This window comes from Capra hircus, chromosome 10 (assembly GCF_001704415.2).
Source record: "Capra hircus breed San Clemente chromosome 10, ASM170441v1, whole genome shotgun sequence".
Classification (NCBI taxonomy): Eukaryota; Metazoa; Chordata; class Mammalia; order Artiodactyla; family Bovidae; genus Capra; species Capra hircus.
In genome coordinates, this window is record NC_030817.1 from 38,739,880 (window position 1) to 38,811,968 (window position 72,089).

Below are 72,089 nucleotides of genomic sequence, written 5' to 3' on the forward strand. Positions count from 1 at the left end.
GTGATCAATAGTGGAAGACAGGCATTGAAAATATGTAGTTGCTGAAAGTCAACCATTGAGCTTGAGGTGATAGGATCCCTAAGGCTGGGGAATACTTTGACCCTTAGATACATGAACTGTGTTCTCATTTTTGGTGGTATGCCAGGTCCCAAGAAGTATATGGAGCAGACTCCATACTTAGTTACTATTCGTTACTCCCTAGTAGTAACTAGCCTCCACAATGACCCCCAGTGATCCTTTCCCCTTGAAGTTTATCTCCTTGTATGGTTAGTTCCTTTCCACATTGTAACAGGGTTGGCAATTGTGATTGATTGGATATGGAAAGTAATGGTGTGTCTCTTCCAAGGTTCAATTCAGTTGCATCGTTCAGTCATGTCTGACTCTTTGTGACCCCATGAATCCCAGCACGCCAGGCCTCCCTGTCCATCACCAACTCCTGGAGTATACTCAAACTCATGTTCATCGAGTCAGTGGTGCCATCCAGCCATCTAATCCTCAGTCATCCCCTTCTCCTCCTGCCCCTAATCCCTCCCAGCATCAGGGTCTTTTCCAATCAGTCAACTCTTTGCATGAGGTGACCAAAGTATTGGAATTTCAGCTTTAGCATCAGTACTTCCAATGAACACCCAGGACTGGTCTCCTTTAGAATGGACTGGTTGGATCTCCTTGCAGTCCAAGGGACTCTCAAGAGTCTTCTCCAACACCACAGTTTAAAGGCATCAATTCTTCGGTGCTCAGCTTTCTTCACAGTCCAACTCTCACATCCATACATGACCACTGGAAAACGCATAGCTTTGACTAGACAGACCTTTGTTGGCCAAGTAATGTCTCTGCTTTTGAATATGCTAGCTAGGTTGGTCATAACTTTCCTTCCAAGGAGTAAGTGTCTTTTAATTTCATGGCTGCAATCACCATCTGCAGTGATTTTGGAGCCCCCCCAAAATAAAGTCTGACACTGTTTCCACTGTTTCCCCATCTTCTTCCCATGAAGTGATGGGACCAGATGCCATGATCTTCGTTTTCTGAATGTTGAGCTTTAAGCCAACCTTTTTACTTGCCTCTTTCACTTTCATCAAGAGGCTCTTTAGCTCGTCTTCACTTTCTGCCATAAGGGTGGTGTCATCTGCATATCTGAGGTTATTGATATTTCTCCTGGCAGTCTTGATTTCAGCTTGTGCTTCTTCCAGTCCAGCGTTTCTCATGATGTACTCTGCATATAAGTTAAATAAGCAGAGTGACAATATACAGCCTTGACATACTCCTTTTCCTAATGGAACCAGTCTGTTGTTCTGTGTCTAGTTCTAACTGTTGCTTCCTAACCTGTATATAGATTTCTCAAGAGGCAGGTCAGGTGGTCTGGTATTCCCATCTCTTTCAGAATTTTCCACAGTTTATTGTGATCCACACAGTCAAAGGCTTTGGCATAGTCAATAAAGCAGAAATAGATGCTTTTCTGGAACTCTCTTGCTTTTTCCATGATCCAGCGGTAGTTGGCAATTTGATCTCTTGTTTCTCTGCCTTTTCTAAAACCAACTTGAACATCTGGAAGTTCACGGTTCACTTATTGCTGAAGCCTGGCTTGGAGAATTTTGAGCATTACTTTACTAGCATGTGAGATGAGTGCAGTTGTGCGGTAGTTTGAGCATTCTTTGGCATTGCCTTTCTTTGGGATTGGAATGAAAACTGACCTATTGCAGTCCTGTGGCCACTGCTGAGTTTTCCAAATTTGCTGGCATATTGAGTACAGCACTTTCACAGCATCATCTTTCAGGATTTGAAATAGCTCCACTGGAATTCCATCAGCTCCACTAGCTTTGTTCATAGTGATGCTTTCTAAGGCCCACTTGACTTCACATTCTAGCATGTCTGGCTCTAGGTGAGTTATCACACCATTATGATTGTCTGGGTCGTGAAGATTTTTTTGTATAGTTCTTCTGTGTATTCTTGCCACCTCTTCTCAATATCTTCTGCTTCTGTTAGGTCCATACAATTTCTGTCCTTTATCGAGTCCGTCTTTGCATGAAGTGTTCCCTTGGTATCTCTAATTTTCTTGAAGAGATCTCTAGTCTTTCCCATTCTATTGTTTTCCTCTATTTCTTTGCATTGATCACCGAGGCAGGCTTTCTTATCTTTTCTTGCCATTCTTTGGAATTCTGCATTCAGATGCTTATATCTTTCCTTTTCTCCTTTGCCTTTTGCTTCTCTTCCTTTCACAGCTTCCAAGGTTAGGTTCTGAAATATATGTGGTTTTATCTTGGTTTCTCCCCTTCCCTCTTTTTTCTCTATAGATAACTTGCTTGGGGGAAGTTGGTTGCCATGTTGTGAGCAACCTTATGGAGAAGGCCACAAATGAGTTTTCTTGGTAACAGCTGAGTTAATGAGCTTGAAGAAAAATCATTTTATCTCTGTCATCCCTTCCAGTTTCTAAAGTCCCAGTCCAGCTTGACTGCAAACCCATGGGAGATCCTAAACCAGAACCATCTAGCTAAACCACTCCTGGATTTATGACCTCAGAGATAATATATATATATATATGCTGCTAAGCTTTAGAAGATTATTATGCAGCGGGAGATCATTAATACAGTGCTTGACCCGCTAAACAGATGTTTCTTCTCTCCCTTTTCAATCTGGAAGTATGCTTCCACCATGCAAAAGTCTTCCTGTTGAAACCCATTCTGCCAGCCATTCCTGTGCCAAAAATTCCTGATAAATAAGCCATCTGTAAGAAAGTGGCTGAGGAGCTTCCAAATCCCATTGAAAAAACAATTATTAAATTCATTTGCTGTTTGCCTTTCTGCCAAATAGTTGTAATCCATTTCTGAACCTGTGGCCCATGGATACCAAATGAAGGCAGATGTTCAGCATGCTTTCCTCTCTCCCAAAGAAAAAGGACAAAGGCTTGTGGCAGGAATTGTGACCTTGTATGCAGTTACCATGATTGACTATTGCTCTTTCTCACTGATTCCTGGTGAAAATCAACTTGGGTAGCTCTGTGGAGGGTGTCTTTATTTATTTTTTTAAGTATAAATTTATTCATTTTAATTGAAGGCTAATTACTTTACAGTATTGTATTGGTTTTGCCATACATCAGCATGAATCCGCCACAGGTATACACGTGTTCCCCATCCTGAACCGCCCTCCCTCCCTGTACCATCCCTCTGGGTTGTCTCAGTGCACCAGCCCCAAGCATCAAGTATCATGCATCGAACCTGGACTGGCGATTCATTTCACATATGATATTATACATGTTTCAATGCCATTCTCCCAAATCATCCCACCCTCTCCCTCTCCCACAGAGTACAAAAGACTATTCTATGAATCTGTGTCTCTTTTGCTGTCTTGCATGCAGGGTTATCATTACCATCTTTCTAAATTCCATATATATGTGTTAGTATACTGTATTGGTGTTTTTCTTTCTGGCTTACTTCACTCTGTATAATAGGCTCCAGTTTCATCCACCTCATTAGAACTGATTCAAATGTATTCTTTTTAATGGCGGAGTAACACTCCATTGTGTATATGTACCGCAGCTTTCTTATCCATTCATCTGCTGATGGACATCCAGGTTGCTTCCATGTCCTGGCTATTATAAACAGTACTGTGATAAACATTGGGGTACATGTGTCTCTTTCAATTCTGGTTTCCTCCGTGTGTATGCCCAGCAGTGGGATTGCTGGGTCATAAGGCAGTTCTATTTCCAGTTTTTTAAGGAATCTCCACATTGTTCTCCATAGTGGCTGTACTAGTTTGCATTCCCACCAACAGTGTAAGAGGGTTCCCTTCTCTCCACACCCTCTCCAGCATTTATTGGAGAGGCATGAAATGGTACCTCATTGTGGTTTTGATTTGCATTTCTCTGATAATGAGTGATGTTGAGCATCTTTTCATGTGTTTGTTAGCCATCTGTATGTCTTCTTTGGAGAAATGTCTATTTAGTTCTTTGGCCCGTTTTTTGATTGGGTTGTTTATTTTTCTGGAATTGAGCTGCAGGAGTTGCTTGTATATTTTTGAGATTAGTTGTTTGTCCGTTGCTTCATTTGCTATTATTTTCTCCCATTCAGAAGGCTGTCTTTTCACCTTGCTTATATTTTCCTTTGTTGTGCAGAAGCTTTTAATTTTAATTAGATCCCATTTGTTTATTTTTGCTTTTATTTCCAGAATTCTGGGGGGTGGATCATAGAGGATCCTGCTGTGGCTTATGTCGGAGAGTGTTTTGCCTATGTTCTCCTCTAGGAGTTTTATAGTTTCTGATCATATGTTTAGATCTTTAATCCATTTTGAGTTTATTTTTGTGTATGGTGTTAGAAAGTGTTCTAGTTTCATTCTATTACAAGTGGTTGACCAGTTTTCCCACCACCACTTGTTAAAGAGATTGTCTTTACTCCATTGTATATTCTTGCCTACTTTGTCAAAGATAAGGTGTCCATATGTGTGTGGATTTATCTCTGGGCTTTCTATTTTGTTCCATTGATCTATATGTCTGTCTTTGTGCCAGTACCATACAGTTTTGATGACTGTGGCTTTGTAGTAGAGCCTGAAGTCAGGCAGGTTGATTCCTGCAGTTCCATTCTTCTTTCTCAAAATTGCTTTGGCTACTCAAGGGTTTTTGTATTTCCATACAAATTGTGAAATTATTTGTTCTAGCTCTGTGAAAAATACCATTGGTAGCTTGATAGGGATTGCATTGAATCTATAGATTGCTTTGGGTAGTATACTCATTTTCACTATATTGATTCTTACAACCCATGAACATGGTATATTTCTCCATCTATTTATTTAAGAAAACAAATTTGCTTTCAGCTACGTGTGGCCATAGATTAGGTATAAACACTGACAGTGAGCATGACCCTAAGGTTGTTCTGCACGAATGTGGTGTTTGTGTTAATTTTTCTTTGCTGCATACCAAATTAGTATAAACCTAGTAGCTTAAAGAAACACAGGTTTGTTATTTTAGTTTCTGTGGATCATATGTCCATGCATGGGTTCCTGGACCCTCTGCTCAGGATCTAATCAAGGTGATGGCCTGGTCTAAGTTCATCTAAGGCTTGGGCTCCTCTTCAAGCTCACAGGTTAAAGGCAGAATTCAGTTGTAGGACTGCAGCCTTCTAGAGGCTGCTTAGCTATTCCCTCATATGTGGCCCTCTCCACAACATGGCAGTTTGCTTCTACACAGCCAAAGAAAGAACATCTTGACTGCTTTGAATCTCTCTTCTTCTATCTCTGACCTCTAGATCTTGCAAAGTTCTTGCCTAATTAGGGCAAATCCATCTAGGAATTATCTCCCTTTAGATTAATTCAGAGTCAACTTATTAGGGATCTTTTTTACATCTGTTAAGATCCTTTCTTCTGTACCATGTAATTAACCTAACTATGGGATTGAAATCCCATCACATTTACAATTTCTGCCCCCACTCAAGGAGATGGCATTATATACTTGGAGCAGTGAATCTTTGGGCCATCTTAGATTCTTCCTGTCATAGTGTTCCTGTCAACACCTTCAAGTATCAATAACCTCTGACCTGATATTAGGCTCCATCTCTGTCTGCAGTAGTTTGTCTGTTATCTAATAATACGAAACATATTTCTAAGGTGAATTCTCTAACCCATAAAATCAAGGTGTGGACAAGTTGGGCGCAGGGATTGGGTAGTGCCCATTACAAGAAGTGTTGACTGGCCACTTAAGCTAGGTTAGAAATTTCAAAAATAAAGTCTCATACATCAGGAATATGAAATCAAGGACTTTCTTAGAGTGGCCCTGGGTTGTGTGTTTTGGTCTGGACTGGTGTGTCTATGATTGAATCTTATGACTTGACTCTAATGTATGCTGTGACTGATGTTAGACTCCAGGGGAAAAATCTTACTCTGGGGCCACTGGCTATGTGTCTCAAGGAGAAAGGTTGATACCCTGTGCAATGTATGGGCCCACTGGTGCTCAGTCATGTGGAAGAAGAAATACTGTGTGGCATGGTGAGGATAACTCCTAAAGTAGATGGCTTACTTGGCTCCTACAGAATGTCTTTGCTGCTGATGCTGCCTGTAATTCTGTCAGAACAAAGATCCTCGTTCATAGAGTTATAGAGAGAAATATTGATGACACCCCATTGGCATAGTCTAGGGGTTAATTCAAGCTTGACTTAAGCCTGGGATCATTAAACCCAGAAAAGCTACTGTTGCTATGGGGGAGGCCCTTAATCTTGATGATAATGACTTTGAACCTCTTTCAGGAAAGAACTTTATAAATATGGCAAAATATAGACTATAGAACCCTCCAAGATATCTAGTAACAAAACCTGGGTACAAGGAAAGGAAACAAAGAACTATATTATAGGTTCATATATTAGCCCACTGAAAATGCAAAATTTACTAACAATTTACACAAGAAAATAAAAGGATTCCTATTGACTTTTTCATCTCTACATCATAGTTTCTGAATTAGTTTTAATATCTACAAGATAGAACAATTGGTAAATCTTCATAGCCTAAATCTATACTGGAGCTCAAATTAGTATTTATGAACCCCACTAAACTTACAGTCCCTTCTATAATTTTAGGGCATTTGCTGAACATAAAAAAGAAAACAAACATGTATGCCTCACTTTAATCATCACAACTTGCTTAAATTCCTCACTGCCACCTGTTTGCCCTAAACTATCCTACAGCGGGCAAGGACACTCTGAAACAACAAGTTAGTATGTTAAAATTAAGTGAAATCTTTACTTGGCAAAAACAGGATCCCATGGGCCTTCTTTCCCCAGTAAAAATTGTGTTAAGTATAGTAAAAATTGTATCTACAACATGTAGATTTCATACATTGATATATTGTAATCTGATTTTCACTGTAGTGTTAGCTAACACCTCTATCATATAATTTTGTCTTCTTTTTGTGGTGGGAACAATTAAGATCTAGTCTCTTAGCAACTTTGAAGTTTATAATACAAGATTGATGTCTGTAATTACTGTGCTGTACATTAGATCCCCAGGACATATCTACTAGTTGCAAGTTGTACGCTTAAACACCACCTCCAAGTCCTCCACCTCCCAGCCCCTGATAACCACCTGCTTTTACAAATTTAAGTTTTTTAGAGTCCACATATGAGTGATGTCATACAGTATTTGTCTTTGTGTAGTCTGACTTATCTAATTTATCATATGTCCTCAAGGTCCATACAGGTAGTTGCAAGTGGTAGAATTTCCTTCTTCCACATCACTGAGTAATATTCATTTGTGTGTGTGTGCATATGTGCGTGTGCACACGTCTGTGTGATCCTTTTATCTGTTACTTTAATGTATCTTTGAAGACACTGAGGTTCTTTCAATGTCTTGAATATTGTGAATGATTATGCAATAAACATGGGTGTATAGCTATCTCTTTGATGTCCTATTTTTATTTCCTTGGGATGGAATGGAATTTCTAGATTATATGGTCATTCCTATTTTTAATATTGGGTGGAACCTCCATAATGTTTTTCATAGTGGCTAAACAAATAAACATTCCTACTGACAGTGTATAAGGGTTCTCTCTACTCCACATCTTCACCAACACTTGTCTTCTTGATGATAGCCATTCTAACAGGTGTGAGGTGTTACACTGTTGTTGTTTAAACTTGCATCTCCCTGATGATTAGTGATGTTGAACATGTTTTCATGTACCAGTTGGTCATGTAATGTCTTTTTTGAGAACAGTGTTTCAATTTTTCCATTTCTAATTTATTTTCCATTTCTATTCAAAACCTCTTTCCATTTTTAAATAAATGAATTATATATTTTGAAAAATGCTTTTCCTGCATCTATTTGGATGATCATATTTATCTTCCAGTCTATTAACATAAGGTGTATGACATTCATTGATATACACATGTTGAACCATTCTGGTATCCAGAGCGTAAATTCCACTTGATCATGTTGTATAATCCACTTACTGTGTTGTTGAATTTGGTTTGTTAATATTTTGATAATTTTTTACATCTATATTTATCAGGAATATTGGTCCATAGTTTTGTTGTAGTGTCCCTTTTTGGTTTTGGTATTAGAATAATGCCTGACTTGTAAAATGAATGAGGGAGTGATACCTCGTCTTTATTTTTGGAAAGGTTTGAGAATTGGCATTATTCTTTTTAAAGTATTTTATACAATTTATACAGTAAAGCCATCTGGTTCTAGAGTTTTCTGTGTTGAGATGTTTTTGATTACTGATACAATCTTCTTACTAATTATTGGCCTATACAGATTTTATGGAAAAAAAAGGTGGTAAAAGAAGGGCTTTTCTGGTGGCTCAGATGGTAAATAATCTGTCTGCATTGAGGAAGACCTGGGCTTGATGCAAATTTAGTCTTGGAAGGTTTTACACTTTCAGGAATTTGTCTCTTTCTTCTAGGTTATCCAATTTGTTGATGTATAATTGTTCACAGTGGTCTCATGATCATTTATATTTCTGTTGTTTCAGTTATAATATCTCCTTTTGCACATCCTATATATTTATTTAAATTTTCTCTTTTTTCATAGTCTAAAGTTCCATCAGTTTTCTTTTTGAAGAACAATTTCCTAGATTTATTTTTATACTGTTTCTTGAATGTTATTTCATTTATTTTTGCTCTGATCTTTGCTATTTTCTTCCCCCTATGAGCTTTGGGCTTAGTTCTTTTTTTTTTGTCTGATTCCTTAAGATGTTAAGCAGAGATATTACTTTGTCAACAAAGGTCCGTCTACTCAAGGCTATGGTTTTTCCAGTAGTCATGTATGGATGTGACAGTTGGACTATAAAGAAAGCTGAGCGCAGAAGAATTGATGCTTTTGAACTGTGGTGTTGGAGAAGACTCTTGAGAGTCCCTTGGACTGCAAGGAGATCCAACCAGTCCATCATAAAGGAAATCAGTCCTGAGTGTTCATTGGAAGGACTGATGTTGAAGCTGAGACTCTAATATTTTGGCCACCTAATGTGAAGAGCTGGTTTGAAAAGACCCTGATGTTGGGAAAGATTTAAGGCAGGAGGAGAAGGGGACAACAGAGGATGAGATGGTTAAATGGCATCACTGACTCAGTGGACATGAGTTTGGATGAACTCCGGGAGTTGGTGATGGACAGGGAGGCCTGGCATGCTGTGGTTCATGGGGTTGCAAAGAGTCAGACATGACTGAGTGACTGAACTGAACTGAACTGAAGATGTTAAGTTAGGTTGTTTATTTGAGAGCTTTTATTTTCTTAATTTATGCATTTTTGACTAATCTTGACTCTTAGAGCTGCTTTTGAAATATCCCATTGCCTATGTTGTGTTTCCATTTTCATTTGTTTCAAGATATTTTTTGTTTCTTCTTTGACCCATTGGTTCTTCAGAAGTATTAGTTTCACATTTGTCAATTTTCCAGCTTTCCTCCTGTGTTGATTTTTAGTTTCATACCATTGTGGTTGGAAATGATACTTGGTTTGATTTGAATCTTCTTATATTTTCTAAGACCTGTATTTGTCTTATATTGTCTGTCCTGTATAATATTTCTTGTGCACTTGAGAGAAATGTATATTCTGCTTCTGTTGATGGAATGTCCTATAAATGTCTGTTAGGTCAATTTGGTTTAATGTATGGTTCAAGTCCAACATTTCCTTGTTGATTTTCTGTCTGGATGATCTATCCACTGCTGAAAGTGAAGTATTAAAGTCCTCTTTTATTATTGTATTGTTGTCTATTTCTCCCTTCAGATCTGTTAGTATTTGCTTAATATATTTAGGTACTCTGATGGTGGATGTGTGTATATTTATGATAGCAGTAGCATCTGGTGAATTTATCCCTTTATCATTACATAATGGCTTTCTTTGTCTCTTTTTGTTTTTGGCTTAAAGTCTGTTTTGTCTGATATAAGTATAGCCAATACCACTTTCTTTTGTTTGCCACTAGCAGGGAACATCTTTTTCCTTTCCTTCACTTTAGGCCTGTGTGTATCTTTAAAGCTGAAGTGAGTCACTGTAGTCATCATAGTAGGGTCTTACTTTTTATCCATCCAGTCACACTGTGCCTTTTGATTGTTGAATTCAGGATGTTTACATTTTGAATTATTATTGATATGTAAGGAATTACTTACTAAGCACCCCACTCCAGTACTCTTGCCTGGAAAATCCCATGGATGGAGGAGCCTGGAAGGCTGCAATCCATGGGGTCGCCAAGAGTCAGACACAACTGAGTGACTTCACTTTCACTTTTCACTTTCATGCTTTGGAGAAGGAAATGGCAACCCACTCCAGTGTTCTTGCCTGGAGAATCCCAGGGACGGGGGAGCCTGGTGGGCTGCCGTCTATGGGGTCGCACAGAGTCAGACACGACTGAAGTGACTTAGCAGCAACAGCAGCCATTGTGTTAACTATTTTCTGCCTGTTTTGTGTTTTCATTGTTTTTTTCCCCCCTTCTGTTTCTGCCTACCTTTGTAAATTCATGGTTTTCTATTTGGTGTGGTGTGCTGTTTCACCCTGTCTTTATCTTTTGTGCATCTATTTTAGGTTTTTAGTTTGCGGTTATCATGAATCTTATATAAGATATCTCATAGACAAAGCAGTCCGTTTTAAGCTGATAAGCTTCAGTTGTCTTCAAAAGTTTTACCCTTTACTCCTGCCCTTCTATACTTTTGATGTGACTATTGACCTGTTTTGTATTGTGCATTTGTTAACAAATTGTAATAGCTGTAACTGTTTTTAAATGTTCTTTTGACATTTATACTATTGTTTAGTGGCTAACATGCCATCCTATTACAGAATAGGAGTTGACTAACTTTGACTGTATATTTACCTTTACCATTATGTTGTATTATTTTGTATGTTTTTATGTCATAGTGTTTCTTCATTTCAACTTGAAAAACTCCTTTCAGCATTTCTTGCAAGGTAGATTTAGTAACGTTGAACTTCCTCAGCTTTTGATTGTCTAGAAAAAGTCTTTATTTTTCTTTTAAAACTGTAGGATGAATTTGCTGGATAGGATATTCTTTGCTGGCAGTTTAAATATTTTAACACTAAGAAAGTCACAAATAGCCTAGATGGGGGTTCATTGAAGGTACAATCATTTATTTTCCCCTGACTGCTTTTTGTAATTCTTAATTTATTTTTATTTTTGACAGTTTTATTATAATATGTTTTGGATTTTTTTTTTTTTTTTGCATTGAGATAATGGTGTCCTCTGTTACATCATGAATTTGAATATCCAGTTCTCTCCCCAGATTAGGGACATTCTTAATTATTACTTCTTAAACTTTCTGTCCCCTTTGCCTTCTCAGTTCCAAATATTCTATTCGTTTGATAGGATCCCATAAATCATGTGGCTTTTTTCCTCTTTCCTTTTTTTTCTCTTTGCTTTCCATTGAGTTATTTCAAAATTTCTATCTTCCAACTCACTTATTTTGTTTTCCATTTGCTCTCCTCTACTGCAGATGGTCTCTGTTGATCATTTATTGACTCAGCTCTAGAATTTCTGCTTGATTCTTTTTAAAAATGTATTCTATCTCATTGGAAAATTTCTCATTTTGAATGAGATTTTTTTGTTTTTGTCTTGAATTCATGTTCCTGAATTTTCTTATGGCTCATTCAGAACAGTTATTCTAAATTCTTTTACATCTAGTTCACAAAATTTCATTCCTTTTATCTTGATTAGTATAAAATTATTATCTTTTAGTGATGGCATGTTTTCTTGCTTTTTCATATTCTTTGCAGTTTTGTATTGCTGTTTTCACATTTGAAATAGCAGACACCTCCTTAAAACACTGCTACTTGCCTTTGGATGACTGGTCTGTTAGTGTGTTATTATCTGGGTCTTTTCTCTGCCTTTGTATGAGTACACCTGTTCTTCTCTTCTTGCTTTTTCTTGTGGAAGAATTCTTAAGCTTTATATCTTCTCTGGTTCTTGCAACTGACCAGGATAGCTACTGGAAGCCTCCATTTGTTTTCCATAAGGTGGCACCATAACTCAATTTTGTGGTCTCTCCCTTGCATGCCACCCTTGGCCCATCTTCTGAGTGCTCTCCCTGTCTACCAGAGCTTACTGTTGCTTCTGCACAAAAAAGCTGCAGAGTCTGGGAGGTGTGGGCTTTGCACTCAGGGTGTTGCAGGTACCTGCAGACCAGTAGGAGGATCATGAGCTGTAGTACTTGTGGGCTTCCTGCTGAGTGCAGCTAGCAAAAGCCAAGTGCCTCTAATGCCCTTTGATATTCCTATTTCCTGATCTCCCAGTCATGGTTCTGCCTCTAGAGTGTATCCCATACAACTGAGGTAGCTAGGCACTCATTCACTGCTCTCCTTTTCCCCTGAGGGAGAGATGTTGATATTTCAGCCCCATCCTTTGTTGCCTTGGGAGTTGGGTGTGCATATGTGTGTGTGCTTAGTCACTCAGTCGTGTCTGACTCTTTGTGACACCATAGACTGTAGCCCACCAGGCTCCTCTGTCCATGGAGTTTTTCAGGCAAGAATACTGGAGTGGGTTGCCATTACTGATAAAGTTCTTGCTGTTTTGTCTACATCCAAACTTTTCTTTTTCCTCTTTAATGACATGATGTGTCCTCTCCTCTGGAAGACTGTATTTCTGCAGTTTCTTGTCTGTGGGTACCTGTTCAGGTCTGTACTTTCTAGGTGTTTCTCTGACCATTGCAAAGGAGTTGGAGCAGGTTCACCGCTCCATGTGTTCCACAGCCTGGTAGGCTGTATTATGTCTGTCTGCCTGTCACTGGATACCTAGGGAGGTGAAGACTCCTCCTGGGTCCTTTACTGTATGGTGCTGGATTCCAGAATTCCTTTGTAGCAATCTACAAAGGAATTTTGTTTGTGGATGAATGTCTAACTCTTGGTTTTAAAAGAGGGACAAACAGGAGGAATGACACCATAATTCTGAGGGCTCTCTCTGCACCTTCTCCATTTATCAGTTCATTCTGGCCTGTTCTTAAACTTGGTAAGGAGAAATAGCATCTCAAAGTGGATTATCACAATCTTAAGGTCAGGGAACTACCCATTAAGGTCTCTCTCCATTATTATACAATTAATGACTCCATCCAATCTGGTAAATACTTTGTAGTCATAGATTTGGCTAATGTGCTTTATCCAATGTCTATTTCAGCAGACTCTCAGAAGCATATTGCCTTCACCTTTAAAGGACCAAAAGAAGTATCTTCGCCTACCTCCTTATAGAGAACTTCACCAGCTTTGCTATTGCACACAGTCTTTGTAGGCAAGGTCCTGAGCACGTTCAACTTTCTCGGGAGCGTAAATACACATTGTACATCCTCATCTGAGAAGGTGTTTGGTCCTCTCTTTTAGGACATACAAATCATCACAGAAAAGCTCACAAAGGGAACTGCCCACTGGCCCACACATAGTACAAAGTCCCACCATCTCAGTTACATTCCTGATAATTTGTCAAGCTGAGGAACACTCCATGTTTGAGACTGTCAAAGAACTATTGACCTTCTCAGCACCCCACAACTTTAAAACAAACCCAGTATCTTTTAGCCCTTTGGGGTTCTGCAGGCAACATATTCCTCATTCACAGTTTTTCTTTAAGTCAGTTTATGCTGTTAATCCCAATTTGGCTCATCCAGAATAGCTAAAGGCGCTGACACTTTCCTAGAGACTCCCACACAGTAGATCCACCAGGCTCCCCTCGTGACTCCTGGGGTCTCTGGACCACCCGTGATGCCCATAAGTTGTCCATGGATTTCTGGTACAAGAAAATGCATCCCTTGGCCCCATATTATACACCATTAAAGTGGAAATTGCTGATCATATGCTGGATTCTCCTGGAAATGGAGACTCTCACACAGGTCCTGAGCCCATGACTCTCTGTTCTCAGTTTCTCATTTTGTCTTGGGCTGTGGGAGCAGCAACCTTCCAAGGCTAGCATGGACACTGAAGACTCCTTGTGAAAATGGACATGGCACCTATGGGATCGAGACAGACCTGTACCCGCAAGAGTGGTAGCCTACCCTGTCCTCAGTCCTTTGCCAGATGTCACAGCATTGGAGAAGGACACCCTCTCCCTCACTCCTTGGATACTTGGGGAACTCCCTAAGATCAACGGAGTGAATGGCAGAGGAAGTTCATATACTTTAGACAAGACAGTGGCACCATCACGTGTAAAGTAGCTCGCTGTTGAGCTGCTGCTTTTTTACCCCTTAACTGGGCCATCTCTGATAAAGAATAGGACCCAAGGGTCAGCACATTGGCTAAACTTCAGGCTGTCATCTCTCACTGGATATGTTGGCTAAAAATCAGCTTCATCTGTACATTATTACAGATGCTTGGGCCATTGCCAGTGGTCAGGCCATCTGTCTGGCCAATGGCAGGAGCAACAATTCCTTAGCCAAAGTTTCCCCTTTGGGTAAAAAGCTAGGACTATCTTGCCTCAAACATATACTGCCCCCCTCAATAGAAATCAAGCTTATACATGTGTCTACATAAAATTGCAGTATAAGGCTTCATCAAGTCATTTCTTATTTCCTTTGAAATTCTACATAATATCAATATAATATTACCAATGGTGACCAAGGAACACATTTCACTTCCTGAAATATCCAATGCTGGTGTTTGAAGGAGGTGGTAATATAAACTGCATCTTCTTAAGACCTCAGGCTACAATGCCTCACTGAGTGCCAATAATGGCTATTTAAGTTCAAATTCAATTAGATGAAACAGGGCACATTTCAGTCATCAAACAGAAGAGTAAATTATAATCAAGAGTGTGACTCCATTTATGATGTTTGACTGCTGACAGCTTTCCAACTTCATTGTCCATCCTCTTGCCTCTTGCCCTGTACCCAGACAAGATAACCCACCCACTTCCTTCTTTGGTGCTGGCAGGAAATTCAAAGCACACAAATCCCACCCTGTGCATGGAAACCCTCCCACCAACCCCACCCTCTAACCCAGTGTAACCCACCCAGTCTCCCCTCCCTGCCTGTATCAAGCCATTTTTGGATCTGCTTAGGGGCTTGCATCGGAGAAGGCAATGGCAACCCACTCCAGTACTCTTGCCTGGAAAATCCCATGGACAGAGGAGCCTGGTAGGCTGCAGTCCACGGGGTCGCTAAGAGTCAGCATGACCGAGTGACTTCATTTTCACTTTTCACTTTCATGCATTGGGGAAGGAAATGGCAACCCACTCCAGTGTTCTTGCCTGGAGAATCCCAGGGACAGAAGAGCCTGGTGCGCTGCCGTCTATGGGGTTGCAGAGTTGGACACGACTGAAGCGACTTAGCAGCAGCAGGGGCTTGCCTGGCTCTCTCCAGAAGGCCTCAGTGTGTGAGTAATAGAGTTTTTCATATCCTCTTGGTTTGTGTGTGGTATAATCAGTCTCAAATTGCAGATCAAATCTGGGGTGATGGTGGGGTCCACTCCTGCTCTGAGGATTGCCTACAACAATCTTCAGTAAATGATCCAGTTACTTAGGCCACCAAGTTTTAAATAAACCATGTGCCCTAGAAAGTTTATCATGAGTGAAGAGACGGTATTTTCCCCCATATCCTTTGAGATTATTTTGTAAACCCTGTGGTTTAACCCAACTAAAGGTATCTTCTTGTTAGTGCCCTGCTATTCTGATTTTTCAACAAAGTACTAGAGAAAATTTCACCAGAAAGCTTAATAGTAACTGAACATTATTTAGAACTGTTTTCAATATTCCTGTATAGGGAACCCTTACTGTGTGATGCTATAGCATTAGCTAAGAGGTGGGATGGGCTAAATCCTGGAAGGATTAGATGTGGAAACTTGCTCCGATATCTGAACCTAGTTGTGCTGTGCATTTATTTCCATCGTGGTTTATTTATGATGTTGACTATAGTACTCAGGGATTCTTGGCAGCATTATAGCAAGAATGGCAATTATTATTGCATCACTAACTGTGGCACTCACAGAGATGATCCAAGGTATTGCTATAGTGTAATGTCAGGGAGTAATATGGGTTACAGTATTTTCTTTTTAACCCACATTGCTTCATGTAGTCAGAGCAGTACAGGGCAGTGCACCAAAATGGCACCCTCAGTTCCTGCATGGTTAACATAAAAATTGGCAGAAGCAAAATATACTCACATAAGCATGCACTAGAATTTTGTTCCTGCTGCTTCCCCATCTGCAGCAATAGTTTATCAAAATCCAGTAATTTAAGCATCATCCCAGTGTCCTAGTAGAATACACTGTTCTAGAATATGCATAGTTTAATTACGTTGTGAAAAGCAAAGCAAAGGAATATTAAGTATTCAAGAAAAAAAGCAGACTCATTTTTAGGAAGTGTCATTTCAAAGACATGAGACTATACTTTTATAGAAATACTGATTCTCCTACCAGGACATACTCACGTGTAAGAATTTTAGGAAGTTTTTCAAAAGGAATTTCTAGCTTGAAGTTACTTCAAAATTTCTTTCTTTATAAAATTATATACGACCCTTATCCATATAGAGTTCAATTTAGTATAAATTCTTTGTATAATTTACAAACCGACCTTAACTGTCTCATGAAAATTTTTACTTGAAATATATTTAAATATGATTGTTAAATGTCACTCTCTGGGCAGATTTTTTGATTCTATAATCAGGTTCTGTCACTTACATTTTAGTCTTTGTTGTAGGTGTTCATTAGCTGAATGGCATTTAAGATCATCTTTCCAGTCTGAGAGTTCCAAGATGGCATAACTGGGTGGCCAGGTGGCTGCCCTTACAGCTCAGCTGCTGCTGCACTTGAGGCCTCGGGTATAGAAAGGGGGAGGGCCATATCGTCTGCTGGGGCTTCAGAAGGTTGGTGTCTGGCTTAACTGCGGGCAGTTGTAAGTTCTATATTTTGTGGAAGTATCGAAATTTGTGGCTATACTGAATGGGTTTTTAGTCTTCCCAGTATTTTCTTGGTAACACCAAGACACCAAGAGACCTCAGGCATTGGCACGTGCTCAGTAGGATGACTAAGAGCCACTGTGCTGAGAAGCCTTTGCTATTCTTTCATCTCCTAAAGCCAGGGGCTGTCTCAGCTTCCTCCAGAATGAGGGCCAGGATTTGGAGCAGCCCCACGGCACCTTCTTAGTGAGAGCCAGTGTGGTGTGAGCATCTAGATCCAACTCAGCCCAGTCCACAAAGACCGACTCTTCACACCATTTCTGGATTTGAAGCAGCACAATGCTGAGGGGGCATGAATCTAGCTCCTGCAGTGCCTTCCCGAGCAGCTGGGAAACGTGCAGGCAGGTGTAGTCGTCACCCTGTGATCTTCATCAGAGGGAGGAAAGGGGGGATTTTTCAGTTGCCTTTCTTCTGTCTCTAGTTTGTCATTCACAGGCTCATTTTGAGGCTGGGTGGTTTGTTCCACGTGGTCTGTCTGGAAGATTTGCCAGTGGACTCAGCTGTTGGGAGCCAGCATGTGGAACTCCGCCCGTGGCAAAGGTCATGAGGAAGGAGGCTTGGCATACGCAAAGGCGTGATCAAGCCTCAGGAAACCCCCTGTTCCCGAGCACCTACCCCCAAAACCAGAGTACTTTACGGGGAGCTCTCCCCCATAACCATTTCTCTCAGAGAAGGAGTTGACTTGCAGCTCCAGTTAATAAAAATTCCTGGGTGTGACAAGAGTGTTTCAACTTATGAACTCTGAAGCTTCTCTGGCCTGCCTGATTGGGCTCGTCCGGCCGCATGTTGATTGTTTACAGCCTCTCAACTGTGAGAGGCACAGGATGTTTTAAAACTTTCTAAATACAGACTTTTTTGAGAAGTTAGAAGATCATTAGTATAGTATTAGTAGGTTGATTAGGAATTATATTGGTGAAGGGTTTTTTCATTTGTCCTGCCAATAATTACTGCTAATTCCCTGCCCTGGGTGTGACAAGGATGTCTCAGGTCAAACCTCTCTGCTGACAGACTAGCTTGTGTGACAGCCTCTCAGCCATAAGCAGCACAGAGAGTTTGGAGTATTAGCATAGAGCTTTTTTCATTGATGAGTCAATGATTGCCATCAGGCCTCCATATCCTTAGGCACCTGGGAATATATTAATCAATGTATTTGGAATATAGAAAAGGAAATATAGTAGTTTTTTGATGTTAGCAATACTAGACTTTTGAGTTATTGAATCTTCTCTTTTGTTATAGATCACTGTACTTTATTATAAATCACTATGCTATGTAACTTTATCACTATCTTAAGACAAAATAGATCTTAAGGGGAACATTGGTGAAGGGTTTACATTTGTTGAGCCAATACTTGCTGTTAAATCTCCATATTCCTGTCCTTATAATGAATATAACTAGCATATAGGAGAAATAAGTATTAACCTTTAAGATTAATCATGTTAAACCTTAGGTTAAGTAAATTCTTTCTTGATTGTAACTCACTACACCCTCACCCTATAGGAATGCAACTTTATTTGGAGGGTGGTGCCTGATTTAAGAAAAAAATCACCCCTGGAAAAATAAGTTTTCTGGTTAACTGACCGGTATCAGAAAGGGCCATAAAATGTCAGCAGACCTCATGACTAAAAGATGATGAAACTCATAAGACCTTTGTATAATTTTATATGAAGCACCTGATTGTGACAAGGGTCAGGTCTGCTGACCCCCGCGTGACTCTGTATTCATCCCTATGTATAACAAAAAGGTATATAAACAAATCTGAAAAATAAAGAAATCGGATCAGTTTCTGGAAAGACTGATTCCCCCGTGTCGTTTCTTTCTTGCTCTCCGCTTTCCTGGCTGCATTCCCATCTGAAATGTGGGTACTCACCAAGCCTGCTAATTCTGCCTGGGCTTCTGAGATCGGACTGGGGAGGCCTCAGTGCCTCCTCTCTTTTGGGAGAATGGAAAGACGCCTGTGGCCTACGTAGGTGGTGATTGGTATTCCATGTAAACCAGTTATTCAGCCTCTTTTCTCCACTAATTCTCCTACTACACTATCTGTTTCTAATCTCCCTCTATATCTGTAATTAAATAAGTTTTTTCCAGGACGACAACTCCGTCCCCACCTTCGAATCACCCTGGATCCACCGGGGCTGTACCCCGGCAAGTGGCACCCGAAAAGGGACTGTTCAGCAACTGGCTCTGCTTTACCATGAAATTGTTGTCAGTTTCGTAACATCCCCCTTTTATGTGATTTCCTTCCTTCTCTATTCATATCACTCTTATTGCACTAGAGTTACACCTTCCATCTCATCAGAGTTTGAACCAACTCTCGTTTCTTCATAGTGAGAAGAGTCTAAAGCCTGGTAATTGGGTTTCCAAATGCTAGATAGAGAGATTCAAAAGGGATCTGTGAATGCATGACCACCACATCATTGCTGAAAACTCAGAACATCCCGCTTTTGTAGCTTGTGTCAAAAGCACTGAAAATCTTGAATACTTTGCTCTAATCTTTTGGCCATGGAGGTTTCTGTTATTCTTGAGATCCCTTAACAATATGATTAAGGCTTAAAAAGATCACTACTTAGTCTATTTTTCTATCTGCTCCTGGAATTGTCTGTGTCTGACTACTCAAACACATTCTGGAAACTATCCTCTTAGGAAGCTGACCAGTAATTACTAGTTTACCCTGAATCCAGCAAGGCATGAGGTGAAGCTCCATGAAAGTGAATTTGTTGGTGGCCTTGAAGTTGGGGGAAGGTGCTGAGGATCATTTCCATTATATTCTACAAGTTCCATCAATCTGTACCTGCCAAATAAAATTCAGTAGGCTTTAGAGTTCTTCCTGTCTGCTGGTTCTTAACTCCTCATTGTTGAGGCTTTGCTAGAGAGTAGATCCCTGGGCTGGGAAGATCCCCTGGAGGAGGGCATGGCAACCCACTCCAGTATTCTTGCCTGGAGAATCCCATGGACAGAGGAGTGTGGCAGGCTACAGTCCATAGGTTTGCAAAGAGTCAGACATGACTAAAGCAACTTAGCATATATCCTAATTGAATGAGAAGTTCAGGTGTCTTGAGAATTATATTTACTGGCTGTCAATTTTCCAGTTTTGCTGAGTTTCTTTATACAGGGTGAAGGTCCTAGAAAAGAATCCCAAGAAAGGCGGTAACAGAATAATAGGTAGAGGGAAGAAGGATGTAGTGATGTCAGCTGGATGAGCATGACTTTTCTCTCTGGTCATGTGAACAGTTTACATTCACTTATTTAAGGGAAGCATTTTTCAAGTTGGGACTCAGGCTGAAAGGACGGCATGATGTCGATGCCATGCAGATCAACCACATAAAACCAGTATTTCTGTGGAATTGATTAATCTGGCTTGTTTACATCACTTAAGCTATTCCCATAGGCCTGGGGTTGTTTGTCTGTCTTATAGATTAGCTATGGTTATGGGACTAGCTGGTAAGATGTATGCAGTGGATGCTATGATGTGTTGTCCAAATCCAACTACAGGAACAAAACATTTGTTAGCTTAGCTGGTTGGGGAATTGTGGGAAGACGTCAGCCCTCAGCTGGAAATTGTCTGAAATTGTCTCAGCTGAAACAAGCTACCAGACACTCTTCTTGGGATGGCCTGTGTTCAAGACTCAACCACATAGAGGTATAAAGGTTTGAATTTCTCTCTCCAATTCAGGACAGCTTTGAATCATCTTGTATTCAGAAAGCCTCACAGTTTCAGCCAAAATATTGTTACAATGGCATATCTGCTCAGCTTCTACCTCTGCCAATCCTGTCCCTTCCTTCCCACAGACATTGATCCCAATATCCCTTTCTGATAGGCTCACAGTGTGCTAACCTTTGTTGTAGGTTAGATTCTTTGGGAAGCCAGCTATTAATGTAAGGTGACATTTAACTTCCGCATCCAGTTTAGGGGGAAGGAAGTTCAGTTGTCTTTAGGAACAGTCTACTGCTTCCAGGGGAGTCAATGGCAGTGTGGAATAGCTATTCTTTCACTATGGCTCTAGCTCCTCGTTGACCAACTAAGGGAAACAGACTGCCTCAATTCTTTGGAATGGAACTAACACATGTTCTCAAGTCAATCTCATTCACTTTCAAGTACTTCTGTTATGAAACTCTTTTCTCCTTCAACTTTTGGAGCTAGTTTACACCTCTATGGCAGAAAGTGAAGAGGAACTGAAGAGCCTCTTGATGAAAGTGAAAGTGGAGAGTGAAAAAGTTGGCTTAAAGCTCAAGAAAGCTTCAGAAAACGAAGATCATGGCATCCGGTCCCATCACTTCATGGGAAATAGATGGGGAAACAGTGGAAACAGTGTCAGACTTTATTTTTTTGGGCTCCAAAATCACTGCAGATGGTGACTGCAGCCATGAAATTAAAAGAAGCTTACTCCTTGGAAGAAAAGTTAAGACCAACCTAGACGGCATATTCAAAAGCAGAGACATTACCTTGCCAACTAAGGTCCGTCTAGTCAAGGTTATGGTTTTTCCTGTGGCCATGTATGGATGTGAGATTTGGACTGTGAAGAAGGCTAAGCACCGAAGAATTGATGCTTTTGAACTGTGGTGTTGGAGAAGATTCTTGAAGGTCCCTTGGACTGCAAGGAGATCCAACCAGTCCATTCTGAAGGAGATCAGTCCTAGGATTTCTTTGGAAGGAATGATGCTAAAGCTGAAACTCCAGTACTTTGGCCACCTCATGCGAAGAGTTGAGTCATTGGAAAAGACTCTGATGCTGGGAGGATTGGGGGCAGGAGGAGAAGGGGACAACCGAGGATGAGATGGCTGGATGGCATCACTGACTCTATGGACCTGAGTCTGAGTGAACTCCGGGAGTTGGTGATGGACAACGAGGCCTGGCATGCTGCGATTCATGGGGTCGCAAAGAGTTGGACTTGACTGAGCGACTGAACTGAACTGAACTTACACCTCTATGGCCCCTCTGATGCTGGTCCCTAGGAGTCAACCAACACTGAGGCTGGAAGAAAATTCAGCTTCACATGAAGTGTAATGAGAGCACAGGTTTCAGCCCCCAAGATAGCTTTTGCTGGATGAAGTTGCATAGTCACACACACACACACACACACTCACACAATGTATGGCTCTGCTGGTGAAAATTTCTATTCTGAGGAAAATTCCAGGGGGAATCAGCTATGAATGGCATAATTAGTCTTTTGTTCTTTGATCCAGATTTTGTGACTTGTGCATTTAAAGCCAACCCTAAATCTTAAATATTTTCCCCTGGCTAAGCAGAGTTCCTCATCTTTGAAGTCCTAATCCACCCATGAATATTTCATCTTAGGATCATGAGAGAGGCCAGGGTCATCTTAGTCCCCCTTGGGAGGATGAATCAATTCTGAGGCATGGAAGGCTTTTGTCTACATGAAGATCCAGACCTTTGTGACACAGTCAAATTTTACTGGCTTGTGGGGAAGGAGGTGGTTAATTAGCTTATTTATTTGTGGGCCTAAATAAGAGGGGGACTGGAAAAACAGTTCCACTGGGGCAATGAGATAGACTTTGTGGGAATGTAGGACTAGATCAATTCTGTCATCTTGGAGGTTGTGGTGTGTCTCACCAATTACTTAAAAAGAAACAAGATATTGTCTCTTAAAAATATTTATTTCCTGTCACTTGAAAAGCACCAGCTAGGGATGTTGACCAAATCAGGATGAGTGAGCCCTTGATTGCAACAGCCTGTGTCTGCAGCTGTCATTCAGAGAGCTGCCATTTGCTAGCGCCCAGAATGCAGGAGTAGAACCTCAGGAATACCTGGGAGTCGAGTCTCTCACCCCTAGGAAGGGCTTTGCTTAGTCAGTTATTCCTCAGTATTTGCCCTGATTTGAAGCAAGTGATCTGGGTTTTTATAGTGCTGCTGCCATCAGTGTTCCCTGATTTGGTTTCTTCCCTGTGATGACAGTCTCTGACTTGTGATCCCATTTCTTTACTGTTTTGTGCAAAGAGCATTTTCTTAATAAGTCACATGTCATGAGTTCTTATCTTGGGGTCTGCTCCTGGGAAACTTGGGAAAAATCTTAGGCACTCTAGGGTCAAAAGCACAAAATACCTTTGAACAAAGTTTTTAAGTTTCTCTATATGTATATTATGAAATTCAATAGAATCCTATCACAGTTGGTAACTTAAAAACTTAAACCATCATCATGAATACAGGATGGAGAATAATTTACTTGGAAGCTGTAGTAAATACTTCTGAGGGTTAGTCCAAGCTGAATGTGAGCAAACAAAATTTGTGATTATAGAAAACACTAATTCTAGGATCTAAAATAGTAACTCTGGGCTATATTCAATGAAATCTGATTATTAGTATGCTGATGAAGTCCTACAATTTAGGGGTCTTTTAAAAATATCATACAGTGAATCTGGAGACATTCCAAAACAGAAGGGACATGGTTTATTTTAGATGTAAATTAAGAAGAACTGAGATGCAATAGGGCCTTCTTTCTCATTGTCATTCCTCCACTTCTGGACTTGGAGGTGATGTCACACCACAGAGCTTGGGAACTGGCCTGCTTGTTGCCTGTGTGGGGTCAGGTAGGTACAGTCTGGAGGAGTGTGAGAAGACTCCCTTACCACAGCATGAGCTTATACCACATGGAAACAGGAGAGACCAGGGCAAATAACAATTTGTGCACAGACTATTCAAAAGTACATTTTCTCAGTGTGAACTTTCCAGAAAAATTTGGATTATGTCTGTTAAGGCAGCAGATATTTCTTCATGGTACACTGCAAATGATGGCCATACAGTAACCTTGAGTCTTTGCTTACCTCACTTCTCTTTTTTCCTTCAATTATACTGCCCTGGCCTTGCACCTTCCATTAGATGTCATAAGCTAAAGATTAATCTCTGACTTTAGCTCTGTTTTCTAGAGGATGGAGGCTAAGACATTTATTGATTATTTCCTTGAAGGCAATCGAGTGATATTAAAAAATAGAATGCTTAGGAAATTGCTAAGGGAAAATGATTAAATATAGATTCAGACAATGTAGATCATTTCAGAGATATGACTTAGTTTACCCCATGCTGCTCAGATTCTGAAGGATGTGTATGTCTGTTTTATTCCTCAGTTTTGGAGGACAGTAGTGAAGAAAAAGCAAAAGTATGGATACAGCTGGGAAAGGAGAGAGTGGGATGAATTGAGAGAGTAGCATAGACATATATGCCTGACCATGTGTAATATAGACAGCTAGTGGGAAGCTGCTGTATAGCCCAGGGAGCTCAGTTCAATGCTCTATGAAGACTTAGAGGGGTGGGATGAGAAAGGGGTGGGAAGAAGGCTCAAGAGGGAGGCGCTATGTGTATACTTATAACTTATTAATAAAAACAAAAAAGCAGAAAAAACAACCACAACATTGTAAATCCCTCCAATTTAAAATGAATTAAAATGAATCCCTCCAGTTATCCTCCAATTTAAAATGAATAAAGCCAAAAAAAAAAAATACTTAAGGATAATATGGTTGTAGAAGTTAATGCAATCTTCATGAAGGGACTTCTGAAACAGATTAAAATATAAAGAAGAAAAAAGATGGAAAAAGACACCTTAAAATGATGCAGAAAAATTAAAAGATTGTAAAAATGTATCAGGCAAATAAAAACTAAGCAGATATTTTGTTCAATGCTAATACTAACACAAGAATATAAATATTAGAGGCAAAGACATAAATTTGATATTGATAAGAAGTATATGTCACCAATATAAGTCAAATACTTATGTAGACAGTATGCCAAAATATATGAAATCAACACTTTTAGAACTGAAAAATAGACAAAATCAATCAGTCTAATTTTAACATATTTTTCTTGGGAACTAGAAAATCAAAGAAAACTAAAAATAAGGCTATAAATGACTCAAGCAATTAATCACCTTGGCTTATTATAAAATTTGGCTAAGTAAAGAGTAGAAATTACAATATAATGTTCTAAATCCATTGCAATTAATTCATAAAGTAGCAAAAACATTTCTGTAAATGAAATACACTTACAAATAACATTTATTTTAATTTTTTTCTTAATCCATTCAGAAATTCACAAAACAAGCATATGCTTGTAAGGATACAGTTTAAGTAGTACTAAGAATAAAATGATCTGATATTTTATTCATTTTTAGAAAACAGGACAGAAAATAAGCCAAGAATTTAACTCAAGAATTAAGAGGAAAGCTTATTTCAAAGAAAGTAGATATAAGAATTAATAAAGACAAAGGCAGAAGTTTCTGAGGTGGAAGGGATGGGGGAAATCAATATATGACCAATAAAACCAGAACAGCTGCATTTCTTATAATATTATTAAAGAGGCATTCCTTTGGCAAAACCAACTTTTGCCAATAAATTTGAAAATATAGATGAAATGCATAATTCTCTAGGATGATATAAAATTGTTTCAAGAAAAGATTACAAGTCCTTGGCAGGACCACTAGAGTGAGTAATGGATTAATATCACTCCTGATCTAAGCCTGCCTGTCATCTGGCTCCTCTTTGGAAACCTCAGAGTTAAAGTCACTCACTGAGGACACTGTGGTGCCTCACATGCTGTGAACCTTGGTCTGGGAGACTGCTCTGGACTGGTGAAGATGCTCGTGTGTGCTCAGTTGTGACAGACTCTGCGACACCATGGATGGTAGCCCAGCAGGCTCCTCTGTCCACGGGATTCTCCAGGCAAGAAAATAAGAGTGGGTTGCCATTTCCTCCTCCAGGGGATCTTCCCAGGCCAGGAAGAACTAAGTAAACACTGTTAAATTAAAGCTATGTGTCTCCTGAATCTGGCAGCAGATTAGAATCTGTAATAACCACTAATATTCCTGCTAGTTAAAGAGCTACCTCTAAAAATGCATGAGGCCTAGATGGTTTCATAGCTACTTTCAAAGAACCTTCAAGCAACAGATTGCACTCCATTATTATTTAAATAGTTCTGGCACACAGAGTAAGATGTCTCAACTTATTTAAAATGCCTAGCATAACCTTTTTCCTAAATAGGACCAGTTGAGCGCATAAAACTGTAGGTCAGTTTCACTTTTGGTGAGAGACAGATGAAAAGGTAGAGGAACCAGAGATCAAATTGCCAACATTCATTGGATCATAGAGGAAAGCAAGGGAATTTCAGGAAAATATCTACATCTCCTTCATTGATGACAGGGCTTTCCATGTGGCACTAGTGGTAAGGAACTCACTTTCCATTGCTAGGAGACTTAAGAAATGCGAGCTGGATCCCTGGGTCAGGAAGATCCCCTGGAGAAGGAAATGGCAACCCACTCCGGTATTCTTGCCTGAAGAATTCCATGGACAGAGGAGCCTGGCAGGTTATAGTTCAGGATGGGGAACACATGTACACCCATGGCTGACTCATGTCAATATATGGCAAAACCCACTACAATATTGTAAAGTAATTAGCCTCCAATTAAAATAAATAAATTAATTAAAAACAAAAAATACTCTGTAATGACAAATATTGGAAAATCTAAAAAAGAGCTGATACATGTACATGTGTTCCCCATCCTGAACCCCCTTCCCACCTCCCTCCCCATCCCATCCCTCTGGGTCGTCCCAGTGCACCAGCCCTGAACACCCTGTCTCATTTATCAAACCTTGACTAGCGATCTGTTTCATATATGATAATATACATGTTTCAATGCTATTCTCTCAAATCATCCCACCCTCACCTTCGCCCACAGAGTCCAACAGACTGTTCTTTACATCTGTGTCTCTTTTGCTGTCTCACATATAGGGTTATCGTTACCATCTTTCTAAATTCCAAATATATGCATTGAAAAAAGTGAAAAGTGAAAGTGAAGTCGCTCAGTCATGTCCAACTCTTTGAGACCCCATGGACTGTAGCCTACCAGGCTCCTCCCTCCATGGGATTCTCCAGGCAAGAGTAGGGAGTGGGTTGCCATTTCCTCCTCCAGGGGATCTTCCCGACCCAGGGATCGAACCTGGGTCTCCCACATTTCAGGCAGATGCTTTAGCCTCTGAGCCACTTCCTTCACTCTGTATAATAGGCTCCAGTTTCATCCACCTCATTAGAAGTGATTCAAATGCATTCTTTTTAATGGCTGAATAATATTCCATTGTGTCATTACAGAGTATTGAGTAGAGTTCTCTGTGTTATATAGTAGGTCCTTGCATGCATGCTCAGTCACTTCCGTCGTGTCAGACTCTTTGCAACTCCGTGGACTATAGCCCACCAGGCTCCTCTGTCCATGGGATTCTCCAGGCAAGAATACTGGAGTGGGTTGCCATGCCCTCCTCCAGGGGATCTTCCTGACCCAGGGATTGAACCCATGTCTCCTGCATTGCAGGTGGATTCTTTACCCACTGAACCACCTGGGAAACCCATAGTAGGTCCTTATTAGTTACTTATTTTATATATAGTAGAGTGTATATGTCAATCTCAATCTTCCAATTTATCCCTCTCCCCCTTTCCCCTCAGGTAACCATAAGCTTGTTTCTTAAATCTGTAGCTCTGTTTCAGTTTTGTAGGTAAGTTCATTTGTACCATTTTTTTTTAGATTCTACATACAAGTGATATTATACAATATTTGTCCTTCTCTGACTTACTTCACTCAGTATGACAATCTCTAGGTCCATTCATGTTGTACCAATGACACTATTTCATTTTTTATGGTTGAGAAATATTCAAGTGTATATGTGTACCACATCTTCATTATCCATTCCTCTGTTGATGGACATTGAGGTTGCTACCATGTTCTGGTCATTGTAAAAAGTGCTGCAGTGAACACTGGGATGCATGTATCTTTTTGAATTATAGTTTTCTTTGGATATATACCCAGGAGTGGGATTACTAGGTCATATGGTAGCTATCTTTTTAGCTTTTTAAGGAACCTTCATACTGTTCTCCCTAATGACTGCACCAGTTCACATTTCTATGAACAGTGTAGGGGGATTCCCTTTCCTTCACCCCCTCTCTAATATCTATTGCTTACAGATTTTTGATGAGGGCCATTCTGACCATTGTGCGTGGTTTTGATTTGCATTTCTCTAATAATTAGAGATGTTGAGCATCTTTTCATGTGCTTTTTAGCCATCTTTATGTCTTCTTTGGAGAAATGTCTGTTTAGATCTTCTGCTCAGTTTTTGATTGGATTGTTTGTGGGTGTTTTTTTTTTTTTTTTTTTTTGACATGGGATGTTTGTATATTTTGGAGATTAATCTCTGTAGATTGCTTCATTTGCAGATATTTTCTCCTATTCTGTGGGTTGTTTTTTCGTTTGGTTTATAGTTTCCTTTGCTGTGCAAAAGCTTTTTTAATTAGAGTTTTCTCCAGATATATGCTCAGAAATGGGATTGCTGGATCACGTGGACATTATTTTTAGTTTTTTGAAGAACCTTCCTACTGTCCTCCAAAGTAGCTGCACCAATTTATATTCTTACAACAGTGTGGGAGGGTTCCCTTTTCTCCACACCCTTGCTAACATTTTTTTTATTTGTAGAATTTTTGGTGATGGCCATTCTGACCAGTGTGAGGTGATATCTCACCATGATTTGATTTGTGGTTTTCTCTAATAATTAATGATTTGGAACATCTCTTTTAGGTGCCTGTTGGTCATCTGTATATCTTCTTTGGAAAAATGCCTATTAAGGGCTTCTGCCCACTGTTTGATTGGGTTGTTTGTTTTGTTGTTTTTGTTTTTGTTATTGAGTTATATGAGCTGTTTGTACATTTTGGATATTAACCTCTATTAGTTCCATCATTTTCAAATATTTCTGCCCATTCTGTAGGTGTCTTTTCATTTTGTTTATGGGTTCCTTTGCTGTGCAAAAGCTTGTAAGTTTGATCAGGTCTCATTTGTTTATTTTTGTTTTCATTTCTATTGTCTTGAAAGACAGACCTAAGAAAACAGTGGTATGATTTATATCAGGAATGTTTTGCCTATGTTCTCTTCAAGGAGTTTTATGGTGTCATGCCTTGTGTTTAAGTCTTTAACCCATGTTCACTTTATTTTTCTGTAGAGTGTGAAGGCATACTGTAAGTTCATTCATTTATAGTGGCTGTCCAACCTTCCCAACACCACTTGCTGCTCTGTCGTTTCCCCATTGTATATTCTTGCCTCCTTTGTTAAAGATTAATTGATGATAGATATGTGGGTTTATTTCTAGGTTTTCTCTTCTGTTCCATTAATCCATGTGTACATTTTTGTGCCAATACCTCACTGTTTTGATTACGGTCGGTTTATAGTATTGTCTAAAGTCTGAGAGGGTTACGCCTCCTGCTTTATTCTTTTGCTTCAGACTTGCTTTGGCAATTGTGGATCTTTTGTGGGTCCATTTAAATTTTAGGATTATTTGTTCTGTTTCTAGTTATATGAAAAATATCATGGGTGATTTGATAGGGATCACATTATATTTGTAGATTACTTTGGGTAGTATGTCCATTTTAACAATATTCTTTCAGTCCAAAAGCATAGGGTATTTTTCCATTTCTTTGAATCATCTTCAGTTTCCTTTATTAATAGTTTATACTTCTCAGTGTATAAGTCTTTCTCTCCTTGGTCAGGTTGATTCCTAGGTATTTTTTCCTGATGCAATTTTAAAGAGATTGTTTTTCTAATTTCCCTTTCTGGTAATTCATTGCTGACATAAATAAATACAACCAATTTCTATGTGTTAATCTTATATCTTACTACCTTGCTGAATTCACTTCTCAGTGCTAGTAGTTTTTGTGTGTAGTCTTTAGTATCCTCTCTATATAGTATCATGCCATTTTGCAAATATTATAATTTTATCTCTTCCCTTACAATTTGGATTGCTAAGTCACTTCAGTCATGTCTGACTCTGTGTGACCCCATAGACAGCAGCCTACCAGGGTCCCCTGTCCCTGGGATCCTCCAGGCAAGAACACTGGAGTGGGTTGCCATTTCCTTCTCCAATGCATTAAAGTGAAGAGTGAAAGTGAAGTCGCTCAGTCATGTCCAACTTAGTGACCCCATGGACTGCAGCCTTCCAGGCTCCTCCATCCATGGAATTTTCCAGGCAAGAGTACTGGAGTGGGTTGCCACTGCCTTTTAGCTTATACTTTTCTTATATGACTGCGGTGACTAGGACTTCTAGTACTATATTGAATAGACATGGTGAGAGTGGGCATCCTTGTCTTGTTCCAAATTTTAGGGGGGAAGCAGTCAGCTAAAAAGCTGACTTTCACCATTGAGTATTATGTTGGCTGTGAATTTGTCATAAACAGCTTTTATTCTGTTGAGCTCTGTTTCCTCTATACTCACTTTGGTAAGAGTTTTTTTTTTAACTTATTTTTAATATTTATTACAAATGTTGTAGGCGGTTTGGTATATGCCAACAATCATGCAGTGTTAACATTTAGGAGTGTGAAAAACACTCAACAGTTTCCAAAGGGATATATATGTGATATGGTCTTCATTTCAGAGAAGCATAAGTGACTGAATCCCTGTCTGCTCTTTAGTGTTTCACCTAACCATTCCATAGCCTCATCAAAGCAAGTGCCTTTGATTACTGAAGTTTTGAATATTTGCTATTTTCAGTCCTTCAAGACAGGTGGCTCAAGTGAATTTGCCATCTCTGAGGGAGTCATGTCCTGTTCCGTTGTCCTGCTTATTTGTAAACCCCCTAAAATGGCTCTTCTCAGCTCTTCTTCCTCCAACTTGGCAACTAACTCTGATTTTGAAATACCAATTTGGTCTTGGTCACCACAATCTACTACATAGATGACTGCATGAGAGTTTGAATAATAACATCAGTTGTCTGCCCTCCCAAATCCCAGACTTGGAATTTAAGGTTTTTGTATGTTACCATCTCAATATTAAATCCAATGGTAGGAATAGTAGCAATGACTTCTCCAGCCTGTAATCAGTACAAAATTGTGGTTTTTCCTGCTCCATCTAATCCCAAAATTAAAATTCTCATTTCCTAGGTTCTAAACAAACTGGAAAAAATGCTTGAGAAAATGTTACCCATGATGAACCACCTATCCACCCTCATCAACCAAAGCCAGTTCAGCTCCCAGGCAGTTTTCTTGAAAACTTGCTTAGCCTGCAACTTCTGCATTGGACTCCTGGCAGTGCTTGGAGCAAGGGGCAATGGCGACTGCACACCAGGAAACTGGTAAGAGTTTAATTTTATTAAATGCTTTTTCTGTATCTGTTGAGATGATCATGTGTTTTTTGTTTTTTGTTGATGTGACATATCACATTGTTTGATTTGCATATGTTAAACCATCCTTGTGATCCTGGGATGACTCCAGCTTGGTTATGGTGTATGACCTGTGTGTTGCTGAATTCAGCTTGATAATATTTTGCTGAGAATTTTTGTATCTATATTTGTCCAAGATATTGGCCTGTAATTTTCTAATAGTGTCTTTGTCTGGTTTTGGTATCAGAGTGATGGTGGCTTCATATTGATAGAATGCCTTTGGGAGCGTTCCCTCCTCTTGTATCTTTTGAGAGAGTTTAAGAAGGAGTGGTACAAGTTCTTCTTTGTGTGTTAGGTAGAATTCCCCAGTAAAGCCATCTAGTCCTGGACTTTGTTTGCAGGGAGGTTTTTTTAGTGTGTGTGTGTGTTTTTTTTTTTTAAATTACAGATTTATTACAGAATTTTTATTACAGATTCTACTTATTGGTCTGTTCAAATTGTCTCTTTTTGATTGAGTTCTGGTGGGCTGTGTTTCTAGAAAGTTGCCCAAAGTTGCCCATTTCTTCTAGATTGCCCAATTTGTTGGCATTTGATAATACTCTCAGATGTTCCCCCCCCCCCACCCTGCAGTATCTGTTGTTATTTTCCTCTTTTTCTCCCCTTACTTTGTTTATTTAGGTGAGCTGGGCTAGAGGTTTGTCAATTTTGTTTACGTTTTCAAAGAATCAACTTCAAGTTTTATTGATTTTTTCCAATTTTTAATCTCTATTTTATTTCCCCTTTCATCTTCATTATATCTTTCAGATAACTTTAGGTTTGTTTGTTCTTCTTTTTCTAATACTTCCATTGGAGAGTTTTATATTCAAGTATTTTTAGATTATAATACACTCTCAAGATGTTAAAGATCAAAATACTTAGAGATGATAAAAAGATTTGATTTTAAGTGATGGAACATTTTCAGCATTATCTTGCATCTAGTTAATACATGGGGGAAAAAGGGACTGCCCTAATGGCTCAGGGATAAAGAACCCGCCTGTCGATGCAAGAGACTCAGGTTTGATCACTGAGTTGAGAAGATCCCCTGGAGAAGGAAGTGGTAACCCACTCTGGTATTCTTGCCTGGGAAATCCCATGGACAGAGGAGCCTGGCTGGCTGCAGTCTACGGGGTCGCAAAAGTTAGACACAACTTAACAACTATACAACAACAACAACAAAACACCATTGTACATGCCAATAATACCAAATAGAAAAGCGACTTGGATATTAAGAAGTACTGTACTAGCCATTATATCACACTGCCTTTTTAGGCCACCTTCAGATATCACACACATTAAATTACATGCTTAAACTTTCCACCTAGCTCTTATCAAAAGAGAATGGATATAAGTCTGGTCTAGGTTAATAATGATATTCTCCAAAACACTCTCTAAAGCTACTTCTTGTCTGAATATGTTTTTCTTGGGGTCTGGTAAACCATCTTAACCTTAAACTGTAATAGGGCAATTTAATTGGTTTCCTGGTGGAGCATACAGGGGTAACTGAAACGCTGATATTTACAGTCTCAAGTTAAACTAGCATCAATCTCACAAAGCATATTGGAAGAATAAGCTAACTAGCCATACAAGAGTTTATTGAAGTTTTGTGCTGTAAAGAGTCTATCAACAAAGGCAATTTTTGAGAGGATAGGGTACTTAGATTGTTATTTCAGTTTCTGAAAAAGTATTTTGAAATAACATCTTTGCTATGGCTACAGGATTTATTGAGTACAGGAGGTACAACTAGTAACTGGTTACTAGTCTAAGCCTCTGACACTGATGTGATTCAAGTAGAAGTGGAGTCAGATGTAATGTCTTACCCTTTCCTGTGGTATTTAAAGAATTAAAATGGCTTGTTAAACCTTTAAGTAATGAGGGCAGGACCAGCAGTGTTCACTGTACAGTTGATTCTGTGTGACTTGAGCAGGCTGGATACTTTACTTAGTTTCATCTTCATGTGATCTGAATTAGCTGAGTGACCAGACACCATCTCTTCTAACATATTCATTTTAAAGAGTGGGAAACCAACACTGAGGTTAACTTGTTGAAGTAACCTACTTCTCTCTCTAAAGAGCTGAACCTCAGATTAAGTTTTCCTGATTTCTAACCCATTTATCTACATTGGATAAAATTGCCCCCAGCTCCACTTTTAACCACATCTTTTATGGGTTGAATTGTGTCCCCTCAAAAAATATTTTTCATTCCTAACCCCATGTACCTATGAATGTGACCTTATTTGGGAACAGAGTCATTGCGGATGTGATTACTTAAGACAAGGTCATACTATTAATATAGGGTGGGTCCTTAACCATATGACTGGTGTCCTTATAAGAAGGAGAGTTGGACACAAACAGAGAAGATAGCCACATGAAGACAGAGTCAGAGATTAGAGTTATATTGCCACAAGCCAAGGAACACTTGCTCCCAGGAGCTGGACCAGGTAAGGAAGGATCCTCCCATAGAGGCTGTAGAAGGATGTGGCCCTGCCAACACCTTGATGGCAATCTTCTAAAGTGGGAAGACAGTTCATTTCTGTTGCATTAAATGTGTGGTGCTTTGTTACAGCAGCCCTAGGAAATTAATACAACATGTAAAGATTAATACTGTGGCCTTGTGTGAAGGTACCATGTTTACGCCATAGCCGGTAGCCAGATTTCAGCACTCTAGGCAGCAGGTGATTTGTAGTTAGTATTGGGTTTTATTGATTGAACCAGAAGGTCTGATGCTTTCATAAACTGCACCTCTGAAATCTTCATACTAGAAACAGCCTGTCAATAACTTTAATATATACTTTTAAATGCTTATATAATTAATTCTATTGAACATTCTATTTATAGTGACTAAGATGTGGACACAGCTTAGTGGGTATACATATTGGCTTAATGTTTGAAAAGGTCTGATTACTCTAGATTGCTTAATAGCCATATATTTCACCATTCTTCACACTCTGAGAGCTGCCAACAAGGAAGTAGCCCTTCTATATAATTGTCACAACTCATTGGAGTTGTCTCTACTTCTGTTTCAATAGCAATGTTAATGATTATAAAGGATGTACCTATGTATGATTGACCAGGTGGACTTCATTGTAGTGAAGTGCGCTGCGGTTTACCCAGTTTATCTAATAAATGGCTCCAGAGCTTCTGTGTTCAGAATACAGAGGGGAATAGCATTGACATTGCCTTCCCTATAAGTATCCAGCCATAAGTATATGACTTAACACGAGCAGTGAGTTCATCACTGGAATAATTTCTGTTTAATTACTGTGGTGGCAAATGTTATGAGCATGAGCACAAGCTGGGATGGGGAGTTACATATAACCTGAATTGGCTGGAGGAGAAAACCAGTCAGAAAGGCATTTGAGGAACTGATACAAACTCTATTTCTGACAAGTGAGTAGGAAGCTCTCAGCCCTCACTCCATCCATCCATGAATCCTGTGAGTGCTCCTTCAGTCTGGATCTTTAATCCAGCTTTTTAATTGCCAGTATTGCTAATACTGTGATGGCTGTTGCAATACCATCACCTCAGCACCTGGGCTATTTTAATATGATCCTGTTTCTTGCTTCCATCCTTACCTTCTTACACTTTTTATCACAGCATCCAGACTCATTCTTTAAAACTATGACTCAGACCATGTCTGTCCTCTCTCCAATAGCTCCCATGATTTCCCAAACTGGAATAAAATCCAGAACCCTTATAGTAGTTGATGGTTGATAAGCCACCCTTCTGACCTCATCTCCAACTGCCCTCTGCCTCCCTCCCCTCTGCCTCCCTCCCTCTGTTCCAGCTGCACTGGCCACCCTGCTATACCATGATATCCACTGAGAGGTTTCATTTTGGCTGTTGGTTTTTGCATTTTGTCCTTTTTTTTTTTTCTTGTTTGGAATGCTCTTATCCAGACAGATGATCAGCTCACTTATGCATTTTATGTCTTTGTCAGTTGTGACCTTTTTAGAAGGTCTTTCCTGGCCATTCAGTAAAAAAAAAAAGACAACTCCCTGGTTTCCCTGTCATTCCCTGCCTGTCTCACTTACTTTGCCTTAGTTTCCTCCCCCCCTATAGAATTTAGCACCATTGAAAAGCTTTCACTTTGTTGCATGGGATAGGATGGGGGTGTTGGAATGACCTGGACAGGCAGTTGTATTCATACAATGTGGATAAGAGCTTCTCTTGTTGAAGGAGTTGAAAGGCCCCTGTGAAGGGAGAACTCTGAGCAGGGGGCAGATGGCAAAGGAGAAGGAGAGGTAGGCAGGACCAGATCATGGGGGCCACTGAGGGCATGTTAGATTGAGGGTCCCAAGCCTGAGAGAAACATGTAGCCACTGACAGTTTTCAAAGGGGGAGTGACGGTGCATGTACATACTAAGACCCCTGCTGATTGTGTGTAGAGAATGGTTGGGAAATGACAAGTTTGAAGTAGTCCATTCCGGTGATCTGGATGGGGGATGACATGTTCTAGATCATTAGGTTTACCTGAAGAGAGGGATGGTGGACAAGGTTGGGGACACTGGGGAGACTATCGAGACTTCTCCTGAAGGAGCAAGGGTGTAAGGGGGTGGCTCTTGCTCAGCTTGGGATCTTGAGATGGAGTAGGCTTATGAGTATTGAAGCTAGAGGCTGGAAGAGCAGACCATGGATTCTGTTTTATATACGTCGTCTTTATACTACAATTCTCACAACCAGACCCATTGATCTAATCCCCTTGTTAACATTTCTACTCACATACTTACAAGGCAGCTCAAAGCTTAGCATGTAGCCTGGACATAGTGTTTGAATTTGTGGAAAAGATCTTCCAAAGAGAGGTATGAGAAGTAATCACATGGGAGCCTGGACTGACCCCTGAGATGTTCTAACTTGTAACAGAAATCAGGTGGAAAGGAAAAATTCCCAGAAGATGGCTCCTTTCTCCTTGGAGATTCATTCTGATCAAGTTTTTGACAGATGAAGAAACAGATGCTGAGAACAGGGAGGCAACTTGCCTGATCTCCTGGGTGGTTGGGCAGTGAGATTAAGCAGTCTTTCTGGATTGGGGTAGAGTAGGAGTGAGTAAGTCGAAATAAGAGGGTTTGAACTTTTAGCAGAGTGTTTATGTCATATTACCACTTGGGCAAGAGTCTCATATATGTTCCTACCTCTTCCTTGTGAAATCTATGTCCACTCCCATTTAGAAATACCTAGGAAAGGTACTTCCATTAATTTTTTTTTTTTTTTCAGAAACCTCTCCTCTGTATCCTTGTGACACTAAAAATTTACTACGTGGTGCAAAGTGGTTTTAATTTTTGAATTCATTCTCTTTTCCTCCCCTCCTGTCTCTTGTCTTCCTCCCTCTCTCGCTCTCTCATTTTCTCCTTAGACTGGGATCGGCACTCATGTGTCTGCAGCTTTTAACACTGTCAGTATGCAGTACATTGTTGCTAGACATGCATCTAAATAGAATGTGCAGAATGCAACAGAAATGCATTTTTAAAAAGTTTAATCCTAAAGATGTTTCAGTGTGTTCTAAGAGGAGCTGTAATTCTTTGTGTTCTGGACAAAGAATAGATTCCGATCATTAGCATTCTGCTCCTCACAGTAGGGGGGACATTTTGCAGTAAATTATACTCATCAGCGCTCCCATAGACCGTTGCAAACTAGGCTTGCTGAGCCCTTGCTTGGAAGTTGCTGCTACCAGCTTTATAAGAGGCAGGAACTAGTTAAGACAAACTGCAAACCATGAATGTGCATTCTATAGGGGACCCACCCGATCAATGTTAGTAGAGCCCCTAAATCTGCTCAAAAGAACCTCTTTAGAGTTATCACAGAATTTTAAGTTAGTACTTCAATGCCCTTTACAAAGAGTTTAAGTCCTTTGCTCTTCCCCATGAACATTTTCATCAAAATGTACTTGAGCTCCAATTGCTTGGTGAAAAATAGGTCACTGCTAGTCATGTTTAGCATTCTTCTTTCTTCCCCTTTGGGATAGAATCTGGCTTCAGACTATTTTTCACACAGAATAAGGATTAGTGCCTCTTTATCAATGTTGTCCATATCCCCCCTCAATGTACTTTATTATCACTGCTAGAAGGTGCTTCTCTAAGACTGAGTTGTAGAGCTGTTAAAAAAAAAAAAAAGTCAAGCTCCCCAAAGCCAGGGAAAATTGAAATGTCACTCTTTACAAGGAGTTTTAGGAGGGAGACTAAGCGTTTACTTCAATACAGACCATCCATTCTAGGGCCCAGTTTAGAAACTTTCAAAATCAATTTTAAATCTTTTCTTTACAGCTTTCACATCCCTTCAATACCATCCTTTTTTTTTTTTTATGAGATTGCCTTGGCCAGGTAGCCCAGGCCGGGGTGGGGTGGGTTGGTGGGGGTGGGCTGGAGGGACGCTGGTGGTTGATCTGTTGTCCAGGCTCCGTCACTCCTGTGCCCGCAGCTCTGCACTCCGGCCTGGCTGCCCCCTGCCCCCTGCCCGCTGCCCCAGATGCACTGAGCCTGCCTGCTGTTTGGCAGACATTTCCCTTTGTTTGTGCTCCTTGTGTTGCTCTAATAACCCTCCTCAAGGCCAAATTAGATTTATATGGAAGGAGAAGGGAGCTAGAGGCTTCAGAATGACTATGCTAATTAGAAACCAAAATATAAACAGCAGCTCCACATGGATGTATTAAATAGGCTAGCATTCTCCACAGCGAATCAAATTAAGAGAAATCCCATTATCTCGCTCAGGGCTTCTGCGTGTTTTTCCTGACCGCCTGCTTTCCTGTATGAACAGGACAAGGGCATGAATATATTTCATTCTAGGTCTGGTTCTAAACTACAGTCTCTTTCTCCCTCACCCCAAACTACAATGATTCCAAGTCATTATTCACAATTACAGCAAACTCATTTTTTAAAAAATCCACTGTAAGTTTATGTATCACCCTCTAAAGATTTTAGGCTTCGATGCAGCCTCAAACGTTTCATTTATTTTCACCAGCTTGGCTTCAATGTTAACTAGTTACTGCAAAGTATTCTAAACAGACTTCTGGAAAGTCCCATGGATCCTATGAGAATTTATGATTATCTGTTACAGGAAATGAATATTCCATCCCTTAATTTCTAACCTTGTGCAGTCAGGCTGATGCTACAAAGGAATGTAAAACAAAAGTAACCTGTCTCCTCCTTTAAAATGAACCGGTACTAGTTGTCAGAAAGTTTTTAGGAGCTCAGTATTACAGGAGGCAAAGCAGGTAGGAAAAGTAGTCACCTTTGCAGTTAAAAGTTGCTAAGCTAGTGATGGAGGAGGCATTGGAAATGAGAGGTTTTCTCAGAGGCTGGGGAAACAGAAGGCAGGTCTCCATTAGCCAGTGGAAAAACTTTCAATGTACAAGTGAAAGTGAAAGTCGCTCAGTCGTGTCTGACTCTTTGCGACCCCATGGACTTAGTCTATGGCATTCTCCAGTCCTGAATACTGGAGTGGGTAGCCTTTCCCTTCTCCAGAGGATCTTCCTAACTGAGGGATCAGACCCAGGTCTCCCACATTGCACGCTGATTCTTCACTAGCTGAGCTACAAGGGAAGGCAAGTATACCAAAGCTTGGAGAATCATGGCTGTTGTCTTTCAACTTTAAAAAAATTGTGTTTATTTTTAATTGAAGGATACTTGCTTTATAGTTTTGTGTTGGTTTCTACCAAACAGCAACATGATCTTTCAACTTTTTATGAAAATTAATTTTTCACTACTCATAGCTTTTCATTTTGTGCTATATGATAAGTCCTCTAATGATACAACAGTGAGCAAGCTGGAAGCCCCTGAGGCAGGGGTATGGAGCTGCAGGAAGATAAACCCCAAGAAAACCAGCAGGAGACTGAGAGACTAGAGCTTCAAGGCAGCCAGAACAGCAGAGGTGCTCCTTCAGTTGAGTTCCTGTAGGAGAAATCATGAAAGTACATTTTCCACCCTACTTCTGGGCCAAGTTCATCATGGTCTGATCCACTCCTTTCCTGCTGTGTGAGAACTCCAATTCCTTTTCCTTTCTTTTGAAAAGAAGTCTCACCCCAATTTTGCAAGTCAGAAGCAAACCGATCTATTGTAACCAGAAAGGAATAAAGGATTGTGGTAAAAGAAAGTAGTGGGGAGGGCAAGCTCCTTGGCAGAAGATGAGAATTCTGGTCCTCAGGATTAAGTAATGATGGCCATCCCTTCACAACAGCACATATAGACCACTCTTCTGTTTTACTTGATGATCCCTTTCTCAGGGCTGTTTCTTCTTATGTAAATATTAAGCCTACTGCTTCTTCTGGGGAAAGCTAAGAAAAGTGAATAGTAGGAATTTAAGGTTACATCATGTGTTTCTCTAGGCATGAATACTGTAGTGAGTTGCCATTCCCTTCTCCAGGAGATCTTCCCAACCCATGGATCAAACCCAGGTCTTATGCACTGCAGGCAGATTCTTTGCCTCCTTAGCTAGATTCACATTACTTAGGGAAAATAAGCTTCTCTGAAAATGCCTCATTTACCTGTCATCTGCTATTCCAGTGAAGGGCTTAGCATTAATTTTCTTTTGCGGTTTTTGTGACAAAGACTCTCTCCTCTATCAAAATTCAGTCAAGCTCCCCTGAGCCTTCCTTTAGACTAACTCTTAGCTTTGGTTTTACCATTTTGGGCCTTCCCAGCCTAGTTGTAGCAAGAATCCTGCTAAGTCAGTTTAGGGATAATCCTTTTACCCTGGATGTCTGATCATCCTTGTACCTGATCTAGCTCCTCATCCCTTACAATCTCCCAGATGACAATTGATCACCTGGCCTGCCTTCAGCAATAATCCTATTAATTCAGTTTAGCAAGAATTACCCCTTCTTGGTAATTTTCCATCCATCTCCCCCCCACCTCCCATAGCCATAAATCCTCAGTTATCTTTACAATATTCTGAGTTGTGTTTCCTCTCTCCTCCCCCATGGCAATAGTCTTCATATCTATTGCAAAAACCCCGAGTAAAGTCTTCTTTACTGTTTTAAGTGTAAGAATAATTTTTCTAATTCTTGGCAAAAATATTTGTCCTTTTATGATAAAAGCAGTTAAATAAATGAAACATCTGTTTAACATTTTGCTTAAACCAAATTCTGTGTGTCTGTGTGTACAATATATAAATGTACATTTAAATATTTTTTATTACATATTACTACTTTCAGGGTAAAATTCTAAACTGTTAGCAAGTGTACAAAATCTTCTTGATTAGCCCTTTTCCTCCAAGCCTCTTACTTTCCACCCAGTTGGAACAGTGTTCCTCCATTTCAACTTTGTGGGATTCCCTGTGGCTCAACAGTAAAGAAACTGCCTGCAATGCAAGACAGGGCTTTGATCTCTGGGTCAGGAAGATCCCCTGGAGGAAGGCATGGCAACCCATTCTAGTATTTGCCTAGAGAATTCCATGTACAGAAGAGCCTGGCAGGCTATAGTCCACAGGGTCGCAAAGAGTCGGACTTCACGACTGAAGCAACATAGCACACACACACGCACTCCAACTTTAGTTTAAATATCCAAGGCATGCAAACAGGCCATATTAAAAAAAAAAAAACAAACTGTAGGTATGTGCCACCCAACATGGGAACCATTAGGCAAAAATGACTATTACATTTAAATTAAGTCAAGTTAAAATTGCCTCAGTCACAGTAGCCACATCTCTAGTGTTCAGTATGTAACTATGACTATTGGCTGTCATATTTGTTAGCATAGATGGAGAGAAATTTCCATTATCTATCATTGTTAGAAAATTCTATAGGATAGTGCTGATCTATATAATTCAGGCTTGCAGGAACAAAAAATGTAGACAGCTCTCAGAGCCAGGCTTACAACAGCATACAGTGTGGAGAGTATTTAATACCAACTTATATTCATTTACTCAAATTTAAGGCTTGTTGTGGCACATTCTGTGAATCCTTTCTTGGTTCCCCCAGCACAGAGTAATCAACATTTATTTCTGTTGCTTATACGATGTTTTTGTTTTCCTGGCTGTAAATCGGAAACCTAAGAAGCAGAATCCGTATCTAAATCTATAGGAATAAGTAGATAAAGTGAATGAAGAGTTTTGTCCCTGTAGCATGAGTTTAGCAAAGTACTGGTGACTTTGGGAAAGTTGGATCTTTGGAGAAGGTCCAAATCCTTGGCTCTTTTGCAGGTATGCTGCTCTTGCTGCTAAGTCGCTTCACTCGTGTCCGACTCTGCGACCCCAGAGACGGCAGCCCACCAGGCTCCCCTGTCCCTGGGATTCTCCAGGCAAGAACACTGGAGTGGGTTGCCATTTCCTTCTCCAGTGCATGAAAGTGAAAAGTGAAAGTGAAGTCACTCAGTCGTGTCTGACTCTTCGCGACCCATGGACTGCAGCCTACCAGGCCCCTCTGTCCATGGGATTTTCCAGGCAAGAGTACTGGAGTGGGGTGCCATTGCCTTCTCTGTTGCAGGTGTCATAGATACTGACAAATTACATATCTCTATTTACAGATACTGAAATTGAGGCTAAGAAGTTAAAAATACCTGCCTTAGCATTGTTGTGCGCATTGATTTAATAAATCACTTAGCACTGTGCACGGCATGTAAGTACTTAATATTTGGTATCATTTAATCTAAATTTTGCATACCTTATTTTTAAAAAATTATTGGGATATTGGGGAGGAGGTCACGTTAATATTTTATTTAAAATATTTTTTAAAGAATCATTTTGATGTTCAAACCAAGGTAAGAGTTAGTAATGGGGAAAGGGTGATTTGTTTCTAGCTTGAACTTAAATCAGGCTTTGCTTTAACACTTGTATCCAAGTTGGACACAAAGGATGATACTTCATGGTCAGAAAGACTTGTGTTTAAAAAAAATTCAAGAGAGATAGATCAGAATTATACTTTAAGCATTAGAAAGGAGGCAATAGTAATATTCTTAATATATTAGACACAGAGTCATTGAATAAAGTCTCAGTGATGCAATAGATGTTCCTTCTTTCAATTTTATCAGTTTGCAAAATTCATGAGGTTAATAAGTATTAAAAATCTCATTACTGTACCATATCAGATAGGGATGTAGCTCGAGGGTGTAATAAACTAGTTCTATTGTTGAAACTCCATCAAAAAGCAGGACTGCACTTACCAGCATTATAAAAACCTCTCTATCTTTCTGCATACAACTTTATCTAACAAAAAATATTACATATGGGGTTTCTGAAAACTCACAATTCAAATCTTGAAACTCATTGACTTCCCATATAAAGTTATCGCAGGTGGCTATTAAGAGCTTGAAAGAGATTCACTGTCAGCAAAGTGCTATTGGTCTAGCTGTAGATATACTGGGAATTTACATCAATAGCCATATTTTGCTTTTTTTTAAAAAAAATCTTGTATAACTTTGCTGAAGCAATACTGGTTCCAAGTATTTTGCACAGTGCAACTGTTACCCCCTACTTCTTGTAGAGATTATACATCCATATTGATAGGGTTTAATAGCTGCTTACTCCTTCTCAGGAAGAACTGAGGAAGCTTCAGTAGAATTTACTTATGACTCTAATAACTTCATGTTCTATTCTTCCTCCAGCTCAACCTGGGAGCCTCCATCACCCTCAGTTAGTTATCAGCTACACTATTGCCCTTCTCAAATGTCACTTCGTTTTAATATTTAATGGATAACTTAAGATAAATTACCCTAGAGATGGATGTGAGAGGCCCTACTTGTAAGATACAAATTGGGGGAAAATCCTAAATAAAAATGTAAGCTACATTGATAATATAATGAACTATTTGTTCATCTTCCCTTGAGTTATTCCAAGTACAGCAGGCAAGGAAGGTACGTTTGCAAGATATATTGCTTTGCTACCCATGATTTTTTCCTCCTAGAGCACTCATAATTTTCAGGTAGCAGCTCTGTTTCCACCTATGATCTCAAATTGGTTAGGCTCTTATCCCAGGTGATAAATTATAGTTTTGCTAAAGCACTTAGATATCTATTTCCTCAGACTGATATAAGTATGGGGAAAGAAGGTCAGGGAACATGAGTTAGTTTTGGCAAATGAACTATATTGCTGTTTAGTCTCTCAGTCGTGTCCAACTCTTTGTGACCGCATGAACTGCAACATGCTAGGCTTCCCTGTTCATCATCATCTCCCAGAGCTCGCTCAAACTCATGTCCATTGAGTCAGTGATGCCATGCAACCATCTTGTCCTCTGTTGTCCCCTTCTCCTCCTGCCTTCAATCTTTCCCAGCATCAGGGTCTTTTCTAATGAGTTGGTTTTTCACATTGGGAGGCAAAAGTATTGTAGCTTCAGCATCAGTCCTTCCAATGAATATTCAGGACTGATTTCCTTTAGGATTGACTGGTTTGATCTCCTTGCAGTCCAAGAGACTCTCAAGAGTCTTCTCCAACACCACAGTTCAAAAGCATCAGTTCTTCAGTGCTCAGCCTTCTTTATGGTCCAACTCTCACATCCATTCATGACTACTGGAAAAAACATAGCTTTGACTAGATGGGCCTTTGTTGGCAAAGTAATGTCTCTCCTTTTTAATATGCAGTCTAGGTTGGTTATAGCCTTTCTTCCAAGGAGTAAACGTCTTTTAGTTTCATGGCTGCAGTCACCATCTGCAGTGATTTTGTAGCCCAAGAAAATAAGGTCTGTCACTGTTTCTATTGTTTCCCCATCTATTTGCCATGAAATGATGGGGCCAGTTGCCATGATCTTAGTTTTTTTGAAGGTTGAGTTTTAAGCCAACTTTTTCACAGTCCTCTTTCACCTTCATCAAGAGGCTCTTTAGTTCCTCTTCACTTTCTGTCATAAAGGTGGCATTATCTCCATATCTGAGGTTATTGATATTTCTCCCAGAAATCTTGATTCCAGCTTGTGCTTCATCCAGTTGAGCATTTCTGCATGATATACTCTGCACATAAGTTAAATAAGCAGGGTGACAATATATAGCCTTGATGTAATCCTTTCACAATTTGGAGCCAGTCTGTTGTTTCATGTCTGGTTCTAACTGTTGCTTCTTGACCTATGCAGGTTTCTCAGGAGGTAGGTAAGGTGGTCTGGTATTCCCATCTCTTCAGAATTTTCGGCAGTTTGTTGTGATCTACACAGTCAAAGGCTTTGGCATAGTCAATTAAGCAGAAGTAGATGTTTTTTCCTAGAATTCTCTTGCTTTTCCTATGATCCAACAGATGTTGGCAATTTGATCTCTGGTTCTTCTGCCTTTTCTAAATCCAGCTTGAACATCTGGAATTTCTCAGTTCACATGCTGTTAAAGCCTAGCTTGAAGAATTTTGAGCATTACGTTGCTAGCGTGTGAAATGAGTGCAATCGTGTGATAGTTTGAACATTCTTTGGTGTTGCCTTTCTCTGGGATTGGAATGAAAACTGACCTTTTCCAATCTATGGCCACTGCTGAGTTTTTCAAATTTTCCAGCATATTGAGTGCAGTACTTTAACAGCATCATCTTTTAGGTTTTAAAATAGCTCTGCTGGAGTTCCATCACCTCCACTGGCTTTGTTCATAGTAATGCTTCCTAAGGCCCGCTTGACTTCTCACTCCAAGATGTCTGACTCTAGGTGAGTGATCACACCTTCATGGTTATCTGAGTCATTATGATCTTTTTTTGTATAGCTCTGTGTATTCTTGCTTCCTCTTCTTAATATCTTCGGCTTCTGTTAGGTCCATAGCATTTCTGTACTTTATTGTGCCCATCTTTGCATGAAATGTTCCCTTGGTATCTCTAATTTTCCTGAAGAGATCTCTAGTTTTTCCCATTCTATTGTTTTCCTTTATACCTTTACACTGATTACCAAGGAAGGCTTTCTTATCTCTCCTTGCTTTTATTTGGGACTCTGCTTTCATACGGATATATCTTACCTTTTCCCCATTGTCTTTTGCTTCTCTTTTTTTCTCAGCTATGTGTAAGGCCTCCTCAGACAACCCTTTTGCCGTTTTGCATTTCTTATTCTTGGGGATTGTTTTGGTCACTGCCTCCTGTACAATATTACAAACCTCAGTCCCTAGTTCTTTAGGTACTCTCTCTATCAGATCTAATTCCTTTATTTGTCACTTCCACTGTATAATTATAAGAGATTTGATTAAGATCATACCTGAATGTCTAGTGGTTTTCCCTACTTTCTTCAGTTTAAATTTGAGTTTGTCAATAAGGAGTTCATGTTCTGAGTTACAGTCAGCCCCTGGTGTTGATTTTGCTGACTGTATAGAGCTTCTCCATCTTTGGATGCAAAGAATATAATCAGTCTGATTTTGGTATTGACCATCTGGTGATGTCCACGTGTAGAGTCATCTCTTGTGTTGTTGGAAGAGGGTGTTTCCTATGACCAGTGCATTCTCTGGGCAAAACTCTGTTAGCCTTTCCCTGCTTCATTTTGTACCCCAAGGCCAAACTTGCCTGTTACTTCAGGTATCTCTTGACTTTCTAGTTTTGCATTTCAATCCCCTATGAAGAAAAGGACATCTTTTTTTGGTGTTAGTTCTAGAAGGTCTTGTAGGTCTTCATAGAACTGTTCAATTTCAGCTTCTTTGGCATTAGTGGTTGGGTCATACACTTTGATAACTGTGATATTGTATGGTTTGCATTGGAAATGAACAGAGATCATTCTGTCGTTTTTGAGATTGCACCCAAGCACTGCATTTCAAACTCTTTTGTTGACTGTGAGGGCTATTCCATTCCTTCTAAGGGATTGTTGCCCACTATAGTAAATATAATAGTCATCTGAATCAAATTTGCCAATTCCAGTCTGTTTTATTAGTTCACTGATTCCTGAAATACCAGTGTTCTCTCTTGTCATCTCCTGTTTCACCACTTCTAATTTACCTTGATTCATGGACCTAACATTCCAGGTTCCTTTGTTGTATTGTTCTTTACAGCATTGGACTTTACTTTCACCACCAGGCACACCCACAACTTGGCATTGTTTCCACTTGGCTTGGGCTCTTCATTCCTTCTGGAGCTATTTCTCCTTTCTCCTCAGTTGCATATGGGCACCTACTGACCTGGGCAGTTCATCTTTTAGTGTCCTATCTTTTTGCCTTTCCGTACTATTTATGGGTTCTATAGTGGATTATTTCCATTTTCACTCAGAAAGGGAAGCCTTTCTCAGCAAAACCTTGGGAGGGATAGACTTTTATTCCTTCCTCATCTTTTCTGCCTAGAAGTCAAATGAGATGAATGGAGGTCATCTTGCTAACACAGTTTTAAAAGCTTGTGGACAAAAATCCGATATTTTAAAGATGAAGGGAAAAAGAGCCTGGGCCCATGACATTGATATTGAGCTTACCTCTAGAGTTCTATGTGAGAGAAATAAACCTCCATTTTAAAAGCACCTCTAAGCTGGGTTTTCCTATGAAGTGAAATTGCACAGTCATGTCTGACTCTGTGACCCCATAGACTGTAGCCTACCAGGCCCCTCTGTCCATGGGATTTTCCAGGCAATTGTACTGGAGTGGATTGCCATTTCCTTCTCCAGGGTATCTTCCCAACCAAGGGCTCAGACCCAGGTCTTCTGCATTCTAGGCAGACGCTTTACTGTCTGAGCCACCAGGGAAGTGCCGGGTTTTCCTATAGTGGGAAGCATTTCTGGGTGATTCATTAACTGAAAGACATTAGTTTTCTCACGTGACAAGTTATTTTTTGTGGCCAGAACTTTATTTTTAGGTCTGGAATCCAGTGCTTTCCACTGTGGCTTGTTGTGAGCAGATAGTAAAACTTTGTCTAAACCATCATTTTAGTCAACTTGGGCTGCTGTTGTAAATTATCAAAGACTGTGTGCCTTACATAACAGATTTATTTTCTCTCATTTCTGGAGGCTGGAATCTAAGAACAGTGTGTCAGTGAGGTTGGGTTCTGGTGAAGGCTCTCTTCCTGACTTATAGGTGGCCGCCTTCTTTCTCCTCACATGTCAGAGAGAAAGCGAGCCAGCTTTGATGCCCCTTCCTTTTTTTTTTTTTTTTCTTTTGAGAGCACAGATACCAACACAAGGGCCACGTCGTCATGACCTCAACTGAACATAATTATCTCTCAAGGTATCATCTCCAAAAACCATCATATATGGGAGGTTAGGGCTTCAGTGTGTTTTGGTGGGGCACACTTCAATCCATGGCAATATGCAATCTATACTATTTTTACTTCTAAGCTCTCAGAGGGCCTTGTATTCATGAGGCATATGTGAAGAAGCTTATATATACATCATTTGAATGGTGAGGTTATTCCCTGTGCTGGCTTCATACACTTGTTGGGGAGTACATGCTAAGAGGGGACCTGCTCATGCTTATCAGGCTTGCTCTCATCCAGAGCATTGTCATACTATGTTGCTTCCTTATGAAAGTCAGTCATCCAGCTTTTCTTCCTGGCCTCCTGCGTTGTTCATTTGGTTCCTTTCTTCATTCTCATTCATCTACCCTGTGGCTAATCACCACCTCTAAGTATAAGGGGTATAGATTTCATAGGCCACAGCAAATGAGAACATGCAACCTTATGTTTTTTTTCAGAACTAACCTCATCTTACTGAGTCCTCAGTAGGTCTGAGATAGGCATAAAATATTCTAAACACTTGAAACAAGTTGTCATTGTTTCAAGTTGAAACAAGGATAAATCCAGGATTTTACCTTTCTTCTGCTTTTATTTCCTGTGGCTGCTGACTAGGATGACCAGGGCACTGGGAGAAATGAAAAAACTCCTAGCTGTGTTTGGAGATCCTGAACAGATGATGCGGCCTGTGCCCTGGCTTGGTCTGCAGTATGCCTCTGCCTTCCATGTCCCTTTTGCTGGACAACCACAGTGGTATTCTTACTGCGCTCCACACACTGACATTTTAATATGTGCATAATTGGTTCACTATCTAAACAATACATAAGGATGTAAAAATAGGAATTTCATGTCTCCTTCCCAAGCTCTAGCCCTTCTACCAGGAGGCAACGACTTAATACTAATTCTATAGTTTGCATCATAGCTTTAAAGCTGAAAAGAAATAAAAGAATGAGTGTTTAGACAGGATTTATTGTCTCTGCTGGGAAAGATGAAGAATTTACTAAATTTACCCAACCTCTTATCTCTTCTACCAAATCTGTTAATTATAGTTACATAAAAGATTGTAAATGTCAAAGCTTGATTTAAAAATAAATTATAACTAAGTCTTCCATGCTCTGGTTTGTAGATTCATCCCATAGATAATGAATGGCATTTATCATATTATGTAAATGTTCTTTTCAAACCAGTTATTATGAATGGATTCTTTCAGAAGTAGACAATCTTAGATTATTGAAACATTGCTGCTTTTAGGAGACTTTTCTGTGTTTTAAGGTCTAATATAGCCATTAATTTCCTTTTATCTAACTTTTCTGGTACTGATAACTATTCTCTCCCTCAGACCTAGGGAACGCTGGAACGTTGCTAGACCCAGGGAACACTGCATATCCTGTCTTTTGTCTCTACCATACCCATACTCTGAGGAACCTGTAAGTGAAAGTGAAGGTCGCTCAGTTGTGTCTGACTCTTTGTGACCCCATGGACTATCATCTATGGAATTCTCCAGGCCAGAATACTGGAGTGGGTATCCTTTCCCTTCTCCAGGGGAATCTTCCTGACCCAGGGATTGAACCCACGTCTCCCGCATTGCAGGTGGATTCTTTACCAGCTGAGCCACAAGGGAAGCCCAAAGGGACCTTTAATAGAGGGACTATTCATAGGATACCTGATTGGGTGTGTCAGTTTGTTCCTATTAGGACCCTTTTAAGTCTAATCTCAGTCAGTCTATTACTCATGTATAAAGATGCAAATCCAAAATTTTCACTCAGAACTTTGATGTACTCAATGCAAAATGACACAACAAAAACGATACATTGTTGTCACTAAAATATCTGTAGAACTGTTCCTTACAAAGGCATTTCTTTATGTAGGATGGTATAATTTAGAAATTCCAATAATGATAAAGGTCTCTGTGTTTAGGTATAACTCATATTTCGTTCAATCTGTTCAGTATGTTGGGGATCCTTTCCATCAGTTTGCCTTAAATTATATTTTTTAAGCATTATTCAAAGTAACACATTTATGGACTTAAAGTTTGACAGTGCTAAAAGACTTAAAAAAAAACAATGATCTCTTTCTCTGCCCTGTACCTCCTACTCCACTGGTGTGCCCTAACCATTTTATCTGGAATTTACCTATGCAGTGATGGTTTCCTTCTATTTCTTTATCAGTTGGGATACTGTATCTTATTATGGATGTTGATTATTTAGTCCAGCTTCCTACCTCTGGCCTTCTCATGAGTTTCTCAACATCATTATCAGTCAAAGGAAGATAGCATATGGCTATAAAAATATTGCTCTCTACTGAGCCAGGTAGTATGCTACAATGAAGATTCTCTTTTCATACAGTGTTTTTCTATTTATCTATTTTTTAAAAAGTTCAGGTGAGCTTTTGAAAACCAACTGATTTTTTTCCTAAATGCCAAAATACAAATCCACCAGCTCTCTTTATTTCCCAGATAACTTCCTCTTGCAGTCTCTGTGCTCTGGCACTGACTGAGATTATAATTCTCTGAGTATAACTTATTACTTATCTAGCATTTTCCTTCTCTGATCTCCAGTGTTTGAGCTTCCATTTTATGAATCATCTATCTTAGTTTTTGCTGTTGTTGTTGTTGTCATTGTTTATAACTTTGATTTGAGAGAATCCATCCTCCAGTAGCATCTGAAAAAAGGCACATTCAAGGTATATTTTAGTTCTAGACCTGAAAATGTCTTTTTCAACCTGTATTTCTCTGCCTACACAAACCACCCATCAAGTATGAGTGTAGAATAATATATAAATTTTTTTCCTCAGAAATTTAAGGGCATTGTTCTATTGCCTTAAGGCATCTAGTGTTGATGTTGAGAGTTCTGAAGATACTCTGATTCTCATTCCTTTTTTGTAACTTATTCTCCTTTCCAGAAAATTTTAGGATCTTACTCTCTCTGTTGTTCAGTGATGTTAATTTGTATACTTTATGTGCATTTAAAGGTTAATTGACTGTGTTCATGTTTTTCTCTTACTGATATTAGAACTAACTTCAGGGATAGCATATCCATTTTGATGTTTAAAAAAAAAAAAAAGAATGAATCTGTGTATACAATCAATACTATAACCAAAAGTAGAGTCTGGTCCACTCAAAAGCCAACAAAGAGACAAGATTGGTGGAAAGAAAAGTTTGCTTTATTTTGGATGCTGGCAACTGGGGTGGCTGGGGGGACGGTGGACTCTTGTCCAAAGGCCGATTCCTGCCTACTGACAATCAGTGGGCAAGAGATTTTGTAGACAGAGGGAGGATGATACATGCAGAAATCCTACAGTCAGTTCTGACAGCCATCTTGAAATTGGTCGTGTGGTGTTCTGATCAGCGTCATCTTGGTTGCTTTGAGTGCTGTTAACCTTCAGTTCTAGGGTCAAGTTGTTCCCATTTCTTGAGACCAGTTCTTGGAATTGTAGCACTTTATGTCATGGCTATAGTCTGGTCATCATATAGTTAACTTCTTCTACCTGGTGGGAGTTTCAATACCTATAAGATCTCTCACAGGATATGGCTCAGAATATTATCTGTAGCCCATGTTATTTTCCTTAACAATTAAAAATAATGGTCCATTAAGCTCATTCCAAAGATTCAAGTTGGCAAGTGGAAAATCTTCAATGTGGTTAATGACAGAACAGTTTTTAAACCCCAAATCACATTACATTAGTATTGTTAACTAGCATGTTATTATTTAGTGGGTCTTAAAATAAATTTGTAAATCTGCTTTTGTTTTGTAATTCCATAAGAAGTCTCCCTGTATTTGCTAAGTTTCTACAGGTATAGGACACCAAAATCTCCTTAGGCTTATATTCACTATATTTATTTTTAAGTGCAGTGTGACTGAATGTGTCCTCCCCAAATTCATATATGGAAAACCAATTGCCAAATATGAGAGTATTTGAAGGCGGGGACTTTGGGAGGTGATTAGGTTATAAATGGAATTAGTGCCCCTATAAAAAGATCCCACAGAAGTGTTTGATCCCTTCTGCGTGTGAGTGAGGACATAGAGTTCTTACCATATACCAAATTTGCAACTTCCTTGATCTTGATTTCTTGGCCTCCAAAACCTTGAGAAACAAATAAACACTGTTTTTTAGTAAGCTACTCAGTCTATGGTGTTCCCTTACAGCAGCTGAACTAAGTATGTTTTATGAAGAGGGAATTTATTCTTAGCTATAATACTTAGAACATTATAAAACATACATTCAGCATATAAAATGTTTATATGTACATATTTTCATGTATAAATTTAATGCTGGATTACTAAAAGAATGTTTCTAATTGATTGAGTCCTCTGAAGTTTGAGAAGGACTTTTATTCCTTATACTTCCATAAATGCTTTCTTTTAACTTTTCATATTTTCCCTCCAGATTCAGAGGAGAGAAGAACCTTAAAGATTCACTAACACCTTTGTCTCATTCTAATTCTTCTTCTAGGCATGAGTTTCCTCATTAATCAAATGAGAGGATATAGATTCACATCAGAAGAGATAGGGCCAAGGGTGCGAGAGAAACATGTTCTCAGGGGTTATTTGTATTGGTTATTGAGAAAAGGACAGAAATATCCCAGTACAGTGTCCACGGCAGCACCCACGGATGACTGGGCAATGCATATGGTTTTCTGCACTTGGAGAACATCAGGGCATAGAAGAAATATGCCTGCTTTTTTTCCTACTTAAGTAAGAACAAAATTCTGAGTAAGAATTTGGCTCCCATGCAAAAAAGTTAATACAAAGATTGCTTCTCTTCAATTGATTTACTTGACTTAATTTCTTATGAATCTTATTTGTAGATTTTAAGAGCTGAGGCAAAAACTTACCTGGTTGCCAGAGAACTCCCAGAGCATAATCAGCTCTCAACGTATTGCTTCTGTCAAAGGAAAAGAGACACAAAAAGTGACGAATGCAGATACAAATGCAGTCTGGATGAAACATGGCATGCTTTTCATAAAATGGAAAGGACATCTGCTAGTTGCCTACTTGTATATGCTTCCCTTTACTTCAGTGTTTCGAGTACAAGACAGATTGGGGATCTGTGGGAAATGGGGTTCAGGGTATAAGAACCCCTACTGGCTGTCCTAAATACAGTTACTGGCTAATGTGGATAGAGACAGGGACCACCCTCTCTTTCATCTTTCCACTGTCTGCCAGGGTGGCATATAATCTATTCCAGGCATCTGCAACTGGAAGCAAAACATGCCAATTATTTTTATTGATCTAAAGCCTTCATAGGTGGGACACCTTGCCAGGGCAGCATATGGAAATTTAGATAAGGAAATGATTGCAGAGGCATGGAAAGGGCTTCGCTATTTGGAAAAGAATGTGTAGGCCTTAAAAAAATGAACAAGTACTTGGTATTCCAGAGCTTAAGATGAGCCAAAGATGAATTATGCAGTTGCTGCAATCGAAATTGATTACTAAGCCTTCGATGAGTCACATGCCTTAGGAATTAAGTACTCCAATCTATTATTGTCAGTATCCTGATCGGTCAACCAGGCTGTGAATGGGAATTTGCATTAAATTGATTTGAGTGTTTTTTCTTGAACTAACATCACTCAATCAAGGGACACATTCAGACAGAGCTAGATAAGTCTGACTGAATTTGATTTGGAAAAGCAGGGTAGCAAGGGATTAGCAGGCAGAATTTAAAAGCACCATAAATCTGGCACTACAGGATGGGCTGGAAGAAGCAGGTGACTAGTCTTTGTGCCACAAATAGGGTATGGAGTCAAAGTAGATTTGTTTTGTGAGTCTGTAGTGTGTTGATACAGTCGTGGATTGCAAAATTCATCATCAGGTAATACAGAGAGCTATTTCTTGGGGGATTTCAGAAGATCTGATTCAGAAATGACAAAGTATTTGCCAACTGTGTCAGGATTAAGTCTTATTTATAGTATGTTTGCCATGCCATGATCTTTTGACCCAATGGGAGTCATTAACTTTATGTATAATTAAGCTTTTATGTAAAGAGGGTGAGTAGATTACATGACCTCAGGTCTACTCAAGTTTAACATTACATGATCCTGTGAGTAGAAAAATATCAAGTGTCAAATTTCACTCCAACGTGATCTTTGTTGGCTAGATGCTAGGATTCACAAAAAGCCTCAGCTGTCCCAGGCACTCAGTCCTGGCATTTAACAGATGGTTTAGGGAAGGCATGAGTCCCTGGGGCTATGATGGATTGGAAAGTTTTGAGATGAACTTGTAATAGATACCGAGAGTTTAAAACACTTGAATGTTGACTGGATTTACCTACAGGTCAGGAAGGAGCATTCGTTGATGCTCAAAATGACTCTTGGCAGCCCACTCCAGTACTCTTGCCTGGAAAATCCCATGGATGGAAGAGCCTGGCAGGCTACAGTCCATGGGGTCGCAAAGAGTCGGACACGACTGAGCGACTTCACCTTACCTTACCTTAAAATGATTCTGATTCATTACATTCTGAATAAAATAAATGAGTTCTCTCTCTCTTTTTATTTTGCTCTAAACCACTCACACAGATGGAATAATAAGGATCCAGCTTTGAACGGTGGGGAAAGGGCAATAAAACTTGTCAGATGGTTCTTTACAGTAGAAGAAAACCATGAATTTCCAGTGAACCTACAATATCTTTGCATCTTAACCTGTTCTAACTAAATGATACCATGCTGAAATTTTATTCCTTCATTCTCAAAAATGTCTAACTTTGAACTGTTATAGTATTGCTCTTAGCCGATTGAAGGCTTCTTAGAAGGATCATAACTAATATTCACCTGTACTAACCACTAAGCTGAAAATTTGGTAAAGATAAGAGGTTATTGGTTTCCTGATCAAGCAGGACTATGGGAGTAAGAGCTGATAGTGTTGAATCTCTTCCATTTCCATCTTCTCTGTTCCCAGCATTGCCATGGTAACGTTTTACAGGGTGTCCTTACTATTGATTACTGCTTGCCAGAAGTCTCAGAGGTATATGAGAATGTAGGCATTTGTATTACGACATGTCCCTTCTATGACTCTCTGTCACGGCAAGGTAAAGAAGTCAATAACACTGAATGAGTCTTTAATCATGCTGATATTCAAAGGATATGTGTCTTTGATGTTTCAGACTATATATTTGCTTGGTTTGATTACAATACAGGAAGTACTTCTTAAAGATCAATATCATGAAAGTTACTTTTCCCCTTGAAATTTTCTCTTAAGCAGAAGTTGGTGAAGTTTTTAAGCTAAGTCATTTGCACAAGAAATGCTCATTGTTTGAATATGTTACCATTTGAAGATACAATAATCAATATTTTTTGCAGCATTGTGTATTAGGGTTGTTCAGTTAAACTCCATTCAGCATGAACCGTGGGTTCTGTTGAATTCTTGTTTGAACTAGAAAGCAACTAAGGTCAAAACCAGTACACCAAAGATAAAGTTACTGTATTTATAATTCTCTAGTCAATTGTGTGGAATGTGCTGATCCCGGAAAGATGAAAATTAGATAGAAGCCAAGCAAAAGAAGTTGAGAATCCATTTTCAACGATATGAAAATTTGATCAGGAGATGACTTTGAAGTAGCAAAAGTGTGTATTATCCTTAACTATTAAACCTATAGAAAGGATCTGGAAAAATAACCCTAGAAAGAGCACAGTTTGTGTATTTCCAGTATGGAGAGGAGGTGACCTTAGTTGGTAAATAAAGTGGGTCTGAGATGGAAGTTTCAGGATGCCTCAAGAGTATGCAGATTTGTGTTGCAAGGGTAAGAAGTGAAATGAAGGCAAATAGTGAGTGGATCCATGAAATGAAATATGGAGTGGAACCAGCTGCATCTCCACCAAACTTCTATTGAAATTTGGAAAAACTGGGCTGCAGAAGAACTTGGTTAACATTTTCACAGCCACTAGGGGACCTCAGTTGAATGTGTGTTATGTATCTAAAGGCTCTTCCTCATTCTGTGTCTCCCCCATCTTCTGACCCTGGGCAGTGTTTATACAGATGTCACCGTCTGAGTTTCTAATTGTATCTATAGTGACCTTCAGAGAGGAGAGACAAAATAGGTTTGAACATAAGCCCATTCTTGTGGTAACTCCTACTTAAAAGGGACAGTATTTCTGAACAATGAACACTATAGCCTATTTTTAACTGAGGTTCTGTGATATGAAAAGTGATAAAAATTTACAAATGAATAAATTCATGTTTATAGTTTTACCACTTCACTGGAAATAAAAATACCCAATAGTCTAAAATTTAGCAAAAAGAAGTCAATACGATGTTATGTTCTAGGTTCTAGGATATATAGTAACCATATTTATATTAGAGGCATTGATTTAAGTTTGACATAACTATTATTAAATATTAAATTATTCAGAGATTTTCTTCTGAATTGTCTGAGCCCCTGTATAGCATACTCTTTTCAGGCTAGGCTTGTATATTTGTCCATTCATAGAGTCAGTTGAGCAGCTAAATCCCAAGAAGTACCTAAGAGAGTTGCTTGTGTAAGAGTAGTCTTACCTCCTCCTGATGATCAAGGTCAGTTCTCTCTGTCAGGATTTTGACTCTTCTTTGCTTGCTAGACCGTTGATGCAAGAGGCTCAAGTGCCCATGAGTCAGTTTACAATTTAGGATTCTTGGTATGTCCTCTGTGAAAGTGTTAGCTCTTTGGGCCCCAGTACCCTTCCATGCTGTGACTTTGCCAGGAAGGGCAGAAAAAAAGAAGCATAAATTAAGGGCTCTCAGTGAGTCACTGAGAGTGTACATGGCTGTGACTAGAGCTATTACTTGGTTGAGGTTTTGGTAGTCTATAGTTATCCAAAACTGTCTGGTTTTGGTAGGGACTAGATGGGATAAATGGGAATAACCATCCTTGCATCCTTGAAATCTTTAAAGGTACACTAATAGCCACTATGTCCCTCCCCAAGATGTGATATTGTTTTTTTATTTACTGCTTTGGCTATTGGTAAGGGCAGTTTTAGAAGCTTCCACCTAGCCTATAGGATTCAGTTTATAGTGGGAAGAGCCATGACCCCAAAATTGGAGTTGCACCGTTTTCAAACATGCTAATCCCAATCATACTTTATGGGAGAAAGGACCAATATATAGGTCTGCAGATCCAGCTGACCCATTGAAACCTGGACTCAAGTCAGGATTTCATTTATTATTTGGTTTTCATATGGCTCAATGTGAACAGGGGCCATTATCATATTTTGAGTTTCCAAGTTTCATCATCAATTGACTCCCTTTCTTTAACACTCATCAAAAGACTGGGAATTCTTTTTTCCTCAGTATATAGTTTTCCTGAGTAAATGGTCCTGAATCCTTTTGGACAAAGGAATCATTACCATGGATGCTTGCTATGGCTTTGCAGGATCCTGGAGACCTGGTCGTCTCTTCAATAAATGGGGTTTGAGTCTAAAAACTGGCTCAGGACTAGAAACTGCACAATGGATTGTGACCCTTTAATGGGATGCCTTCCCTCAGACTCCTTGTCATTCATCATTGCATTCCTTGGTTGGTACAAGTTGAATAGTATCCTTGTTGGCTGCCCACCTATTTTGCTCTAGGGTTGCCATGTTCCATTAACTATCTTCATACCTTTTTGTGAGTTAGGTTCCTTTGACTGCCACTCCGATCTTGGCACTCATTATGATAATTATGACACTCTGGCTTGACTTCTGTCCATATACCATAATTTTCCAAATATCATCTCTCACCTATAGAGTAATGCTGCTGCTGCTGCTGCTAAGTCGCTTCAGTTGTGTCTGACTCTGTGCAACCCCATAGACGGCAGCCCACCAGGCTCCCCCGTCCCTGGGATTCTCCAGGCAAGAACACTGGAGTCGGTTGCCATTTCCTTCTCCAATGCATGAAAGTGAAAAGTGAAAGGGAAGTCTCTCAGTCGTGCCTGACTCTTAGCGACCCCATGGACTGCAGCCTACCAGGCTCCTTTGTCCATGGGATTTTCCAGGCAAAAGTACTGGAGTGGGGTGCCATCGCCTTCAGCAATTTAGCTAAGTAGCACCCTTCCCAATAGCACATTCTTTCTGGCCTTAGTAAATGGTATTTGTGATGGGCTGTCCTGTGGAAAGTAATCATCTGGCAAGTCTTATAAATGAATATAGTATAACCATTCTAGGACGCTCACTTGCCTCAGCCTTTTATTTGATTCCTCCTCTATCTTCCATAGAAATTCTATCATTTCAATCTCTCCAGCATGGATCATTATTTGTTTTATATTTCTAGGAGTCATCACAGTCACAAGGTCACACCATTTGTTGGGTGTGGAAACCTCTGCAAGGATGTTAAATCATGTATCTCAGGAGAACGCCCTCAAATCAACATCTTTCTTGTGCAGTTTTCATACTCCAGAGATTTAAGTGAAGAGCTGATTGACTTGGGAGCATCCCGGCCCCTTTTATCAGGCGGACTTATCATTTAGTCCCACCTATACTCTGATTCTTGCTCATACATACTCATTGTGTTTTGCAGCTCCTTTGTGGCATAGCCCTTTGCTTCTCTCTTCAACCAAACATATCCTCAGCTGGGCTATGCTGCCAGTTTTAACAACAGACTGCTACCTTGTGCCAGAGTCTCTCTTTGTGTTTCATCTACTATTAATACTGGGATCCTCATTGCCAACCAGGCAGCCAGCTCCAGAGCCCCTATCTTATCACCTACTTTCTCAAACCATTTCCAATACCAGTTCTCTTAGGTTTGGTTCTCTGCAAGAAAACACTGAGATAAGCTTGGGGTACATTATATTTATTAGGAAACATAACATGTGGAAGAGAATGGGAGAAAGAAAGATTGGATAGAAGTACTAAAAACAAACAAAAAAAGCAATGTAGTAGAGCTGACAGAACCTTTGGGTAACCTGGCAGGGAGCTGTGGAGCTAGTATTGTGCCTCTAAGTTGTGACTACTTGGAATGGAATTGCTATTTTTTTTTTTTTGTTTTAATATTGGAGCATAGTTGCTTAACAATGTATTAGTTTTGGTTGTGATTCAGTTATACATATACATATATCTATTATTTTTCAAATTCTTTTCCCATTTAGGTTATTACAGAATATTGAGCAGAGCTCTTTGTGCTATACAGTAGGTTCTTGTTGGTTATCTATTCTAAATATAGCAGTGTGTACATGTCAGTATTAAACTCCAAATCTATCTCTCCTCCCAACCTTTTCCCAGTGGTAACCATAAATTTGTTCTCTAAGTCTGTGAGTCTGTTTCTGTTTTATAAAGTTCATTTGTATCATGCTTTTCAAGAGTCTGCATATAAGTGACATCATATGATATCTGTCTTCACTTAATCTCCAGATCCATCTATGTTGCGGCAGATGACGTTATTTCATTCTTTTTAACGGCCGAGTAAAATTTCATTATATATATGTACCACATCTTCTTTATTCATCTGTTGATGAACATTTAGTCTTGGATATTATAAATAGTGCTGCAGTGAATGTTGGGGTGCATGTATCACCTTTTGAATCACGTTTTTCTCTGGATAAATGCCCAGGAGTGAGATGGCTGGATCATATGGTAGTTCTATTTTTAGTTTTTTAAGGGGCCTCCATACTGGTCTCCTTTAGACTTTTCTCTTACTCAGTCCCCAAGTGTGGGCTTTCTGGGGGAAGGGGATGACCTTGGGGAAGGCAGCTCTTTGATACTGAGGCAAACTTTGAAGGAACTGACAGTTGGAGGCTGTCTGCATTATCTATTGTGGTTGGTAGACATGTAAAAGTACTCCCCACCTTTCAAGGAAGGACTTGTCCAGGTTGTAGTCAGCAAACAACACTTTTTGTGCCAGTATTTCTTTTGAAAGGCTAATAGCAGGAATCACAAAATAAAGGACAGTGTTGAGGAGGAAGAGATTTTCTTTCTAGATGAAATATGATGGTACAGTAAGGTCAGTAGGTTTTGTGAAAGTAACTTGATCTAGTTTCTGGCTCGACTCCATCCTGGTTCTGTGACTTTTTTGTCTTCCGCATTCATGGATGAAAGTATAATTGTAACAATACTTGTCTGACCAAGCATAGTAATCAAGCTCACAAATGTTGTCAAGTTACCTCCTTTGAGGTACTCCATAAGAAACGGAGGAGCAGTCAGTTTGTGCATGGGAATTGGGAGAAGGTATTGTCCCATCAGTTCTTCCTTCCCCTTAAAGGGAGAAGAAAGCTGGTTTCCATTCTTCCCTTCTACTTTCTCAAGCTCTCACATCCCGAGCCTTGTACACAGTGGTTTGCTCTCAATGTTTATGGCGACATTGATTCTTTCATAACAATTGTTTCTAGGGTTATAATAGTTCAGTCAGACACGAATGAGCGACTTCACTTTCACTTTTCACTCTCATGCATTGGAGAAGGAAATGGCAACCCACTCTGGTGTTCTTGCCTGGAGAATCCCAGGGACGGGGGAGCCTGGTGGGCTGCCGTCTATGGGGTCGCTCAGAGTCGGACACGACTGACGCGACTTAGCAGCAGCAGCAGCAGCAGCAGCAGCAGCAGCAGCAGCAGGTTATAAAATTAGAACTTTGTAGCTTGGTGTCAGAACCCTTGGCATTTCTATACAAAAATTTATTTTATGAAAGAAAATTTTCTGCAAAAGCTATGTTCCAGATGTTTTTCTTTTTTCTTTCCTGTGAAGCAGCATATATTTATGGTTATCTACACAGAAAACCTACAAAAATATATATAAACTATCATTTTTTTGTAAAAATAAAAGTTTACATAAATTCTCGCATGCTAAATATATTCAGACCTTGCTTTTTCCTGCCTCCTTTCCCACACTTAATTTTTAAAGAACAATCCATGTTTTTATACAAAGTATATGTTTATTTATGCGCATGCTTGTGTGTATATATGTATGTGTGCACCAACATATATGTGTAGACATGTGTGTAGATATATATACACACAAATACACATACATATATCCACTGAGGAGCATAGCATTATTGATAATAACCCAGTTTATCCATTTTAAAAAATTGACATCCAGGTTGATCCCTGTTCTTCACTATTATAAATTTTTGTGTGTGTCATTGTTCATGTCTGAAACACATGGAATTCTCCAGAAGTGCATGTAACCTATGACCCAGAAACAAATTTTTGTGGAGCACTTTGGCAACACTTCCTGAGAAACTGCACCAGTTTATAGTTTCATAAGCAGTCTGGTAACAAAGCCTGAGAAGTCCAACTCTTGGTTTTGTCAGTCTGCTGAGTATCTTCTAGATTGCAAGGTAAATTTATTTTGAATTCCTTTGGTACTTAGTGTGGTTAAGAGCTTTGAAGCCAAAGGCCATTTTGATTTTCTCCTGTGAATTTTTCTTATCCTTTCTGCCCATTTTTCTATGGTTGTCTCTTCTTATCAATTTATAGGAATTTTTCAATTACACTGAATATAATACTTTGCTGTTCTTGTTCCAATTATGTTCCCTTTGATCTGTGGCTTGTAAGTTTTACATTTTAATGTAATTATATTTGTCACATAGAGGCAAATAGTTTAAACACATTTCCTTTATTAGCTTTGTTTGCTTTATCTAATAAATCCTTTCCTGTTGTGAGTTCCTCAAGTATTCTTCTATATTTTCTCTCAGTTTTCAAAGTTTTGCTTTTCATATTCAGGTCTCACAGACACTCATTTTAAAGAAAATTTTGTCCCTCTAGAAAACTGCTTTTATGCTGGCCTGTGCGGATCTGACATTTACTGAGCAGCAGTTCTTCACTGGCCAGTAATACCACCTCTGTCAGGTACCACATGTTCAGGCCTCTTTCTGTGCCTTATATTCAGTGCCTTTTGTCCATTTATCACTACCTGCTGTGTCCTCTCCCCACCAATACACATACTCTATGCTCCAGTAGGATGGAATTTTTCTTTGTTGGCCATCCTTATTTCTTTGTTTCTAAATCTTCACAAAAGTCAAAAGAACTAGGTAAGCAAACTTGTAAGGTATAGAGATTTTAAACACCCTGTAGGTTAGAGTACGGAGAAGGCAATGGCACCCCACTCCAGTACGCTTGCCTGGAAAATCCCATAGACGGCGGGGGAGCCTGGTAGGCTGCAGTCCATGCTAAGGGTTGGACACGACTGAGCGACTTCACTTTCACTTTTCACTTTCATGCATTGGAGAAGGAAATGGCAACCAGTTTCAGTGTTCTTGCCTGGAGAACCCCAGAGGCAGGGGAGCCTGGTGGGCTGCCATCTATGGGGTCACACAGAGTTGGACACGACTGAAGTGACAGCAGCAGCAGCAGGTTAGAGTACTTATTTTATTCATAATTATTTCAGTGTGTTTCTAAGGGCTGATTTATCAGATTTTCTTCAAAATAATATGAGAGTAGGGAAGTATGTGGGGTACAGATAAAATTGGCTCTGAGTTAATAAATGAGGCTGCATAAGTACATGGAGTTTCATTAAACATCAAAGTAGGCAAAATAGTAAAAGCTCTTCTCAATTTATTGTAGAAAATTTTATTGATTTCTTATTTAATTGCATTACAGTCAGACTCCAAGGTCTGCATATTAATTGTTTAGAAAGCAAAAATGTCTTTTATCCATAAATATGTGAATAAAATAACTAATATATATCACACATCTAAATCAAATTTTATAAATGTCCAATTCTTGTTAGCTGTAGTGTTCTTCTAGATATATTACTGGAATAGCTTTGTTAGTGGTTCAGATATTCTCTATACATATGAAGTTATTTATTAATTTTGGATAATTATAATAGAAATATAAGGTGAAATTAAAAAATCTACAATCATAACAAAAGCTTCTGCCAGTTCTTACTTTATACTGAGAGTTTGTTATATGTAGTATTCTTTCCTGGAGAATCCTATGGACAGAGGAGCCTGGCAGTCCATGGAGTCACAAGAGTCTGACATGACTTAGGGACTAGAGAGAGACAGGTATACAAGTTCATGCTACACTTTCTATTAGTAAAAATGCATTATTAGGGATTAATATCGTATATCAATATATAGCTACTCAATCTTACATAGATATCTTGACATTAACAATGTTTATTTAGTATTTTATAGGAGTATCTCTTCCATTAACTTATTTTCAAATTGTGACCCTAGTCAGTGAATAGTCAGTTTTTTAAAGAGCCAGTCAGATTATTTATCTATTATTTAAAGACATGTTTAATCATTGCATTTGATGATGCCATTATCTCATGGTTTAGAACAAGTTTGTTTCCCCCCTTTTTCCTCCTCTGTTCACTTGAATTCTTGGTTTGATTGAATTCTCTATTCCCCTTTTCCTCTTTTGGTTTGGAACTTATTGATTCTATATCTGGTTTTTAGTGCTCATCTTTATGAGTTAACATGAATATTGACTTAGAGGAAGATTGAGCTTAGACTTTGTATTGGTCAGGAGGAAGATAAAGATGGAAAGAATTCTAATGCATCGCCTTCCATGTTAGTGCCAATATATTAGTTCTAGATTATTTAGCCTCTTGGTCAGATGTACCCCATCACAACTTCACATCCTCTCAGCCTCGTTCATCTTTTACCAGCTGCTAGTGGAGAACCGGAGAAGGCAATGGCACCCCACTCTAGTCCTCTTGCCTGGAAAATCCCATGGATGGAGGAGCCTGGTGGGCTGCAATCATGGGGTCGCTAAGAGTTGGGCACGACTGAGTGACTTCCCTTTCACTTTTCACTTTCCTGCACTGGAGAAGGAAATGGCACCCCACTCCAGTGCTCTTGCCTGGAGAATCCCAGGGCCGGGGGAGCCTGGTGGGCTGCCGCCTCTGGGGTCGCACGGAGTCGGACACGCCTGCAGCGACTCAGCAGCAGCAGCGGAGAACCAGCCCTGTGTGCACTGTGAGCCACTTTACACAGGAGCAGTCCCACAGCCTCCCCTGTGCCTCTGGCCTCCCACTCCATTATTCCTCTTGGAGCCCTCACATATTTATCATGGAAGTGTAGGCAGTTAATACCCTGAAGAGCAAAACTTTGTCCATTCCCATTGGTCAGATATTTACTTACTGGCTCTGCTTTCTCCCTTCACCCATAGATGATCTCTAGACATACTGTATGTGGCTTTTGATGGGAAGTCTCATGGGCTTGAACAATCAGTCATATGTTTACTTTGGGTCTTCCTCCCTTCCTGCTTCATTTCCTTTAGCACTTACTCCTGCTTTCTAGGGTTATCTTTAAAAAAAAAAAAAAAAAAAAAAGTAGTATGTAAGTTCCCTGTCTTGGGCCCTGGTAGTTAAAGATTAAGATCCTGAGACCTGAGATGGAGACTTTGGGACATATGAGCCTGAAAAGCCTTAAACCCTGGAATGGTAGGTACTCTGTAAGCCCCACCCTGTAAATTCAAGGCCTGAATTCACCTGGAGCAGTGGTGGATAGTTTCTGTACCTTACTGACAGCTTATCATCTCATGACTTGCTTCTCTCTGCTTTTCAGCCTGGGGACTTTCTCTAGTGCCTCAGGAGCTTGCTAAACATGTGCAGAGCAGCCCAGAAATGCTGACATGAAATACCACTGGGATAACCTTTAACCAGTGAGGAATGGAAGTTGGTGGATAAACACTCCAGAGCTCTTCTGCTCCCTTTGTAGAAAATTACATATTCTACAAGCACTCCTAAAGCAGCGTGGATCCAGCAATAAAGCTGTTCACAGTAGCATCCCACTCAGTAATGCAGTCTTCATGCATTTTCCTTCTTCTCTTTCACTATCCCTACTTCTTTACTGGGTGCAGGTAGTTTATTTGGGAAGTGATCCCAAGAAACACAAGCCTTTGCCTCAGGTCTATATTTAGGGAGGTCCAAACTATAACAACTCAGATTCCCTGGCTCCCACCTCCCAGGAAGGTAAAGTAGCTCTCTTGTTCCTGCCAGAGAGTAGCATCCTTTAGCCTGAAGAAAGGAGTATTGTCTCCTTTGGGCTGAAGACCATGTGATGACTTTAAGGCAGGTGCCTTATACAATGATGCTCATTCTTTGCAAGTTCCACTGCAGGTCTCCAGGCCAATCAAGGCCAGGTCTTAGCACAACCTGAGCATGGAAATACCATCCTTGTGTCAAGAGGAAACAGTTCACATGCCAGAGGAAATGGAGGACCTGGCTTATGTGTACTCTGGGAACCAGGAAAACTCAGGTCAAAGACTATCTTGAAGGAGTTTAGATAAAAGAAGGGGAGAATAAAAGCAGAATAAGGGAGAATTTATGGGCACAGGGTCTCTCATCCATGACTCAGAGGTCAGTGTGTTGGCAAGGAGGCCTGCAGCCAGTGCTGAATGTCTGTTGGGGTGAGTCCTTTAAGCTTCTTCCTGTGCGCTTTGCTCCTGGATTTCCTTGTGTGTCTCATGCTGTGATGTCAGAGAAGCCCAAGGTAAGAAAAGATGGGGGCATGACAGGGTACAGTAAACTTGCAAAAGTGGTGGAAGCCTGGAAGGAACTGGTAGAGGGGGGCTGGAATGAGAGGTGAGGATGAAAGGATTGGATCAGATCTGAAGTAATGTGCAAATATACATCTTAGGGATTTTCTTCCTTCTATATTTAATAGATCTCTAAACTAAGAGTTTGAGCTTTTAGGAAGGAATTCTTTTACTTTATTCTAAAAAATACTTTATTTAAAAACAGTTTTACACTTACAAAAAAATGCAGATATTACAGTGTGTTTACCCAGTTTCTCCTATTAATATTATCTTACATTAGGATGGTACATTTGTTATAATTAATGAACCGGTATTGCTATATTATTCTCAATTAAATCCATTATTTATTCAGATTTTTCTTAGCTTTTTACTGATGTCTTTCCTTTTTATTTTGTTTTGTCTCAGAATCTCATCAGGGTCCTACATTACATTTAGTTGCTATGTTTCTTCAGTTTTCTCTAGGCTATGACAGTTTCTCAGAATTTCCTTGTTTTTGATGACCTTGAAAGTTTGGAGGAACACTGGTTAGATATTTTGTAGAATGGTATTCTAAAATATGCTATCCGGTGCTAATAACAAGATTAAACAGAAGTTACAGGTTTAGGGGAGGAAGATGAAAAAATAAAACGTCATTTTCATTGCACTGTTTTAGGGTATATACTACCAACATGACTAATCAGTGTGATGTTGACCGTGATTACCTAGCTGACATAGTATTTTTCAAGTTCTCTACTGAGAAGTTACTATTTTATCTCCCCTTAGTCTCTGTCTTCAGGAAGACTGAATTTAAGACAATACCTACTTGTGATTATTGTAAAACCTATTGAAATTAAACCTGCTCTAGTGAACAATAATTTGTAAACTTGTCCAAATTACTTCAGATACTATCCTTACTCTTACAGATGAGATAGTAAAAGCCCTAAAAGTTAGGGCAACTTGTTTGAAGAAATAACCGATAAAGGTTGAGGAATAGAATGGGAAAATAGCAATCTGCCTGAGAGTAGTGTCTGATCATTTATACCACATGAGTAGAGCTAAACCAAGAGCTGAATATATATAGAAATTGCTCCCAGTAGTCAGTGATAATGAAAAGCCCTTCATATAATCTTGGTTTTATTTTATTTCTATTGAGTATAGTTCATATACAAAACAGTGCTTTGATGTTTTTATAGATTATACTCCATTTAAAAAGTTACTATGAAATAATCGCTTTATTTCCTTGTTCTGTATAATATATCCTTGTTGCTTATTTATTTCATAAAAGTAGATTGTACATCTTAAACGTTTACGCCTATCTTAGCTCTTCTGTCCATCTCCCCACTGGTAACCAGTTTTGTTCTCAATATCTGTGAATCTGTTTCTGTTTTGTTACATTCATGTGTTTTTCAGATTCCACAATATAAGTGATAACAGAATATATGTCTTCTGTCTAACATTTTTCGCTCAGTAAAATACCCTCTTAGCCCATCTGTGTTGTTGCAAATGGCAGAATTTGTAGGCTCTTTAACAGTACAGTTCAGTTCAGTTCAGTGGCTTAGTCATGTCCGACTCTTTGCAAACTGATGGACCACAGCGCCCCAGGACTCCCTGTCCATCACCAACTTGCGGAGTTTACTCAAACTCATGTCCATTGAGTTGTTGATGCCATCCAACCATCTCATCCTCTGTTGTCCTCTTCTCCTCCCGTCTTCAATCTTTCCCAGCATCAGGGTCTTTTGAAATGAGTCAGTTCTTCGCATCAGGTGGCCAAAGTATTGGAGTTTCAGCTTCAACACCAGTCCTTCCAATGAATATTCAGGAATGAATACATTTATGATGGACTGGCTGGATCTCCTTGCAGTCCAAGGGACTCTCAAGAGTCTTCTCCAACACCACAGTTCAAACGCATCAATTCTTCAGCACTCAGCCTTCTTCACAGTCCAACTCTCACATCCATACATGACTACCGGAAAAACCATGGCCTTGACTAGACAGACTTTTGTTGGCAAAGTAATGTCTCTGCGTTTTAATATGCTGTCTAGGTTGGTCATAACTTTTCTTCCAAGGAACAAGTGTCTTTTAATCTCATTGCTGCAGTCACAATCTGCAGTAATGTTGGAGCCCCCAAAATAAAGTCTGTCACTGTTTCCACTGATTCCCTATCTATTTCACTTCCCATGAAGTGATGGGACCAGATGCCATGACCTTAGTTTTCTGAATGTTGAGTTTCAGGCCAACTTTTTCACTCTCCTTTTTCACTTTCATCAAGAGGCTCTTTAGTTCCTCTTTGCTTTCTGCCATTAGGGTGGTGTCATCTGCATATCTGAGGTTATTGATATCTCTCCCAGAAATCTTGATTCCAGCTTGTGCTTCAGCCCAGTGTTTCTCATGATGTACTCTGCATATAAGTTAAATAAGCAGGGTGACAATATACAGCCTCGACGTACTCCTTTCCTGATTTGGAACCAGTCTGTTGTTCTACATCCAGTTCTAACTGTTGCTTCCTGACCTGCACACAGATCTCTCAGGAGGTAGGTAATGTGGTCTGGTATTCCTCTCTAAGAATTTTCCACAGTTTGTTGTGATCCACACAGTCCAAGACTGGCGTAGTCAATAAAGCACAAATAGATGTTTTTCTGGAACTCTCTTACTTTTTCAATGATCCAACAGATATTGGCAATTTGATCTCTGATTCCTCTTCCTTTTCTAAATCCAGCTTACTATGACAGAGTTTCATGACATTATACAGGAGGCAGGGATCAAGAGCATCCCCCCAAAAAAGAAATGAAAAAAACAAAATGTCTATCTGAGGAGTTCTTACAAATAGCTGTGAAAAGAAGAGAAGTGAAAAGCAAAGGAGAAAAGGAAAGATATACCCATTTGAATTCAGAGTTCCAAAGAATAGCAAGGAGAGATAAGAAAGCCTTCCTCAGTGATCAGTGCAAAGAAATAGAGGAAAACAATAGAATGGGAATGACTAGAAATCTCTTCAAGAAAATTAGATACCAAGGGAATATTTCATGCAAAGATAGGCTCAATAAAGGACAGAAATGGTATGGACCTAACAGAAGCAGAAGATATTAAGAAGAGGTGGCAAGAATACACAGAAGAACTATACAAAAAAGATCTTCATGATCCAGATAATCACAATGGTATGATCACTCACCTAGAGCCAGACATCCTGGTATGTGAATTCAAGAGGGCCTTAGGAAGCATCACTATAAACAAAGCTAGAGGAGGTGACAGAATTCCAGTTGAGCTATTTCAAATCCTAAAAGATGATGCTGTGAAAGTGCTGCACTCAATGTGCCAGCAAATTTGGAAAACTCAGCAGTGGTCACAGGACTGGAAAAGGGCAGTTTTCATTCCAATTCCAAAGAAAGGCAATGCAAAGAATGCTCAAACTACTGGCACAATTGCACTCATCTCACACACTAGTAAAGTGATGCTCAAAATTCTCCAAGCCAGGCTTCAGCAATACATGAACCTTGAGCTTCCAGATGTTCAAGCTGAATTTAGAAAAGGCTCTTTATAGTTCAGTATTATTTTTGTGTGTGTATGTGTGTATGCCATATCTTCTTTATCCACTCATCTGTTGATGATCAAGTACTTAGGTTGCTACCATGTTTTGACTATTGTAAATAATGTTGTGAACATTGGGGCTGATGTGTTTTTCATTTTTCCAGATACATACCCAGGAATAGAATTGATAGAGCACATGGTAGTTCTATTTTTAGGTTTCTGAGAAACTTCCATACTGTTTTCCATAGTGACTGCATCAATTTACATTCCTACAGAGTACAAGTGTTCCCTTCTCTCCACATCTTCATCAGTATTTACTATTTATGATTTTTTCCAATGATAGCCATCTTGACATGTGTGGTGATATCTCATTGTGGTTTTGATTTGCATTTCTTTGCTGATTGACAGTGTTTAGCTTCTTTCATGTGCCTTTTAACCATCTGTATATTTTTTTTGGAGAAAATGTCTTTTTAAGTCTTCTTAAAATTGACTTGTACTACTTTATGAGTTGTATGAGCTACTTTTTGTCGGTTTGATCCTTGGGTCAGGAAGATCCCCTGGAGAATGAAATGGCTTCCTACTCTAGAATTCTTGCCTGGGAAATCCTATGGAAAGAGGAGCTTAGTGGGCTCTTTTCATGTGTTGATGACCATCATCATAGATTATTTTAAAAATATTTTCTAATTAAAATTCTGACTGTGTTCATCTATTCTTTTCCCTAATTCAGTTGGCATTCTTATTACTACTGCTTTGAACTCTTCCTGGCTAGTTATTTATTTCCGTTTTATTAGCTGGTTTTTTTTTTTTTTTTTCTTTTTTCCCCAAGGGGTTTTCTGTTATCCTTTCACTTGAAATAAACTCTTCTTCTCATTTTGCTTAAATTTCTATGAAATTAGATGAAACAGTTACCTATTGAGTCTTGAAGGGGGTATCCCTGTGTGGGTGTGTCCCTGAACAGTCTGTGGGTGCCCACTGGCTGTCTTGGGAGAGCTGGATCTGATGTGAGCATGAATCTTGTCTTTTCCCAGGGTGTTTTGGCAGCTATCATCTTGTAGAGAGGTGGGGATGAAGGTGAAGGGGCTGTGCCCAGTGCCTGGTGTGAGCTGGGTCTTCCCCACTGGGCATCCATCAGAACCAGCTACTGGGGGTGTGGTTGGGGCCACCCTGCTGGAGCAGAAGCCCAGAGCACTGAGTCTGAGCTGGCTCTGCTTGCTCTAAGTATTGGTGTGGCCCACTCCCACCTCTCTTTCCCCTGCCTCAGGGGTTCTGGGCATGGGCTGTAGCAGCCACAGCAGTGAAGTGTGGGACTGCTTCATGACAGTAATGGCGGCTCCTCTCCTACTCAGATGCTATTCAGATCTACCAGCTTTGTCCTTCACGACTGAGCCCTCCCTTGGCTGCAGCAGCCCTCATCCCAGCGTAGAGGTCCATTGTGAAGCATGCAGGGCTGGAGCAGGCACTTGTTGTAGGTTGGGGTGGTCATGAGAAACCAGCCAACATCCTATACAGTTTCATTCTTCCCTCACTGCCCTGCTTCTGGAGTAAGCAAGTGTATGTGTGTGCTCCTTGTGGGTGGATTTCAGACTTCCCACAGCTCTCCTTTTAGTCCCATGAGCCCTCCAACCAGCCAGAGGGACTTGTGGGGTAATCCTAGACTTGGGGTACCCAATATGTGGCTCGAATTGCTCACTTCCCATAGATGATCTCCCAGCCCTTATAATCCCCCTCCCCTTCTGAGTCCTAGCCCAGCAGCACAGGTCCTGACTTGATCTCATCTCTTCCTTTTCTGCTCAATCCTATGTCTATTTCTTAGAGTGTTAGTTGTAACAAGAGTCTTTCTGCCAGTCTCCAGTTAGTTTTTAATGAGAATCGCCTTACGCATAGATGCATATTTGATGTATTTATGGAGGGAGGTGAGTTCCGTGTCCTCCTGCTTCTGTCATTTAATCTCTCCTTTCTTGGTGTGGCGTTTAAAGTGGCATTGAAACTAACTGGAAATGGTAAGGGACCAGTATTCTAGTACATTCAATTTTGGGTTCCCAAAGATCAATCATTTGTTCTGAGGTTGACATAAGACTCTCTTTAGTCTTCAGGAAGCTTCTTGGGGAAATAGTCTTTGAATTTTTTTTTTACTAGGAATGTATATGGACTAAACTATCCAGTGGTTCAGTCAATCCATATATATTGATAATATTTATTATGTTTATAACATATAACATTTCAGAAAATATTTGTTTATACTATAAGGAATTATAGACATGCAAGAAGTAACACCTAGGACTTTCTCTTCTGCCAATCCTTTGTCAAGGGTAATGGGGAATAAATGAAATCTTCTACTTTGTAGTCTATGGTAGAAAATCATGTATATCAAGCTACAGCTCTGTAGAAATATGCCAAGAAGCTCAAATAAGTTAATAGCATTTTAAAAGATTAATCATGTGGACTGTGCTCTGCCACAGTCTATGTCACACTAAAGAATATAATTTATTTATATTCAGATTCATTTAGTCCAGATCCTAAGGGATTACACAGGGATAAAGAAGATGGATATTTCCTCATAGATTATTATATCTTCCCCTTTTATTCTCACTGATGCTACTGTGGCCATTGTCTTATACCTGGACATTATGTAACTTATTAGTCTGTTTTATTGCCACATCTAATATCCCACCATATGTTAGGTTTGCTTTCATGAGACACTGCTTTTGTGAGTCTCCTCCTCAAACCTTTGGCATTATTTTGTCCTGGGTATGAAGGAGTTGATTATCTGGTCCCAGCCTCTTCCTGTTTCTATTTCACAAGTAGTTACAGCCAGGCAGATATATTTATTTCCCAGTATCCTCTGAGGATTTTGAGCTTTATCTTTGCTCACTATATTACCTCACCTTACCTTACTGTCTCCAAGTGGATTCTGTCCATCTCCCACAGGCCTGTCAAGAGTCTCACCTCTGAATTCTTTCCTTAAATGGTCTGCAGTGATTTCTCCTTATTCTAAAACTAAATAAAAGAAGCCTCTATTACTCATTCTGCACTGCAATATTGCAAATAGCTAAGCATTTCCACATTGCTTTTTCATCCTCCACTACTCCATACTAGTTAGAAAGGCAAAATCCAACTACATTACCATGACAATCTGTTGGGAAGCAGTGTCTCTCTTTACTAGCTCTCCTGCAGTTTTGTGTAGACTTAAGAAGGTCAGACCAGTGAGGTCCTCAGAAGAAGACTAGTTTAAAGCTTCCCCAATTATTTTCCCTTTTGAATAGACATAGATAATAATGAACATGCTTTGCTTAAGGGTATATGTGACTCTTTAGTGATGACAGGCCCAGTCAGGATTGAGAGAATTTTCTTTGGGTCAACAATATTCACAACTATTCCAACTTTTATGTAGACATTATGTACTTGTCTCAGACTACAAGCTTAAAACTTTGGAAACTTGAAAATAAACTTTTCTACAGGTACACATCAGGCAGTGGGATGGCTACTGCCTTAGCGTCCCCAGATCCTCATTCAGGAATGAAGGCCTGAGTCCGCAAGCTGCTGAGAGCGCTGCAGGCCCTCAGCTATCAGCTACCTTCAGGGGTTTCTCCGTGGCAGAGAACAAATTTGCCCAAAGTCATACATCTTTCCTGGATGGACTGCATCTCATAAAAGATTGTCCTGGGCTTATAAAGGCCTGGCCCTCTTGTTGCAAATGTGGGCAGCCCTGAAGGGTAATTTTATCTTTAGAGCTCCTATAGGTATTCCACCCAAATAGCATTGCAACTTGCCTTGTCCCTCTGCCCATTTCTATGTGCTTGTCTTCCATTCTACAGTTGAGGGTCCCAAGAGCACTCTTAAAAAAAAAAAAAAAGAAAAAAAAACTTTTACTCATCTCAGAGCCTGCTTTACACAGATCAAGTTTTTCAGAAAGCAGGGACAGAAAAAACAGTGAACATGATAATCTCTCCCTTTTGCTTATTACTGTCTCTAGAACTAAACCCTTTTAGCCTATGGAGTAGGACATGGCAGGGGTTAAAAAAACAGAAGCATAAGCGGAATCTGAACCTTGGAACACAGTGTGCTATGAAAGACACCACTGCCTGAAAGATCCCGGACGTTAGTGCTGACTATGCATCTGGTATCATTGTAGTAGCATCCATGTTTCACCACCTCCCTCCCCTGGTTAACAATTCTTAAGGAAGAACTATCCCCATTTTACATTTATCTAACCGTTTGTAAA

General features: G+C 39.6%; 1 pseudogene; it reads right to left on the reverse strand.

Annotated features, from left to right (window-relative positions):
* Nucleotides 30,190-30,785, reverse strand: LOC102178176 (annotated as a pseudogene).